Source organism: Salmo trutta, chromosome 5 (assembly GCF_901001165.1).
Source record: "Salmo trutta chromosome 5, fSalTru1.1, whole genome shotgun sequence".
Lineage (NCBI taxonomy): Eukaryota > Metazoa > Chordata > Actinopteri > Salmoniformes > Salmonidae > Salmo > Salmo trutta.
In genome coordinates, this window is record NC_042961.1 from 57,388,655 (window position 1) to 57,460,743 (window position 72,089).

Below are 72,089 nucleotides of genomic sequence, written 5' to 3' on the forward strand. Positions count from 1 at the left end.
ATAACCCTGAAGACTATGTTGTGGAACAGCCCAGTCAGGAGAAGGTCAGGAGATGCTTGGGACATGGTCCTTTGTAGCTTAGTTGGTAGAACATGCCGCTTGTCACGCCAGGGTAGTGGGTTTGATTCCTGGGACCACCCATTCATAAAATGTATGAACACATGACTTTAAGTCACTTTGTATAAAAGCATCTGCTACATGGCATATATTATGGTAAAAAAACTATTTTCTGGGAAAATGACATTTATAGGAGTAATTTATATAATTTATAATGGGCTAAATCAGGGTTTATATAGCATGAAATGAAAATATCCAATTAACCCTTTCTAGGTACGTAAGACAATGCATTTTTCCTATCAAATAAAACAAATTTGTATTTCTCACATGTGCCAAATACAACAGGTGTAGACCTTACCGTGAAATACTTACTGACAAGCCCTTAACAAACAATACAAATAAAACAATAGAAAATATTTACTAAATACACTAAAGTAAAAATAAAAAGTAAAACATTAAATGAACAATAACGAGGCAATATATTTCTTATTTAATTGAACCTTTATTTAACCAGGTAAAACCCATTGAAGTTGAAAACCTCTTTTGTGAGCGCGACCTGGCAAGAAGGTAAAACAGGGAAATAGCAGCGTCCATAAAATATTACAGAAAAATACAAAATACACACAATACACAAATTGTCACAAGTTACAATTGAAGATTTGAAACAACTGCAGTTATCACAAACAGTGTTGTCGATCAGAGTCTTAAAAACAGGCAAGGACACCAACTCCCCTAACTTTAAAATCTTTTGAAGCATGTTCCAGTATGAAGGAACATTATGGGGAAAAGATTGTTTCCCCATCTCAGTTCTAGCCTTAGGAACAGACAAGGACTGCAGCGACTGTGAACAAAGACTGTATTGAGTGACTGATCTGGTCAGTAAAGAACAGAGATACAAAGGGAGTTGTCCCATCAATGCTTTGGACACAAAAGTGTACCAGTGATTTAGCCTCCTGGTGGAGGGAGAGGTCCCTTGCACCATAGCATGAAGATCACAGTGATGGGTGAGTGATCTAGCGTTTGTAATACATCTTAAAGCACCATGATACACTGTGTCCTGAGTCATATATACAGGGGGTACCCATACCGAGTCAATGTGCAGGGGGTACAGGTTAGTCAAGGTAATTTGTACATGTAGGTGGACCTAGACTTGACGTTACGGTACTGCTTGCCGTGCAATTGCAGAGAGAACAGTCTATGACTTGGGTGACTGGAGTCTTTGACAATTTTTTGGGCCTTCCTCTGACACCGCCTAGTATATAGGTCCTGGATGGTAGGATGCTTGGCCCCAGTGATGTACTGGGCCGTACGCAGCAGTAGCACCTTACGGTTGGATGCCGAGCAGTTGCCATACCAGGCGATGATGCAACCGGTCAGGATGCTCTCGATGGTGCAGCTGTATAACTTTTTGAGGATCTGGGGACCCATGCGAAATCTTTTCAGTTTCCTGATTGGCAAAAGGTGTTGTCGGGCCCTCTTCACAGCTGTCTTGGTGTGTTTGGACCATGATAGTTGCTGGTGATGTGGACACCAAGGAACTTGACCCGCTCCGCTACAACCCTGTTGATGTGAATATGGGTGGGTTTGGCCGTTTTTTTCCTGTAGTCCACAATCAGCTCCTTTTTCTTGCGCACGTTGACGGAGAAATTGTTGTCCTGGCACCACACTGCCAGGTCTCTGACCTCCTCCCTATATGATGTCTCATCGTTGTCGGTGATCAGGCCTACCACTGTTGTGTCATCTGCAAATTTAATGATGGTGTTGGAGTCGTGCGCAGCCACGCAGTCGTGGGTGAACAGGGAATACAGGAGGGAACTAAGTACACACCCCTGAGGGGCCCCAGTGTTAAGGATCAGCGTGGCAGACATGTTGGCGGCCCGTCAGGAAGTCCAGGATCTAGTTGCAGAGGGAGGTGTTTAGTCCCAGAGTCCTTAGCTTAGTGATGAGCTTCGTGGGCACTATGGTGTTGAATGCTGTGCTGTAGTCAATTAACAGCATTCTCACATAGGTGTTCCTTTTGTCCAGATGAGAAAGGGTAGTGTGGAGTGCGATTGAGATTGCGTCATCTGTGGATCTGTTGGGACGGTATGTGAATTGGAGTGGGTCTAGTGTGTCCGGGAGGATGCTGTTGATGGGAGCCATGACCAGCCTTTCAAAGCACTTCATGGCTACTGATGTGAGTGCCATGGGGCAGTAATCATTTACGCAGGTTACCTTCGCTTCCTTGGGCACAGGGACTATGGTGGCCTGCTTGAAACATGTAGGTATTACAGACTCAGTCAGGGAGAGGTTGAACATGTCAGTGAAGACACTTGACAGTTGGTCCGCGCATGCTTTGAGTACATGTCCTGTTAATCCGTCTTGCCCAGCGGCTTTGTGAATGTTAACCTGTTTAAAGGTTTTGTTCACATCGGCTACCGAGAGCATTATCACACAGTCATCCAGAACAGCTGGTGCTCTCGTGCATGCTTCAGCGTTGCTTGCCTCGAGCGACCATAAAAGGCATTTAACTTGTCTGGTAGGCTCGCGTCACTAGGCAGCTCGCGTCTGGGTTTCCCTTTGTAGTCCGTAATAGTTTTCAAGCCCTGCCACATCCGACGAGCGTCAGAGCCGGTGTAGTAGTATTCAATCTTAATCTTGTATTGACACTTTGCTTGTTTGATGTTTCGTCTGAGGGCATAGCGGAATTTCTTATAAGCGTCCGGATTAGTCTCCTGCTCCTTGAAACCGGCAGCTCTAGCCTTTAGCTCGATGCAGATGTTGCCTGTAATCCATGGCTTCTGGTTGGGATATGTACGTAGAGTCACTGTGGGGACGACTTCATCAATGCTCTTATTGATGAAGCCAACGACTGAGGTGGTGAATTAACGATGGATGAATCCCGGAACATGTTCCAGTCTGTGCTAGCAAAACAGTCCTGTAGTGTAGCATCCGCGTCATCTGACCACTTCCGTATTGAGCGAGTCACTGGTACTTCCTGCTTTAGTTTTTGCTTGTAAGCAGGAATCAGGAGGATAGAATTATGGTCAGATTTGCCAAATGGAGGGCGGGGGAGAGCTTTGTATGCATCTCTGTGTGTGGAGTAAAGATGGTCTAGAATTTTTTTTCTCTGGTTGCACATGTGACATGCTGGTAAAAATTTGGTAAAACGGATTTAAGTTGGCCTGCATTAAAGTCCCCGGCCACTAGGAGCGCCGCTTCTCGGTGAGCATTTTCTTCTTTGCTTTTGGCCTTATAGAGTTGGTTGAGAGCGGTCTTAGTGCCAGCTTCGTTTTGTGGTGGTAAATAGACAGCTACAAATAATACAGATGAGAACTCTCTTGGTAGATAATGTGGTCTACAGCTTATCATAAGGTATTCTACCTCAGGCGAGCAATACCTTGAGACTTCTTAATATTACACATTGCGCACCAGCTGTTATTGAAAAAAAAGACACACCCCCACCCCTCGTCTTAACAGAGGTAGCGTCTCTGTTATGCCGGTGCATGGAAAATCCCGCTACCTCTATATTGTCCATATGTTCGTTCAGCCACATCTCGGTGAAACAGAAGATGTTACAGTTTTTAATGTCCCGTTGGTAGGATAATCTTAATCGTAGGTCATCAATTTTATTTTCCTATAATTGCACGTTAGTGAGAAGAATTGAAGGCAGTGGGAGTTTACTCGTTAGCCTCCAGATTCTCAGAAAGATGCCCGATCAGCGTCCTCTTTTCCGGCATCTTTTCTTCACGCAAAAGGCGTGGATCTGGGCCTGTTCCAGTGAAAGCAGGATATCCTTCTCATCTGACTCATTAAAGGAAAAAGTTTCTTTCAGTCCTCAGTGAGTAATCGCTTCTCTGTCCAGAAGTTATTTTCGGTCATAAGAGACAGTAGCAGCAACATTATGTACACAATAAGTAAAAAAACAAGTTACTAAAAACACATTTATTTTTACAAAATATCCCAATTGGTTGGGAGAATGTAAAATGCCAGCCATGTTCTTTGGCGCCATCTTTAACAGGAGATAGACTAGTGTCCTGTCCAGGGAGTGTACTTCTACAGCAAGCTGCCTCGCGACAGAAACAGGAGGTAGACTAGTGTTCTATCCAGGCGGTGTACTTGTACAGCAAACTGCCTCGCGACAAAAACAGGAGATAGAGTAGTGTCCTGTCCAGGGGGTGTACATGTACAGCAAGCTGCCTCATGAAAGACACAGGAGATGGACTAGTGCCTGCCAAGGGGGTGTACTTGTACAGCAAGCTGCAGAAACAGGAGATAGGCTCCTGCTCCTATGAACCATTCCGGCTCGCAGAAGCCAATGCTTGTGCAATGTTACTTACTAATAAGAACATATGCAACATTGTCATGGTGCAAAAGAGCCAAGATCTGTGCAAAAAATCCTGTTAACCAAGTCATAATCTTGCATTGTTATTCTTTTTTTTTTTTTTTCGCCAGTCAGTCATAATATATGGGGTGACGCGTAAAAGAAAAACACAATTGAGGAAGGTGTGAGATGAGTAACGCTACAGTCCATTATTTGTTTTGTTTTGAGTCACTCAGTTTCGACAGAGATCAAGGAACAATGCCAGACTGTATCTCTCACACTTCTGAAATAAATATTCTGTGGTTTCTACTCATTTTTGCAGGTAACCTATATAATATATAGTTTTTAAGGGATTGAAAAGGATTTTAAGATTATATATGCACAGACAGGGGGTTTAAAGGTTAGAGGTCAACAAGTGAAACAAAATTGGACTAACCCTAAAAGCTTCCTGTAGCCCTCCTCATATTGTATGAATTGGATTCCTAACATACTGTATGGTACAAATAAAAAAAAGACAAATTCGGGGACTTGTTTTGGATCGTGAGCAGTTAAAAAAAAATACTGACAAATTATACAACACCTCTACAATGCATCTATAAAGATAGTTGGAAAGGCATCAAGTGGTCTTATAAGGACAGATTTACTACATGGTGGAACTGTATTTTCCAAAGGAATTAAGCATTGAGGAATGAAGAAAAAGATCAGAAAAAGGGTAAATCATTTAAAAAGTACATTTTAAATGAACACAGTTTCATGTTTTAGCCTGGTTTGTTTTTGGTGTTTTATCCCTGGCTGAAAAAACAGGTGCAACCTTTTCCTCTCTTTAGGGACCTGGGCTGAAGACCCTCCAAAGGACCAGTTTGGGTTGAAGGGAGGTTCAGTGTGTCTGGCTGTACCAGAACCACCTGAGGAACTTAAAGGATTTAGATGGAAGGTCAACAGTATTGTAATAGTTGATGATAAAGAGATCTCTCCTAAATACAAGGAGAAGGTGCATTATAATCTAGTGAACCACACTCTGTGCATGAAGAATCTCAGTGAAAAAGACAGGGGAATTTACTGGAGAGAAATTGGGAAGAGTCAACTACTATGTACAGACTCTCTACTTTAACTCTACTGGTTCTTGTAGAGGCTGTTCCCAGACCAGTCATGGAGGTGGTGTCTCTCTACTTTAACTCTACTGGTTCTTATAGAGGCTGTTCCCAGACCAGTCATGGAGGTGGTGTCTCCCTACTTTAACTCTACTGGTTCTTATAGAGGCTGTTCCCAGACCAGTCATGGAGGTGGTGTCTCTCTACTTTAACTCTACTGGTTCTTATAGAGGCTGTTCCCAGACCAGTCATGGAGGTGGTGTCTCTCTACTTTAACTCTACTGGTTCTTATAGAGGCTGTTCCCAGACCAGTCATGGAGGTGGTGTCTCTCTACTTTAACTCTACTGGTTGTTATAGAGGCTGTTCCCAGACCAGTCATGGAGGTGGTGTCTCTCTACTTTAACTCTACTGGTTCTTATAGAGGCTGTTCCAAGACCAGTCATGGAGGTGGTGTCTCTCTACTTTAACTCTACTGGTTCTTATAGAGGCTGTTCCCAGACCAGTCATGGAGGTGGTGTCTCCCTACTTTAACTCTACTGGTTGTTATAGAGGCTGTTCCCAGACCAGTCATGGAGGTGGTGTCTCTCTACTTTAACTCTACTGGTTCTTATAGAGGCTGTTCCCAGACCAGTCATGGAGGTGGTGTCTCCCTACTTTAACTCTACTGGTTCTTATAGAGGCTGTTCCCAGACCAGTCATGGCGGTGGTGTCTCTCTACTTTAACTCTACTGGTTCTTATAGAGGCTGTTCCCAGACCAGTCATGGAGGTGGTGTCTCTCTACTTTAACTCTACTGGTTGTTATAGAGGCTGTTCCCAGACCAGTCATGGAGGTGGTGTCTCTCTACTTTAACTCTACTGGTTCTTATAGAGGCTGTTCCCAGACCAGTCATGGAGGTGGTGTCTCTCTACTTTAACTCTACTGGTTCTTATAGAGGCTGTTCCCAGACCAGTCATGGAGGTGGTGTCTCTCTACTTTAACTCTACTGGTTCTTATAGAGGCTGTTCCCAGACCAGTCATGGAGGTGGTGTCTCTCTACTTTAACTCTACTGGTTCTTATAGAGGCTGTTCCCAGACCAGTCATGGAGGTGGTGTCTCTCTACTTTAACTCTACTGGTTGTTATAGAGGCTGTTCCCAGACCAGTCATGGAGGTGGTGTCTCCCTACTTTAACTCTACTGGTTCTTATAGAGGCTGTTCCCAGACCAGTCATGGAGGTGGTGTCTCTCTACTTTAACTCTACTGGTTGTTATAGAGGCTGTTCCCAGACCAGTCATGGAGGTGGTGTCTCTCTACTTTAACTCTACTGGTTCTTATAGAGGCTGTTCCCAGACCAGTCATGGAGGTGGTGTCTCTCTACTTTAACTCTACTGGTTGTTATAGAGGCTGTTCCCAGACCAGTCATGGAGGTGGTGTCTCCCTACTTTAACTCTACTGGTTCTTATAGAGGCTGTTCCCAGACCAGTCATGGAGGTGGTGTCTCTCTACTTTAACTCTACTGGTTCTTATAGAGGCTGTTCCCAGACCAGTCATGGAGGTGGTGTCTCTCTACTTTAACTCTACTGGTTGTTATAGAGGCTGTTCCCAGACCAGTCATGGAGGTGGTGTCTCTCTACTTTAACTCTACTGGTTGTTATAGAGGCTGTTCCCAGACCAGTCATGGAGGTGGTGTCTCTCTACTTTAACTCTACTGGTTGTTATAGAGGCTGTTCCCAGACCAGTCATGGAGGTGGTGTCTCTCTACTTTAACTCTACTGGTTGTTATAGAGGCTGTTCCCAGACCAGTCATGGAGGTGGTGTCTCTCTACTTTAACTCTACTGGTTGTTATAGAGGCTGTTCCCAGACCAGTCATGGAGGTGGTGTCTCTCTACTTTAACTCTACTGGTTGTTATAGAGGCTGTTCCCAGACCAGTCATGGAGGTGGTGTCTCTCTACTTTAACTCTACTGGTTCTTATAGAGGCTGTTCCCAGACCAGTCATGGAGGTGGTGTCTCTCTACTTTAACTCTACTGGTTCTTATAGAGGCTGTTCCCAGACCAGTCATGGAGGTGGTGTCTCTCTACTTTAACTCTACTGGTTCTTATAGAGGCTGTTCCCAGACCAGTCATGGAGGTGGTGTCTCCCTACTTTAACTCTACTGGTTCTTATAGAGGCTGTTCCCAGACCAGTCATGGAGGTGGTGTCTCTCTACTTTAACTCTACTGGTTGTTATAGAGGCTGTTCCCAGACCAGTCATGGAGGTGGTGTCTCCCTACTTTAACTCTACTGGTTGTTATAGAGGCTGTTCCCAGACCAGTCATGGAGGTGGTGTCTCTCTACTTTAACTCTACTGGTTGTTATAGAGGCTGTTCCCAGACCAGTCATGGAGGTGGTGTCTCTCTACTTTAATTCTACTGCTGGACTCCTTGACGTCACAGTGAACTGTTCAGTTCCAGGTGTGTGGGTGTTGTCTGTCTGTGATGGAGGTCAGTGCACACTGTCACATCAGTCTCTGTCACACACCAGAGTCAACATCATCATCTCCAATGACAACGGGACTATCCGGTGCACCAGCAGAAATCATGTCAGTGCAGAGACCAACACAAAGCATGGAGGACATATGTATCTCTAATTTACTGGCTTCCACTTTCTGTGCATACTATTGTAAAAACAATATCAACATTTTAATATCATTGCAGTTATGTTGTTCTCCAGGAACATAACATTGTGTGTGTGTGTGTGTGTGTGTGTGTGTGTGTGTGTGTGTGTGTGTGTGTGTGTGTGTGTGTGTGTGACACCTCTCAGCTATAGGTGAGAAGGAATGAACAACTTTCAGTCTCACCAGTTGGCACCACTGTGGGCAGTGTTATTGGGGTGTTCTTCTTCGTTGGTGTGTTAGTTGTTGTAGGATGGATCCTATCTGCCAAAACCCGGCCACCCCCTGAAGAAGAACAGCTACTGCAGGTACCGTCTCAGTCAGTCATTTATTTTGTTTAAAGAAATGTAATGGTCATTTGCATGAATGATAATTTACATGTTGTTATGACTTCTCATCTCCTAACAGGTCTTTTTTCCAGAAGTCACAACCCTGTGAGCACTATACCAGGAAGACCAGAATCACAGAACAACCCTGGATGTGAAGTGGCATCTATCTACATCCCTGCATGGAGACCAGGAGCAGTACCAGCAGCAGTAGCAGTAGAAGAGCACCACCCAGTGGACAAAGTGAGCACTTCACCCCCACAGGCAGAATCGCATTCAGCAATGTGCAACAACCAGCTGTACAAAAGCTTCATCCAGTGGAAAAAGTGTGCACTCAACCAGAAGAGATGCAGGTGCAATGCTCTCAGTTACAATTTGTTTGTATGTTCATTAGCACAGTTACATGATCCCAATTTTAGCTACAAGACACTGGCAAATTTGAAAAGTAGATTTTGCTGATTTATTGGCACATTAAACGATGTAATCTTTTTATATATATATATATATATATACAGTTGAAGTCGGAAGTTTACATACACTTAGGTTGGATTCATTAAAACTCGTTTTTCAACCACTACACACATTTCTTGTTAACAAACTATAGTTTTGGCAAGTCGGTTAGGACATCTACTTGCGCAAGACACAAGTAATTTTTCCAACAATTGTTTACAGACAGATAAGTTCACTTATAATTCACTGTATCACAATTCCAGTGGGTCAGAAGTTTACATACACTAAAATGACTGTGCCTTTAAACAGCTTGGGAAATTCCCGAAAGTGATGTCATGGCTTTAGAAGTTTCTGATAGGCTAATTGACATCATTTGAGTCAATTGGAGGTGTACCTGTGGATGTATTTCAAGGCCTACCTTCAAACTCAGTGCCTCTTTGCTTGACATCATGGGAAAATCAAAAGAAATCAGCCAAGACCTCTGAAAAGTAATTGTAGACCTCCACAAGTCTGGTTCATCCTTGGGAGCAATTTCCAAATGCCTGAATGTACCACGTTCATCTGTACAAACAATAGTACGCAAGTATAAACACCATGGGACCACGCAGCTGTCATACCTCTCAGGAAGGAGACGCGTTCTGTCTCCTAGAGATGAACGTACTTTGAAGCAAAAAGTGCAAATCAATCCCAGAAAAACAGCAAAGGACCTTGTTAAGATGCTGGAGGAAACAGGTACAAAAGTATCTATATATACAGTAAAACGAGTCCTATATCGACATAACCTGAAAGGCCGCTCAGCAAGGAAGAGGCCACTGCTCCAAAACCGTCATAAAAAAAGCCAGACTTCGGTTTGCAACTGCACATGGGGACAAAGATCGTACTTTTTGGAGAAATGTTCTTTGGTCTGATGAAATAAAAATATAACTGTTTGGCCATAATGACCATCGTTATGTTTGGAGGAAAAAGGGGGAGTCTTGCAAGCCGAAGAACACCATCCCAACCGTGAAGCACGTGGGTGGCAGCATCATGTTGTGGGGGTGCTTTGCTGCAGGAGGGACTGGTGCACTTCACAAAATAGATGGCATCATGAGGATGGAAAATTATGTGGATACGTTGAAGCAACATCTCAAGACATCAGTCAGGAAGTTAAAGCTTGGTTGCAATTGGGTCTTCCAAATGGACAATGACCCCAAGCATACTTCCAAAGTTGTGCAAAATGGCTTAAGGACAACAAAGTCAAGATATTGGAGTGGCCATCACAAAGCCCTGACCTCATCCTATAGAATATTTGTGGGCAGAACGGAAAAAGCATGTGCAAGCAAGGAGGCCTGTCTGTTACTTGAACTCTGTGAAGCATTTTTTGGGCTGCAATGTCTGAGGCCGGTAACTCTAATGAACTTATCCTCTGCAGGTAACTCTGGGTCCATCCATTGCTGTGGCGGTCCATGAGAGACAATTTCATCATAACGCTTGATGGTTTTTGCAACTACAATTGAAGAAACTTTCAAAGTTCTTGAAATGTTCAATATTGACTGACCTTCATGTCTTAAAGTAATGATGGACTGTCGTTTCTCTTTGCTTTTTTGTGCTGTTCTTGCCATAATATGGACTTAGGGCTATCTTCTGTATATCCTCCCAACATTGTCACAACACATCTAATTGGCTCTAACTTTTAAGAAGGCACACCTTCTAATTGAAATGCATTCTAGGTGACTACCTCATGAAGCTGGTTGATAAAATGCCAAAAGTGTGCAAAGCTGTCATCAAGCCAAAGGTTGGCTACTTTGAACAATCTCAAATATAATATATATATATTTGATTTGTTTAACTTTTTTGGTTACTACATGATTCCATATATGTTATTTCCTAGTTTTGATGTCTACACTATTATTTAAAAAATGTAGAAAATAGTAAAAAATAAAGAACCCTTGAATGAGTAGGTGTTCTAAAACTTTTGACTGGTACTGTACATATATACTGTACATATATATATATATATATATATATATATATATATAATTTTTAAAGTACCTCGGATCTCGGTGTCTTCATGTGTAGCTATGGTCTTGGAGAGTGTGAAGGAGAGCAACTAAAGCAGTTTATTCTGTGAATCTTTGATTTTGTATTGATGTTGAATATTAACAGCGGCTAGTTTGTGGTCAGAACTGACTCTCTAAGTCCCTTTGTAATGCACCCCATGTTCCCCATCTAAAAGGGCTATGTACCCTTATGGTGGAAAAAGAGTACCTGGATCAGCCCATAGCATTTCAAAATAGATACACTAGATGGAGGTAAAGTTCAAAATATAATGCATGTGTCACCGACTAGTGAAGTCAGGAATACTCATCAACTCTTTGTAATGGAGGGGAGGGGAGGGGAGGGGAAGGGAAGGGGGGGAAAGGGGGGGAAGGGGGGGGAAGGGAAGGGAAGGGATGCACTCCATTTAACAGCTTTCAAACACAGGTTAGAAACAGGAATTCTGGGAAAAATACATTTCTGGAGGATCACAAAAATATGTTTGCTTACTAATCTAATAGGTGTAGCTATAATACAGTGACAGTGTTTGGTACAACTTGACTTTCTCAGCCATAGTCTAAAAACTCAAGTGTAAGTTAGGCCTTGCTGTTTACCTCACATATGAAGGCTGGGGTCATTTATGACATCTTCTACTGCAGATCGATAAAATATCCTAATGATTATGATCACACTCCTCAATTTAAATCTTATTGCGACACTATACCAAATATGGTTTGTTATGGTTTAGAACCGTAGGAACCAAGCTGGAGTTATTACTGTAGCCTGTTATCACCTGGACTGTATTTTCACGCCGAGAAAAAAACCTCCAGGCTTCCGTCATAGCTGTCAATTTATAGAGAAAAAAAGAAAAATAATTACAGGGGTCAGTTTGTAAAAAATGAATCCCGTCTGAAAGGTCCTCTGGAATAACGGACATTCTGGGGTAATAAATACATAACCAACGTCTTCTAGTAATACTAGTCCAGTGTGAATAGGACTATATCCTTAATAATATCTCCTGCAGAATTAAACATTTCTTGCAGTAAAATGATACACTAAATGTAGGCAAAATGTGTATTTGGGAACAGGAGTTGAAAACTATTTGTATTTATTTCTGCATCTTGAGATAATGCAATGCTCATTAGATACCATCTGTAGACGTGATGTCTTCAACATACAAGCATCATAAAAGCTGGTAGTATTTAAAATATGCATCGAAGACAAACTGAAATCTTATCAGAAACACGATGGGTTCTTTTCACGGGTTTATTTTTCTTTACAACCGGTCAAACTGATGTCATTTGGACATTTTGCACGTGAATTCTTTCTTTTCTTCATTGTATTTTTTCTCCAGTTCCTAAACGTCTTTTTTCCGTGAAAGATGACAGAAAAAAACTTGACCTAAGTCAGCTAGATTGAAACATTCACTCTATCGATCTATTACATGATTCTGTTGAGCAAGGGTTTATTCAGTCTTCTAGGGCAACACATAATGACAAGAGAGACATATAGTCTACCATCTCCATCTGCATGGCCTGATGAGCCAGGGGTCAGCTTGGACCAGGGCCTCAGCTTGGATCAGGGCCTCAGCTTGGATCAGGGCCTCAGCTTGGATCAGGGCCTCAGCTTGGATCAGGGCCTCAGCTTGGATCAGGGCCTTAGTCTTGGACTGTTCTCCCCAGTTCTTACTGTTTTCACACTTTAATAAGTCAAGTTTGTTTCATCTACACTTCATATGAGAATGTCTCAAACACTAATCAGGCTAGAACTGGTGTGTGGATACAAACTGAAATACAACAGACAGTTTGTACCATTTGTGTGTTACAAGTGTGAAATATATTTTTAAACGGTGTTCTTTGAGCATGGTCTAAAATCATGTTTTAGGAAATGTCCACAATGCAATTAGTACAGCGCTAGATGGACAGATGGTAGGAGACAGAAAGTATTTGTATGTGAGAAATTTGAAATACATTTTAAAGTTTTCCATGAACATGGTCTAAAATCATGTTTTTGTCAATCCCCACAATACAATGGAGTGCGTAACTGGCTGCTGGGAAGTCAGGCGCAGAAGGCCAGTACAATTTTTTTTTTAAACAAATGTATGAAATGTATGCTTTCACTACTGTAAGTCGCTCTAGATAAGAGCATCTGCTAAATGACTCAAAATGTAAATGTAATGAAAATGCATTTATAAATTACAAAATACATTCAGAACTACCAAAAAGTTTAAGTTCAACATTTTATTAAACAAATTGGAGACAGTAAACACTCCTGAAATAGACATTAGGAGGTTCATCAGTAGCCTTGGTAACAAGGCTGGGTGTAGAGGGAGGTAAATTAGTACCATTGGTAACAAGGCCTGGGGTAGAGGGAGGTCCATCAGTAGACTTGGTAACAAGGCCTGGGGTAGAGGGAGGTCCATCAGTACCATTGGTAACAAGGCCTGTGGTAGAGGGAGTTTCTGACAGGGCTCTGATGATACAGGTAGGTGCAAAGGGGACAAAACATGCCCTTGTCCCAGTCCTGTCTTTTTCTGTCTCTGATTCACCTTCACTTATGGTGACAGAGAGATGCTCCCCACCCTGTTCACCTTCTGGACAGGGACTGAACTGAGATCTCAAACAATTCCCTTTAAACCACGCAGGCCTTGTTTCATTATATTTACCTCCAAGAAAATAGAAAACAACAGCAGCTAGGATGAACACCAAAACAACCACCACCACCACCACCACCACCACCACCACCACTAACACCACCATTGTTGGCCTTCCTGTGTCGTCGCAGTGCTTCTCTTTGGGAGTGACAGTGAGAGTGACAGCTTCTGGATTTCCTCTCTGTTTGTCAGGGCCGAAGAAACACAGGTATGTCCCCTGATCAGAACGGCGTAGGTCAGTGAGGGGGAGGGAAATGTGTCCCTGTCTGTAATCATCGTTGGACCCAGAATCCCAGTTCTCAAACCGAGGGCCATAGATTATATTCCCTGCTGTGACATTCAGAGCAGTCTGTCCATCCTTTTTGCAGTAGATGTTTACCTCACTGTCAGGAGTTTGTTTATTAGTTAAGATATAGAAGTTGAGTTGAAAATTAGATCCAATGTAAGCAGGTTTACCTACAACAATGGAGACTAAAACTACAACCTTTACATCTTGAGTCTTACCACAGTGACACTCAAACCACCCCATATCATTAAATACAACAGAGGTGATGTTGAGATAGAGGTCTCCATCCTTGTGTTTAACTCTGTTCTCAAAGCCCACTCCTGGTGTGAAATCTTTTTGGTACAGTGTAGCGACCGTGGTGTGTGTAACACCTGCTGATTTACTCTCATAGCGATGCTTCCATTCAATAATACCACCACATGATCCAGAGAAGGGGAGTGTGACAGTCTCATTCAAAACAACTGTAATTGTAGGAAGTACGGAGGATTCCACAACGTAGAAAAACACATGGTGTGAAAAAGCAATAAAAAAGGTCTTCAATAAACAATTCATCGTAGAATGCTGGACAGCGGTGAGCAATGCTGGAAGTTGGGGTTCGGGGGGCCGGGCTGGAAGTTGGAGTCCGGGGAAGGCTGTTGGAGTCCGGGCTGTCTGTTGGAGGCTGGGGTTCGGGGAAGGCTGTTGGAGTCCAGGAGTCCGGGCTGTCTGTTGGAGGCTGGGGTTCGGGGGCCAAGGCAGGTCTCCTTGGCAATGCTCAAGCACTCAATCTGGCATCAGGCTACTTTGTTAGTGTTGGCAGCTTCCTTGTCGCTTCCTTTCTCAGCAAATATGTTAGTTATAAATGTCCTTTCTCAGCAAACAGCTTCGTTATAAATGGGTAAGATGGTGACTCCTCCCCCTTAAATGATGGCTCCGCCTCTAGACTCCTCCTCCTTAACGTTACCCGAGAATGGACTGCTCCTCCCCTTACCGAGGTTTAGAAGCAACATTTGTAAGAACGTTACATACGTTACATTAGACACTAATACTAGACACTAATACACAAATATAACCTAAATGAATGTAGGTAATTAACTTTGTTCTTGGACGTGTAAATGTAACTGGTAAAGTAATATAGTAGTAGCTTGGCCTTATTCAGTGGTAGAGAGGCAGCGGTAGCTTGGCATGTGAAGGCTACATTTCACCTGTAGTGTAATAGTATGCTTGGTCCTGGTAAGATAACTTTGTGTCTACTATTATCTAAAAGAGATTTATTTTATAGTGACTGACTTGACTGTCCATTTCGAACCCCAGTTCACTCAGATAGCCTACCTAATGAGTGTTATTGTAGATATAGAGAGACGACTGTAGACTACTAGAGCACTGTGGAGTCGAGAGTCTTGTCAGAACCGAGACACTGACAATGCAGAGGACAGTCAGTTTCATAACAGAATAAAGACTGAAGATACCACAGCCCAGACGTTACCGGCAACACTACAACTGCCAGTAGAAATCAAAACATTTTCAGCGTCAAACCAGCAGACTAATCCTACCCCCATTACCCATATCAACCATGTGCTCAGTGTCCTTTTCTCATAAATCATAATATCACTGCCTACTCTATAATGTTATACATTATACCATTATATTCCTCAAAAATGATCTGACAGTTCTTTTAAGTTTATTCAAGTAGTTTATTACAAAATTTTTCAAGTACGATATTTGCCATTTACAAGTATGAACAGTAATTCATACATTGGAATTATTCGTTGGAGATCTCGCTCATACAGTAGCACGTACATGTAAACAGTAAAACAGTCACAAATAGAATATAAATAAATATAAATAGAACAACAACTAAAAGAGCAGAGTGGTAAGATTATAATACCACTACAGTCATAAATGTTAAAGTGTTAAAAACAGCAGTCAGATAAAAGGTATTCTTGGTCCTGGTAGTGGAGGTCCTGCTGTACTTCCTCCACACAGTCAGCCTGCCCGACTGTCCTGTACCTCCCTCTGGATGGCAGCGGTGGCAGAGTAGAGAGAGAAACCGATGAAGTGTGGAAGTCATGCTGGTGGCTGGTAGCGGAGTCCAGTAGAGAGAGACAGGACGGTGCTGAAGAACATGCTGGTGCTCTATTGTTCCTGACGGGATGTTTTCTTGGTCTTGGATACACAGCAGGTCCTGTGTAGGTCCCGAAGGTCCTGTAGGCTAGACAATAGAGAGCCTGTGAGAGAGATTGGTCCGTTGCCAGTCAGAGAACAGGGACAAAACAGTCCTCTGTTCAGCCAAGTTGTTCTCTCCCGCACCGGATCCAATTTCAACGCGCGGCTCAGAGGCCGCAAACACAAATGATATCAATTTATGGATCTCTGAAATCTCGCAGACCTTAAGACATTGTCCGATCCGTTGCGGGGCAAGATAGAGTGAAAATGACCTACTGCCAACAAATCAGGTGCATGTCGAGCTGAATGTGGGCAGTGGAGGTGGGAGTGGCAGCGCAGTGCCCGTTGAAGTGGTTGAGTCATTATGGTGGCTGGTATCCGAGTAGAGAGACACGACTGTTGCAGCACAGTGTGTGTGTAGTCGGGGCGGATGCACAGTGTGTGTAGTCGCCGCGGATGCAGTGTGTGTGTAGTCGGGGCGGATGCACAGTGTGTGTAGTCGGGGCGGATGCAGTGTGTGTGTAGTCGGGGCGGATGCACAGTGTGTGTAGTCGGGGAGGATGCATAGTGCGCGTTGTTGGGGCGGATGCAGTGTGTGTGTAGTCGGGGAGGATGCATAGTGCGCGTAGTTGGATGCATAGTGCGCGTAGTTGGGGCGGATGCACAGTGTGTGTAGTCGGGGAGGATGCATAGTGCGCGTTGTTGGGGCTGTTGGCATGTGGACTAATATGTTGTTGAGTTGTGTTCTTACACTGGTACAGTCATGCCCTATGAGAGATGTATGACTGCGCATGTGCGAAAATAAATAAAGTGCATTTTCCCCCGTTCTGGTTAAGACACCAATGATGAACATGTGTGTTTATTCCTCCGTTAAGTAAACCGGTATTCCTGTCCTGAAGATGTCAGCACCAACAGGTTATGGGCCCAGGAGGGAACATGGAAGCCGATGGAATAGATTATATTTCGACGGAGATGAAAAAAAGTACGAGTTATGGGAGACAAAGTTTTTGGGGCACTTGCGTTTGCTTGGGCTAAAGGCCGCCATATTGAGCGTGGATGAAGATGAAGAAGACAGAGAGAAAAATGAAGAAGCCTACGCCGAATTGATACAGGTTTTGGATGATAAAAGCCTTTCCCTGATAATGAGAGAAGCAGCAGATGATGGGAGAAAAGCGTTGAAGATATTGAGGGAACATTATGCAGGTAAAGGGAAGCCACGTGTGATTAGCCTCTACACTGAACTAACTTCTCTTCAGAAAGCCGCTGACGAAAGTGTTACGGACTATATCATTCGTGCTGAGACGGCTATCACAGCACTGAGAAATGCTGAAGAGACTTTAAGTGACGGGCTGTTGATTGCAATGATTCTGAAAGGTTTGCCCGAATCATTTAAGCCGTTTGCCATCCACATAACGCAGAGTGACGAGCCGACAACTTTTGGCGAGTTCAAAACCAAGTTGAGGAGCTATGAAAGCACCGAGAAGTTTAGCGCCATTTCCACTGACGACAACGTGATGAAGGCAAGTAACATTAAAGTTAGCTGGCCAAGAGGGAGAGATAAAGGGACCGAGATAACCTGCTTCAACTGTGGCCAGAAAGGGCACAAGGCCCGAGAATGTACCGTTACTGGAGAGCGCAAAGAACGGAGAAAGTGGTGTAGTTTTTGCAAAAGCTCCACTCATACTGACGCAAATTGCAGACGAAAAAGAAGAGACAATGTGAAACAAGCAACAGATGCTGAAAGCCACACATTTGCATTCAGAATAAGTGACTGTCAGGTTAGTGGACTGAAACAGAAAGGGCTGATGGTTGATACGGGAGCAACGTCACATATAGTCACGGACATCGGGAAGTTTAAGGAGTTTGACGAGACTTTCAAACCGGAAAAACATTCCGTGGAGCTGGCTGACGGAACAAGAACGAATGGTGTCGCGGAGAGGAGAGGTGCAGCGGAGGTTTACCTGAGAGACAACACGGGTCGTCGGGTAAAAACAACGCTGTTGAAGGCGCTGTACGTGCCGTCGTTTCCACAGGACATTTTCTCTGTTAAAGCAGCGACAGCCAACGGAGCTTCAGTCAACTTTCGACAGGGGTGTAACAAGCTCATCCACAAGAACGGTACCACTTTTGACATCGAGGAGTACGATAGACTTTACTATCTTAACACTGTAAGTGATGAATATGATGATGGATGTCATGGGTGCTATGATATTCACACATGGCACAAAATTCTTGGCCACTGTAATTTTGAGGATGTGTCAAAGTTAGAAAATGTGACAGAGGGAATGAAAATCACAGGTAAGATTGACAAATCTACCCTCAACTGTGAAATCTGCACTCAGGGAAAATTTGTTCAGAGCAGAAACAGAGAGCCTGATGAAAAAGCAAAAGCGGCTCTTGAGCTTGTGCACACTGATTTGGCTGGCCCTATTGAGCCAGAGGCGAAAGATGGGTTCAGATATACTCTAGCATTTACGGATGATTATTCAGGGGCAGTTTTTGTGTATTTCCTAAAAGCAAAGAGTGATACTGTAAAAGCTACTGAGAAGTTTATTGCTGATGTGGCCCCTTATGGGAAAATAAAGTGTGTCAGGTCAGATAATGGCACAGAATTCACAGCCAAAGAGTTCCAGTCACTGCTCAGTAAGAACGCCATAAGACATGAAACTTCAGCCCCTTACTCACCCCATCAAAATGGGACGGCTGAGAGAAATTGGAGAACATTGTTCGAAATGGCAAGATGCATGCTACTTGAAAGCAACCTACCAAAGAACTTGTGGACATATGCTGTAATGACTGCTGCAGTAATTCGCAATAGGTGTTACAATAAGCGTGTAGGACAGACTCCACACTACATGTTTACTGGGAGAAAGCCTGATCTTTCAAAGATGAAAGAATTTGGATCTGTTTGCTATGCATATAGACAGAACAAGAAAAAGTTAGACTCAAGATGTGAAAAGGGTATTTTTGTCGGGTATGATAAAAATAGTCCAGCATACCTAGTCTACTACCCAGACACTGGGAAAGTTCTTAAAAACAGATTAGTCAAGTGTGTTACAAAAGGTGTAGTCGAACACCAAACTCAGACAGATTTGGAAATCAGTGATGATCTTCATGGGGAGAGATTTGAAAACCCCATGCCGAAAGCCAAGATGGCAGATCAAAACTCAGAAGAGACACAAGATGTGCAAATTGAGACTTCAGATGGTCAGAGTCCACGCTATCCAGACAGAGCGAGGATGAAACCCCAGTACTTAAAAGACTATGAGTGTAAAGTGAAATGTGATGACCAGATACCACCTAGTGTTGACTACTGCTACAGAGTAATGTGCAATGCACCACAAACCTTCAAAGAAGCAATGATTTCACCAAAATCAGAGATTTGGGCTACTGCTATGAAGGAGGAGATGGATTCCCTTAGGGAAAATGATACATTCACATTAACCACACTGCCAGAGGGTAAAAATGCAGTGGGGGGCAGGTGGGTCTATGCGGTCAAAAACAATTCAGATGAGACTGAGACATACAAGGCAAGATATGTTGCAAAGGGGTATAGTCAAGTGGCAGGAATAGACTATAAGGAGACTTTTTCTCCAACTGCAAATATGACATCAGTACGCTGTTTGATGCAGCTAGCAGCTCAGTATGACTTAGAGTTACATCAGATGGATGTCAAAACAGCATATCTACATGCTCCTATTGACTGTGAAGTGTACATGGAGCAACCAGAGGGTTTTGAAGTCAGGTCAGATACAGGTGAGCAACTAGTCTGCAAACTGAACAAGTCACTGTACGGCCTGAAACAGTCAGGAAGGAACTGGAACAAAATGTTGCATGATCACCTTAGTGAAAATGGTTTTACACAGAACCCAGCTGATCACTGTGTTTATAACAAACAAACTGCAACAGAAAGGATCATTTTGATAATTTGGGTCGATGATCTAATTATCGCTGCTAGTGATAGTGACTCACTCACAAGTGTAAAAGAAATGTTCCGTGAAAAATTTAAGATGAAAGATCTTGGGAGGCTTGGACATTTCCTAGGCATTGATTTTACACAAAGTGAAGGGAAAATAACGATGAACCAAACAAGGTACATAACCAAGATACTGGAAAGGTTTGGTATGTCAGACTGTAAAACAAGGTCAACACCATGTGAACAAAAACCAAACTTTGATGGTGATGGTGAACTTATTGATTCAAAAAGGTATCGTGAAGTGATAGGCAGCTTGATATATGTAATGACATGTACAAGACCGGATATCAGTTGGATTGTCAGCAAGCTGTCACAATACCTATCAGAACCAAAAGAGCAACACTGGATAACAGCTAAACATGTGTTGAGGTACTTGAAGGGAACAATGAATCAGGAGTTGTGTTACAAAAAGGGGGTGGAAAAACTCAACCTCGTAGCATATAGTGATGCTGATTGGGCAGCAGATCAAAGTGACAGACGAAGCATAACAGGGTATTGTTTTAGTTTAACTAAATGTGGACCTGTCATTTCATGGAGGTCTAAGAAGCAGCCAACAGTAGCTTTATCTACATGTGAAGCAGAGTACATGGCACTGGCTGCTACTACACAAGAAAGTTTGTACCTTGTACAGTTATTGGGCGAGATGGATAGTGAGTGTCAATATACACCAGTAACAATCTTTGAAGATAACCAAGGTGCAATTGCTCTGTCAAAGAACCCAGTATGTCGTCAGAGATGTAAACATGTCGACATCAGATATCATTTCATTCGATCTGCACTCAGTGATGGTAAAATAAGTATTGAATATTGTCCAACGGCAGACATGGCTGCAGATGTTTTGACTAAATCTGTAACGAAGTTCAAAAATGAAAAATTCTTGGGTTACATGTTTGGAATATAAACTGACATTTGTGAGATGAATAACTGTAAGCTAAATGTGTTGATAAAGTTAGGTTGAATACGACTTGTACAGTATAAGAGCAAGTGGGGGTGTTGGCATGTGGACTAATATGTTGTTGAGTTGTGTTCTTACACTGGTACAGTCATGCCCTATGAGAGATGTATGACTGCGCATGTGCGAAAATAAATAAAGTGCATTTTCCCCCGTTCTGGTTAAGACACCAATGATGAACATGTGTGTTTATTCCTCCGTTAAGTAAACCGGTATTCCTGTCCTGAAGATGTCAGCACCAACAGGGGCGGATGCAGTGTGTGTGTAGTCGGGGCGGATGCATAGTGCGCGTAGTTGGGGCGGATGCATAGTGCGCGTAGTTGGGGCGGATGCATAGTGCGCGTAGTTGGGGCGGCCTTCTGACACTGAGGAAGTGAAAGACTCTCGGCCTCCGAGCCAAAACGAGCTACACCCCAGATAGCAGAGCTGCTCAGCGGCTTCACTGGCAGGGTGCTCACAATATGCTCAAAGTCCAACCTTCTCCTCCTGACCGACACCACTACAGCTGTTAGTCGGAGGCACGCCGCTTTTTCATCGTCAAACACTGTGTCCTCTGTTCCCTTTTCTTAAATATCATTATATTTACACAATATCATTATATACATTATACTATCATTATATTCCTGTGGTGCAGGAATGATCTGATAGTTCCAAACTCAATCGAATACTTTTTGAAGTTTATTCAAGTAGTTTATTAAAGTAGTTTCCTCAAGTAGTACACTATATTTGCAGAAATTTAAAATGTGAAAATATCATGAATATAACAATAAGCCCAGAGTGGTAAAATTATTAAATAAACAGTAGTCATGAATGCTAAAGTGCTAAAAACAGCAGTCAGATAAAAACTATTCTTGAACCTGGTAGTGGAGGCGCTCCTGTCCTTCCCCCACCAAGTAAATTTGGCCAAGGAGTTCTCCCGCTCCGGATCAACTTTCAACACAAATTAAATCACATTTTCGATCTCTGAAATCTCTCTGTAGAGAGACAGGCTCTCTTCCATCAGGAGTTATGACACTATACAGTTGTTCGGCCCGGTAGCGCGCAAGACTGCGTGAAAATGACCTATTGCCAACAAATCAGGTGCATGTCGCCGCAGAGTGCAGGTACTGGAGGAGGTGGCGCAGTGTGTCTAGTCCGGAAGGGTGCACAGTGCGCTTAGTTGGGGCGGCCTCTGACACTGAGGAAGTGAAAGACTCATCCACCAAGCCTAAACGAGCTACACCCCAGATAGCAGAGCTGCTCTGTGGCTTAAATGGCAGGGTGCTCACAATATGCTCAAAGTCCAACCTTCTCCTCCTGACCTGACCGGTACCACCTGACCTGGAACACAACTATTGGTTGATGCAATGTAGGCGACCTCGTACCAATTCAATAGGCTGGGCTGCAGTAGAGGCACTCAGCAGTTCTTCTGGTTCTCTGGTTTTAATCCTAGACCCCATCTCCACAGGAGTCCTTTTGCCTTTTGGTAGGCCGTCATTGTAAATAATAATATTTTCTTAACTCACTTGCCTAGTTAAAAGGTAAAATAAAAATAAAATATAATAAATAAATAAATAACATGTATTTCTTATCAACATAACAGTGATGTTGAATGACCCGGTTACACCCCCTGTTCTGGATCATGACATGGTGGCAGAAATAACAAGGGAAAGAAAGAGCCATAGAATAAATGGAACATTCTGCTGTCTCTCCGTAGATCAAACACCAAGAAAAGTCATCCTCTCAGGAACAAGCAGCAGCGTGTCTCTCTCTACTCTGAAGTCCCCAACCCACTGAATTCCTTTCAGTCTGATCTGAACGAGGACACATACATTTTACACGTCACATTTCAGCAACCAATGGTTGTGTGCCAAGTCATTGACAATAATAAAGTACATATTTAACGTAGACCGCTCCGTCCTCAGTCTTTTAAAGGAAAGGTTTTGATATCGAGGAGGCTGTTGGTTTGTATTCTCACAGCACTAGAAAAAAGGAATTCCTCAAAATCCATTGTGAGACGATCAACTTCATAGGGTTCTTCACTAACAATGTCGAGACAGACTATAGACAGACAGGAAGTGCAATGTCTAACAGCGAGGTGCAGTGGAAACAACGTGGAGCTGAACACAAAGAAGAGAAAGGACATGGTAGAGGATTTTAGGAAGCAGGAGATAATCACATTGCTGTCAATAAAGGAGGTACTGAGGTGGATCTGGTGGACTGTTTTAATGACACGTTCAGAACAACCGGGACGTCGGAAAATCTACAACTTCAGTGCGATGTGGACTTTTATAATTCCAGGCCATAAATATCTCTCCCCACTGGGTACAGACGTCAATTCTACGTTGGTTCAATGTAATTTCATTGAAATGACTTTGAAACAACGTTAATTCAACCAGTTTGTGCCCAGTGGGTCCCGACCTGACATAGTCAACCAACACAAACCTACTCTGTGGAGGTATGAGACCGTCGGGTAGGCAGAGGTACAGGACCATCCGGGTAAGTTTACTGGCTGGAGGAAGGACAGGAACACCTTCACTACCACATTCAACTAAAGCTTTTATCTGACTGCTGTTATTAGCGTTGATGACTGTAGTGTTTTTATTGTTGTTCTACTTGTCATATGTTGTATTTGTTCCATTTATGACTGTTTTACTGTATACCTCTGTGTGCTATGTAGGCCTACTGTATGGGAGAGAGCTCCAACGAAGAATTCCAATGTATTACTTGTAATACTTGCAAATGGAAAATATACTACTTGAATAAACTTATTTCATAAACTCCTTGAATAAGTGTAGAATTTTTTGGATTTGAGTTTGGAACTGTCAGATAATTTCTGTACCAGAGAAATATAACGATAGTATAATGTATATAATGATATTGTGTAAATATGATGATATTTAAGAAAAGGGAACAGAGGACACAGGGACATGGTTGTGGTAGTTGTATTAGTCTGCTGGTTTGACGATGAAAAAGCGGGTTGCCTCCATCTAGAATCTGTAGTCCGACTAGAATCTGTAGTCCGACTAGAATCTGTAGTCCGACTAGAATCTGTAGTCCGACTAGAATCTGTAGTGTTGACGGTCAGGAGACCTGGGCTGTGAAGGTATCCCGGAACTCCAATTTCTGGCCCGGTCCACGAAAAAAACGACGTTAATTAACTACATTATTTACGTTATATTTGTGAAACTTATTAGTGTGTAATGTAATGTTCTTATAAGAAAATAAAAAATATTGCATCCAGAACTCTTGAACAAAAACAGCAGCATTATAAACCTCGGTAAGGGGAGGAGCAGTCCATTTTCAGATAAGGGGGATGAGTCACCATCTTCCCTAAAGTGAGTTCTTCCCTGAAGTGAGTTCTTCCCTGAAGTGAGTTCTTCCCTAAAGTGAGTTCTTCCCTGAAGTGAGATTTCTGTATGAGCATAAAAGAGCTGCCAACCGCCAAGAACAACAAAATTCCCGGAAACCAAATTGAGGACGTGAGCACTGCCAGAGAGAACTGTGTCGATTATGAAGGGGGGACGAGTCATCACCTTTTTCCTGTTTGCACTTGTTGCTAAATACTGCTTGTCTGATCACATAACAGTGATGTTGAATGAGAGGATCATACTTCCCTTCTCTGGATCATGTCATGGGGGTGTCATGGAGTGGAGGCATTGTCAGGGTGCTGCAGGGAGCTTCTGTAACAAGACAGTTTCTACATTTGACGGAAATAATTTAATCCCAGGAGAGGGTTATGAGAACAGGGTTCAACTCCAGAATGGAAACCTCTCTCTCACCATCTCCTCAGCTGAGTACAATGACAAGGGGTGGTATGAGTGTGTCTGCAACAACAACTTTTTACACGGTGTAAAACTAGAAGTCTTGGTAGAAGTCACTGAAATATCTTTCCATGTTGGAGGTAATGTCACACTTCACTTCCATGGCTCAACTAGAACATGGATAAAGGACAGTGAGATAAATATCCAATTTTTTAAAGATGGACAGAATGTGTTTACCATCAGTGGAGGGTACATAACCTATGGCTCTGGGTATCAGGACAGGGTATCTGTGTCCATGGATGGTTACCGAAAGGGAGATATTTCCTGCATCCTCACCAACCTACGCCGTTCTGATCAGGGGACATACTGGTGCTTCTTCGGCCCTGACCACCAGATAGGAAATCCAGGAGCTGTCGCTCTCACTGTCACTCCCAAAAAGAAGCACTGCGACGACACAGGAAGGCCAACAATGGTGGTGTTGGTGGTGGTGGTGGTGGTGATCATCCTTGCTGCTGTTGTTTTCTATTTTCTTGGAGGTAGATTGAAAGAAACAATGGCTGCGTGGTTTAAAGGGAATTGTTTGAGATCTCAGTTCAGTCCCTGTCCAGAAGGTGAACAGGGTGGGGAGCATCTCTCTGTCACCATAAGTGAAAGTAAATCAGAGACAGAAGAAGACAGGACTGGGACAAGGCCATGTTTTGTTCCCGTTGCACCTGCCTGTATCATCAGAGCCCTGTCAGAACCTCCCTCTACTACAGGCCTTGTTACCAAGGCTACTGATGGACCTCCCTCTACCCCAGGCCTGGATACCAATGCTTGATGGGCATCCCTCTACCCCAGGCCTTGTTACCAAGGCTACTGATGGACCTCCTTCTAATGTCTATTCCAGGATTGTTTACTGTCTCCAATTTGTTTAATAAAATGTTGAACTTAAACTTTTTTGTCGTTCACAATGTATTTTGTACATTGTCAATACATTTTCCACATCAAATGATGGATACATACTTCAAATGTCATTCCTCAAGATACAGACACAAAACTTCGGAATCAATCGTTAAACTACATAGTTTACTATGTGTGATGATGGATACTGTATACTTCTGTGTGCTGTGTAGGTCTACTATGATGGATACTGTACACCTCTGTGTGCTGTGTAGGTCTACTATGATGGATACTGTATACCTCTGTGTGCTGTGTAGGTCTACTATGATGGATACTGTATACCTCTGTGTGCTGTGTAGGTCTACTATGATGGATACTGTATACCACCGTGTGCTGTATAGGTCTACTATGATGGATACTGTCTACCTCTGTGTGCTGTGTAGGTCTACTATGATGGATACTGTATACCTCTGTGTGCTGTGTAGGTCGACTATGATGGATACTGTATACCTCTGTGTGCTGTGTAGGTCTACTATGATGGATACTGTATAGCTCTGTGTGTTGTGTAGGTCTACGATGATGAATACTGTATACCTCTGTGTGCTGTGTAGGTCTACTATGATGGATACTGTACCTCTGTGTCCTGTGTAGGTCTACTATGATGGATACTGTACCTCTGTGTGCTGTGTAGGTCTACTATGATGGATACTGTATAGCTCTGTGTGCTGTGTAGGTCTACTATGATGCATACTGTATACCTCTTTGTGCTGTGTAGGTCGACTATGATGGATACTGTATACCTCTGTGTGCTGTGTAGGTCTACTATGATGGATACTGTATACCTCTGTGTGCTGTGTAGGTCTACTGTGATGGATACTGGATAGCTCTGTGTGCTATGTAGGTCTACTGTGATGCATACTGTATACCTCTTTGTGCTGTGTAGGTCTACTGTGATGGATACTGGATAGCTCTGTGTGCTGTGTAGGTCTACTATGATGGATACTGTATACCTCTGTGTGCTGTGTAGGTCTACTGTGATGCATACTGTATACCTCTGTGTGCTGTGTAGGTCTACTATATGGGAGAGAGCTCCAACAACTTATTCCAATGTATTACTTTTAAAGAGAAGTGTTCAAGATCTCAGTTCAGTCCCTGTCCAGAAGCTGAACAGGGTGGGGAGCATCTCTCCGTCACCATAAGTGAAAGTAAATCAGAGACAGAAGAAGACAGGACTGGGACAAGGACATGTTGTGTCCCCTTTGCACCTGCTTGTATAATCAGAGATCGGTTAGAACCTCCCTCTACCCTAGGCCTTGTTACCAAGGCTACTGATGGACCTCCCTCTACCCCAGGCCTTGTTACCAAGGCTACTGATAGACCTCCCTCTAACCCAGGCCTTGTTAACAAAGCTACTGAAGGACCTGGTGGCGCGCAGGCAAAACAAACGTGTGGCTTAGAGCTGGAGGGGATGCCCTTGTTAGACACGTCCCCTGGTGGCGCGCAGGTAAAACAAACGTATGGCTTAGAGCCGGAGGGGATGCCCTTGTTAGACACGTCCCCTGGTGGCGCGCAGGCAAAACAAACGTGTGTCTTAGAGCTGGAGGGGATGCCCTTGTTAGACACGTCCACTGACCCTGGTGGCGCGCAGGTAAAACAAACGTGTGGCTTAGAGCCGGTGGGGATGCCCTTATTAGACACGTCCCCTTCTACCTGGTGGCACGCAGGTAAAACAAACGTCTGGCTTAGAGCCGGTGGGGATGCCCTTGTTAGACACGTCCACTGACCCTGGTGGCGCGCAGGTAAAACGAAAGTCTGGCTTAGAGCCGGAGGGGATGCCCTTGTTAGACACGTCCCCGACCCTGATGGCGCGCAGGAAAAAAAACCGTGTGGCTTAGAGCCGGAGGGGATGCCCTTGTTAGACACGTCCCCCGACCCTGGTGGCGCGCAGGTAGAACAAACATGTGGCTTAGAGCCGGAGGGGATGCCCTTGTTAGACACGTCCCCTGACCCTGGTGGTGCGCAGGTAGAACAAACGTGTGGCTTAGAGCCAGAGGGGATGCCCTTGTTAGACACGTCCCCTGACCCTGGTGGCGCGCAGGTAAAACAAACGTGTGGCTTAGAGCCGGAGGGGATGCCCTTGTTAGACACGTCCCCTTCTCCCTGGTGGCGCGCAGGTAAAACAAACGTGTGGCTTAGAGCCGGAGGGGATGCCCTTGTTAGACACGTCCCCTTCTCCCTGGTGGCGCGCAGGTAAAACAAACGTGTGGCTTAGAGCTGGAGGGGATGCCCTTGTTAGACACGTCCCCTTCTCCCTGGTGGCGCGCAGGTAAAACAAACGTGTGGCTTAGAGCCGGAGGGGATGCCCTTGTTAGACACGTCCCCTGACCCTGGTGGCGCGCAGGTAAAACAAACGTCTGGCTTAGAGCCGGAGGGGATGCCCTTGTTAGACACGTCCCCGACCCTGGTGGTGCGCAGGTAAAACAAACTTGTGGCTTAGAGCCGGTGGGGATGCCCTTGTTAGACACGTACCCTTCTCCCTGGTGGCGCGCAGCTAAAACAAACGTGTGGCTTAGAGCCGGAGGGGATGCCCTTGTTAGACACGTCCCCTTCTCCCTGGTGGCGCACAGGCAAAACAAACGTGTGGCTTAGAGCTGGAGGGGATGCCCTTGTTAGACACGTCCCCTGACCCTGGTGGCGCGCAGGTAAAACAAACGTGTGGCTTAGAGCCGGAGGGGATGCCCTTGTTAGACACGTCCCCTTCTCCCTGGTGGCGCGCAGGCAAAACAAACGTGTGGCTTAGAGCTGGAGGGGATGCCCTTGTTAGACACGTCCCCCGACCCTGGTGACGCGCAGGTAAAACAAACGTGTGGCTTAGAGCCGGAGGGGATGCCCTTGTTAGACACGTCCCCTTCTCCCTGGTGGCGCGCAGGTAAAACAAACGTCTGGCTTAGAGCCGGTGGGGATGCCCTTGTTAGACATGTCCCCGACCCTGGTGGCGCGCAGGTAAAACAAACGTCTGGCTTAGAGCCGGTGGGGATGCCCTTGTTAGACACGTCCCCTGACCCTGGTGGCGCGCAGGTAAAACAAACGTGTGGCTTAGAGCCGGAGGGGATGCCCTTGTTAGACACGTCCCCTGACCCTGGTGGCGCGCAGGTAAAACAAACGTGTGGCTTAGAGCCAGAGGGGATGCCCTTGTTAGACACGTCCCCTTCTCCCTGGTGGCGCGCAGGTAAAACAAACGTGTGGCTTAGAGCCGGAGGGGATGCCCTTGTTAGACACGTCCCCTTCTCCCTGGTGGCGCACAGGCAAAACAAACGTGTGGCTTAGAGCCGGAGGGGATGCCCTTGTTAGACCCTGACCCTGGTGGTGCGCAGGTAAAACAAACGTGTGGCTTAGAGCCGGAGGGGATGCCCTTGTTAGACACGTCCCCTTCTCCCTGGTGGCGCGCAGGTAAAACAAACGTGTGGCTTAGAGCCGGAGGGGATGCCCTTGTTAGACACGTCCCCTTCTCCCTGGTGGCGCGCAGGTAAAACAAACGTGTGGCTTAGAGCCGGAGGGGATGCCCTTGTTAGACACGTCCCCTTCTCCCTGGTGGTGCGCAGGTAAAACAAACGTGTGGCTTAGAGCCAGAGGGGATGCCCTTGTTAGACACGTCCCATTCTCCCTGGTGGCGCGCAGGTAAAACGAACGTCTGGCTTAGAGCCGGAGGGGATGCCCTTGTTAGACACGTCCCCCGACCCTGGTGGCGCGCAGGTAAAACAAACGTGTGGCTTAGAGCCGGAGGGGATGCCCTTGTTAGACACGTCCCCCGACCCTGGTGGCGCGCAGGTAAAACAAACGTGTGGCTTAGAGCCGGAGGGGATGCCCTTGTTAGACACGTCACCTTCTACCTGGTGGCACGAAGGTAAAACAAACGTGTGGCTTAGAGCCGGTGGTGATGCCCTTGTTAGACACGTCACCTTCTACCTGGTGGCACGAAGGTAAAACAAACGTGTGGCTTAGAGCCGGAGGGGATGCCCTTGTTAGACACGTCCCCTGACCCTGGTGGCGCGCAGGTAAAACAAACGTGTGGCTTAGAGCCGGTGTGGATGCCCTTGTTAGACATGTCCCCGACCCTGGTGGCGCGCAGGTAAAACAAACGTCTGGCTTAGAGCCGGAGGGGATGCCCTTGTTAGAAACGACCCCTGACCCTGGTGGCGCACAGGTAAAACAAACGTGTGGCTTAGAGCCGGTGGGGATGCCCTTGTTAGAAACGACCCCTGACCCTGGTGGCGCACAGGTAAAACAAACGTGTGGCTTAGAGCCGGTGGGGATGCCCTTGTTAGAAACGACCCCTGACCCTGGTGTCGCGCAGGTAAAACAAACGTGTGGCTTAGAGCCGGAGGGGATGCCCTTGTTAGACACGTCCCCTGGTGGCGCGCAGGTAAAATAAACTTGTGGCTTAGAGCCGGAGGGGATGCCCTTGTTAGAAACGTCCCCTGGTGGCGCGCAGGTAAAATAAACTTGTGGCTTAGAGCCGGTGGGGATGCCCTTGTTAGAAACGTCCCCTGTCCCTGGTGGCGCGCAGGTAAAACAAACGTGTGGCTTAGAGCCGGAGGGGATGCCCTTGTTAGAAACGTCCCCTGGTGGCGCGCAGGTAAAATAAACTTGTGGCTTAGAGCCGGTGGGGATGCCCTTGTTAGAAACGTCCCCTGGTGGCGCGCAGGTAAAATAAACTTGTGGCTTAGAGCCGGTGGGGATGCCCTTGTTAGAAACGTCCCCTGTCCCTGGTCGCGCGCAGGTAAAACAAACGTGTGGCTTAGAGCCGGAGGGGATGCCCTTGTTAGAAACGTCCCCTGGTGGCGCGCAGGTAAAATAAACTTGTGGCTTAGAGCCGGTGGGGATGCCCTTGTTAGAAACGTCCCCTGTCCCTGGTCGTGCGCAGGTAAAACAAACGTGTGGCTTAGAGCCGGAGGGGATGCCCTTGTTAGACACATCCTCCGACCCTGGTGGCGCGCAGGTAAAACAAACGTGTGGCTAAGAGCCGGAGGGGATGCCCTTGTTAGACACGTCCCCTGACCCTGGTGGCGCGCAGGTAAAACAAACGTGTGGCTTAGAGCCGGTGGTGATGCCCTTGTTAGACACGTCACCTTCTACCTGGTGGCACGAAGGTAAAACAAACGTGTGGCTTAGAGCCGGAGGGGATGCCCTTGTTAGACACGTCCCCTGACCCTGGTGGCGCGCAGGTAAAACAAACGTGTGGCTTAGAGCCGGTGTGGATGCCCTTGTTAGACATGTCCCCGACCCTGGTGGCGCGCAGGTAAAACAAACGTCTGGCTTAGAGCCGGAGGGGATGCCCTTGTTAGAAACGATCCCTGACCCTGGTGGCGCACAGGTAAAACAAACGTGTGGCTTAGAGCCGGTGGGGATGCCCTTGTTAGAAACGACCCCTGACCCTGGTGGCGCACAGGTAAAACAAACGTGTGGCTTAGAGCCGGTGGGGATGCCCTTGTTAGAAACGACCCCTGACCCTGGTGTCGCGCAGGTAAAACAAACGTGTGGCTTAGAGCCGGAGGGGATGCCCTTGTTAGACACGTCCCCTGGTGGCGCGCAGGTAAAATAAACTTGTGGCTTAGAGCCGGAGGGGATGCCCTTGTTAGAAACGTCCCCTGGTGGCGCGCAGGTAAAATAAACTTGTGGCTTAGAGCCGGTGGGGATGCCCTTGTTAGAAACGTCCCCTGTCCCTGGTCGCGCGCAGGTAAAACAAACGTGTGGCTTAGAGCCGGAGGGGATGCCCTTGTTAGAAACGTCCCCTGGTGGCGCGCAGGTAAAATAAACTTGTGGCTTAGAGCCGGTGGGGATGCCCTTGTTAGAAACGTCCCCTGGTGGCGCGCAGGTAAAATAAACTTGTGGCTTAGAGCCGGTGGGGATGCCCTTGTTAGAAACGTCCCCTGTCCCTGGTCGCGCGCAGGTAAAACAAACGTGTGGCTTAGAGCCGGAGGGGATGCCCTTGTTAGACACGTCCCCTGGTGGCGCGCAGGTAAAATAAACTTGTGGCTTAGAGCCGGTGGGGATGCCCTTGTTAGAAACGTCCCCTGTCCCTGGTCGCGCGCAGGTAAAACAAACGTGTGGCTTAGAGCCGGAGGGGATGCCCTTGTTAGACACATCCTCCGACCCTGGTGGCGCGCAGGTAAAACAAACGTGTGGCTAAGAGCCGGAGGGGATGCCCTTGTTAGACACGTCCCCTGACCCTGGTGGCGCGCAGGTAAAACAAACGTGTGGCTTAGAGCCGGAGGGGATGCCCTTGTTAGACACGTCCCCTGGTGGCGCGCAGGTTAAACGATGTGTAAAATGTATGTGTCCTCGTTCAGATCAGAGTGAAAGGAATTCAGTGGGTTGGGGACTTCAGAGTAGAGAGAGACACGCTGCTGCTTGTTCCTGAGAGGATGACTTTTCTTGGTGTTTGATCTACGGAGAGACAGCAGAATGTTCCATTTATTCTATGGTTCTTTCTTTCCCTTGTTATTTCTGCCACCATGTCATGATCCAGAACAGGGGGTGTAACCGGGTCATTCAACATCACTGTTATGTTGATAAGAAATACATGTTATTTTTTTATTTATTATATTTTATTTTTATTTAACCTTTTAACTAGGCTAGTGAGTTAAGAAAATATTATTATTTACAATGACGGCCTACCAAAAGGCAAAAGGACTCCTGTGGAGATGGGGTCTAGGATTAAAACCAGAGAACCAGAAGAACTGCTGAGTGCCTCTACTGCAGCCCAGCCTATTGAATTGGTACGAGGTCGCCTACATTGCATCAACCAATAGTTGTGTTCCAGGTCAGGTGGTACCGGTCAGGTCAGGAGGAGAAGGTTGGACTTTGAGCATATTGTGAGCACCCTGCCATTTAAGCCACAGAGCAGCTCTGCTATCTGGGGTGTAGCTCGTTTAGGCTTGGTGGATGAGTCTTTCACTTCCTCAGTGTCAGAAGGCCGCCCCAACTAAGCGTACTGTGCATCCTTCCGGACTAGACACACTGCGCCACCTCCTCCAGTGCCAGCACTCCGCTGCCGCCCCAACTACGCGCTCTACACTACACCCACAGTACCAGCACTCCGCTGTCACCCCAACTACGCGCTCTACACTACACCCACAGTACCAGCACTCCGCTGTCACCCCAACTACGCGCTCTACACTACACCCACAGTACCAGCACTCCGCTGTCACCCCAACTACGCGCTCTACACTACACCCACAGTACCAGCACTCCGCTGCCACCCCAACTACGCGCTCTACACTACACCCACAGTACCAGCACTCCGCTGCCACCCCAACTACGCGCTCTACACTACACCCACAGTACCAGCACTCCGCTGCCACCCCAACTACACGCTCTACACTACACCCACAGTACCAGCACTCCACCCCAACTACGCGCTCTACACTACACCCACAGTACCAGCACTCCGCTGCCACCCCAACTACGCGCAATGTGCTTCCAGCGCGACTACACACACTGCGCAACGAGCGCCACCTCTACTACCTGCACTCCGCGGCGACAGGCATCTGATTTGTTGACACTCTATCCTTTTCACCCAGACTTACCCCGCTACTAGTTAGAAACGCGTAATGTTGTAAGGACAGATGGAGGAGAGCCAGTGAGCCTGTTTTCCCCCTGTTCTCTGAACGGACCAGTCTCTCACCATCTCTCTTTCTCTTTAGTCTATGGACCGTCAGATATTGAGTAAAGGGAATATTCTGTACGGCTATCACTCTGTGGATCCAAGACATCTCTGTACTCTCTACTCTCTCCTCCGCTACCAGCATGACTTCCACACTTCATCGGTTTCTCTCTCTACTCTGCCACCGCTGCCATCCAGAGGGAGGTACAGGACAGTCGGGCAGGCTGACTGTGTGGAGGAAGTACAGCAGGACCTCCACTACCAGGACCAAGAATACCTTTTATCTGACTGCTGTTTTTAACTCTTTAACATTTATGACTGTAGTGGTATTATAATCTTACCACTCTGCTCTTTTAGTTGTTGTTCTATTTATATTTATTTATATTCTATTTGTGACTGTTTTACTGTTTACATGTACGTGCTACTGTATGAGCGAGATCTCCAACGAATTATTCCAATATATGAATTACTGTTCATACTTGTAAATGGCAAATATCGTACTTGAAAAATTTGTAAGAAACTACTTGAATAAACTTAAAAGAACTGTCAGATCATTTTTGAGGAATATAATGGTATAATGTATAACATTATAGAGTAGGCAGTGATATTATGATTTATGAGAAAAGGACACTGAGCACATGGTTGATATGGGTAATGGGGGTAGGATTAGTCTGCTGGTTTGACGCTGAAAATGGTTTGATTTCTACTGGCAGTTGTAGTGTTGCTGGACGGGAGAATAACGTCTGGGCTGTGGTATCTTCAGTCTTTATTCTGTTATGAAACTGACTGTCCTCTGCATTGTCAGTGTCTCGGTTCTGACAAGACTCTCGACTCCACAGTGCTCTAGTAGTCTACAGTCGTCTCTCTATATCTACAATAACACTCATTAGGTAGGCTATCTGAGTGAACTGGGGTTCGAAATGGACAGTCAAGTCAGTCACTATAAAATAAATCTGTTTTAGAAAATAGTAGACACAAAGTTATCTAACCAGGACCAAGCATACTACTACACTACAGCCTTCACATGCCAAGCTACCGCTGCCTCTCTACCACTGAATAAGGCCAAGCTACTACTATATTACTTTACCAGTTACATTTACACGTCCAAGAACAAAGTTAATTACCTACATTCATTTAGGTTATATTTGTGTATTAGTGTCTAGTATTAGTGTCTAATGTAACGTATGTAACGTTCTTACAAATGTTGCTTCTAAACCTCGGTAAGGGGAGGAGCAGTCCATTCTCGGGTAACGTTAAGGAGGAGGAGTCTAGAGGCGGAGCCATCATTTAAGGGGGAGGAGTCACCATCTTACCCATTTATAACGAAGCTGTTTGCTGAGAAAGGACATTTATAACTAACATATTTGCTGAGAAAGGAAGCGACAAGGAAGCTGCCAACACTAACAAAGTAGCCTGATGCCAGATTGAGTGCTTGAGCATTGCCAAGGAGACCTGCCTTGGCCCCCGAACCCCAGCCTCCAACAGACAGCCCGGACTCCTGGACTCCAACAGCCTTCCCCGAACCCCAGCCTCCAACAGACAGCCCGGACTCCTGGACTCCAACAGCCTTCCCCGAACCCCAGCCTCCAACAGACAGCCCGGACTCCTGGACTCCAACAGCCTTCCCCGAACCCCAGCCTCCAACAGACAGCCCGGACTCCAACAGCCTTCCCCGGACTCCAACTTCCAGCCCGGCCCACCGAACCCCAACTTCCAGCATTGCTCACCGCTGTCCAGCATTCTACGATGAATTGTTTATTGAAGACCTTTTTTATCGCTTTTTCACACCATGTGTTTTTCTACGTTGTGGAATCCTCCGTACTTCCTACAATTACAGTTGTTTTGAATGAGACTGTCACACTCCCCTTCTCTGGATCATTTGGTGGTATTATTGAATGGAAGCATCGCTATGAGAGTAAATCAGCAGGTGTTACACACACCACGGTCGCTACACTGTACCAAAAAGATTTCACACCAGGAGTGGGCTTTGAGAACAGAGTTAAACACAGGGATGGAGACCTCTATCTCAACATCACCTCTGTTGTATTTAATGATATGGGGTGGTTTGAGTGTCACTGTGGTAAGACTCAAGATGTAAAGGTTGTAGTTTTAGTCTCCATTGTTGTAGGTAAACCTGCTTACATTGGATCTAATTTTCAACTCAACTTCTATATCTTAACTAATAAACAAACTCCTGACAGTGAGGTAAACATCTACTGCAAAAAGGATGGACAGACTGCTCTGAATGTCACAGCAGGGAATATAATCTATGGCCCTCGGTTTGAGAACTGGGATTCTGGGTCCAACGATGATTACAGACAGGGACACATTTCCCTCCCCCTCACTGACCTACGCCGTTCTGATCAGGGGACATACCTGTGTTTCTTCGGCCCTGACAAACAGAGAGGAAATCCAGAAGCTGTCACTCTCACTGTCACTCCCAAAGAGAAGCACTGCGACGACACAGGAAGGCCAACAATGGTGGTGTTAGTGGTGGTGGTGGTGGTGGTGGTGGTGGTGGTGGTTGTTTTGGTGTTCATCCTAGCTGCTGTTGTTTTCTATTTTCTTGGAGGTAAATATAATGAAACAAGGCCTGCGTGGTTTAAAGGGAATTGTTTGAGATCTCAGTTCAGTCCCTGTCCATCTCTCTGTCACCATAAGTGAAAGTGAATCAGAGACAGAAAATGACAGGACTGGGACAAGGGCATGTTTTGTCCCCTTTGCACCTGCCTGTATCATCAGAGCCCTGTCAGAAACTCCCTCTACCACAGGCCTTGTTACCAATGGTACTGATGGACCTCCCTCTACCCCAGGCCTTGTTACCAAGTCTACTGATGGACCTCCCTCTACCCCAGGCCTTGTTACCAATGGTACTGATGGACCTCCCTCTACCCCAGGCCTTGTTACCAAGGCTACTGATGGACCTCCCTCTACCCCAGGCCTTGTTACCAATGGTACTAATTTACCTCCCTCTACCCCCAGCCTTGTTACCAAGGCTACTGATGAACCTCCTAATGTCTATTTCAGGAGTGTTTACTGTCTCCAATTTGTTTAATAAAATGTTGAACTTAAACTTTTTGGTAGTTCTGAATGTATTTTGTAATTTATAAATGCATTTTCATTACATTTACATTTTGAGTCATTTAGCAGACGCTCTTATCTAGAGCGACTTACAGTAGTGAAAGCATACATTTCATACATTTGTTTAAAAAAAAAAATTGTACTGGCCTTCTGCGCCTGACTTCCCAGCAGCCAGTTACGCACTCCATTGTATTGTGGGGATTGACAAAAACATGATTTTAGACCATGCTCATGGAAAACTTTAAAATGTATTTCAAATTTCTCACATACAAATACTTTCTGTCTCCTACCATCTGTCCATCTAGCGCTGTACTAATTGCATTGTGGACATTTCCTAAAACATGATTTTAGACCATGCTCAAAGAACACCGTTTAAAAATATATTTCACACTTGTAACACACAAATGGTACAAACTGTCTGTTGTATTTCAGTTTGTATCCACACACCAGTTCTAGCCTGATTAGTGTTTGAGACATTCTCATATGAAGTGTAGATGAAACAAACTTGACTTATTAAAGTGTGAAAACAGTAAGAACTGGGGAGAACAGTCCAAGACTAAGGCCCTGATCCAAGCTGAGGCCCTGATCCAAGCTGAGGCCCTGATCCAAGCTGAGGCCCTGATCCAAGCTGAGGCCCTGATCCAAGCTGAGGCCCTGGTCCAAGCTGAGGCCCTGATCCAAGCTGAGGCCCTGATCCAAGATGAGGCCCTGATCCAAGCTCAGGCCCTGATCCAAGCTGAGGCCCTGGGCCCTAAATCAGGGTTGTCAAACTCATTCCATGGAGGACTGAGTGTCCAATTTGTGTCCAATGAAGACCTAGACAACCAGGTGAGGGGAGTTGCTAACTAATCAATGACCTTAACTGATTAATAAAGTACAGGGGAGGGGTGAAAACCTGCAGACACTCTGCCCTCCATGGAATGAGTTTGACACATGTTCACTATATTCTCAGATGGCAGGGATGCAAGCAGTGATGTTTAACCCCTGGCTCATCAGTCCATGCAGAGGGAGATGGTAACCGATATGTCCCTCCACTACACTTCCTGCCTCAGTCAGCAGGGTTTTCCAGCAACCATCACTACATCCACCCAAGTCTTCCCCAGGTACAGTAGCAGTAACCCTGCTGGACATCCAGGACAGTAGCAGCAACCCTGCTGGACATCCAGGACAGTAGCAGTAACCCTGCTGGACATCCAGGACAGTAGCAGTAACCCTGCTGGTCATCCAGGACAGTAGCAGTAACCCTGCTGGGCATCCAGGACAGTAGCAGTAACCCTGCTGGGCATCCAGGACAGTAGCAGTTCAATATTCGTAGGTAAGGGGGGGGGGGTCAACAGTCCAACTCTCAGTAAGGGGGAAGAGCAGATTAACATTTGTAGGTAAGGGGGGGGTCAACAGTCCAACTCTCAGTAAGAGGGGGGAGGAGCAGTCCAACTCTCAGTAAGAGGGGGGGAGGAGCAGTCCATCTCTCAGTAAGAGGGGGGGGGGAGCAGTCCAACTCTCAGTAAGAGGGGGGGGAGGAGCAGTCCATCTCTCAGTAAGAGGGGGGGGGAGGAGCAGTCCAACTCTCAGTAAGAGGGGGGAGGAACAGTCCATCTCTCTATCGACAGTCTTGGATACTAGCAATTGCATTGGGCAGGACAGATTTTTTTAACATGGCGTACCCTCCTCTCAATAAAGGCCATGTTTGGTTTATAGTCACGTAAAACAAAACGGGAAAAACATTATTTTTTGTTTGTTTATAAATATAGAGTAGCCTATACAGACACCTAAAGCACATTACTGTTTAGCGCATATGGACAGTGTGCATCAGGACTGGATAGGCTCTGCGTCCACTGTCATAATTCATACCATAATACTGCTAAAACCAGCTTTTGGTTGGTATTCCATATCCCTGCTAATGCTGGCTGAAATTAGCACTTATCACGATTTTAAGGACACACCTCAAATATTTCCACCCCTCCCATCTGAGCTCAAGCGAGCTGATATGAGACAGGTAAATTACCAATCCTTGCTCAAAAGTTTGAAAACAGCAGAGCGCTGGCTTTAGTAGATCGAAGTTGTCCAGGAACGTACGTGCATTTCCCACTAGCGCCGCCTTAACGCCAGCCGAAAACAGAGCCCCTGCTAAAATATATACAGTACAAGTCAAAAGCCTGGACACACCTACTCAGTGCTAGAGGCGTCACTACAGACACCTGGTTTGAATCCAGGCTGTATCACAACCGGCCGTGATTGGGAGTCCCATGGGCGGCGCACAATTGGCCCAGTGTCGTCCGGGTTTGGCCGTCATTGTAAATAAGAATTTGTTCTTAACTGACTGACCTAGTTAAATAAAGGTTTTAAAAAATGCTTGCATTAAGATTATTTCAAATATGACATAATATTTTTAGATTAAATTTTAGATTTACTTTACGCTTTTCTACCAACTGAGGTACTCAAAGCACTTCACATAGAACAAGGAAAAAACCAATCACCTCGCCCATCTCCAACGAGCACCACCCACCTGGGTGATGCCCCTGGGTGATGCATATCGACCATTTTTATGCCGCAACGCTCACCACCCATCAGGTGAGGAGTGATATGCCAATTAGAAATGAGGGGGATGATTAGGTGGCCTTGATTGAATGGGGCTAGGGTGGGAATTTAGCCAGGACACCAGGGTTAACACCTCATGACCAGAGAGTCAGGACAACCATTTAACATCCCATCTGAAAGACGGCACCCTACACAGGGAAAGGGTGGTATGCTGCTGCCAATTCTCTTTAGTCAAACTAATCACAACCTTTTTACCATTTTACCATCAAACTTCCAAATTATATTTCTTGACAACAAGAAAACACATATCCTTAAGAATACATATTTATATTTGATGTGGAACATGAATTAATCATGTGTACAATTCTGCACGTCCAATTATCCTTTGTGATCTGTTAATTCAGTTAATATTCCAAACTGAAACTTGGATGTACAATGAATTCAAATGCTAAATGGATTGGGCAACTTTAATGTCTATTTTTTTTTTTTTTTTTTTTTCAAATGAATGGAAGAAAAATCATTAGAAGAGTTTAATTGAAACAAATATTTTAATCATACATTTCAATATAAACTACAGTCTATTTTAAAACGCAAAAAGAAACTTACAACTTAGTCTTAAAAGTGGTAGTATAAAATACATTAACAACACATCATGAAATCCTTCACGGTGTTGATTTGATTCTTCTCACATCTGCAGGATGACCAGTAATCAGTTCCAGATATCAATAATAATAGAAATACAGCAGGTACCAAACAGGCACATTATACATTGATAGTATTATGAATTCCAGAAGATGAAAGCAGGAGAAACTGAAATAATGACTAACTGACCAAAGTTCAAGAAGTCTCTTATTGTTCCAGACTAACTCTCAAACTCTGATATTTTAATTCAATAATCATCTTAAAAACTAGGCCTACATCTAATGGCTTGGCTTCACACACACACACACACGCACACGCACACGCACACGCACACGCACACGCACACGCACACACACACACACACACACACACACACACACACACACACACACACACAAACACACAAACAGGTCTGGGACCAGGCTAGTGTAACTCCTCCATCTCTATGATGGTAGAGGAACCATTCACCTCTCTGGTTTCTATCTCCCTCTCAGGACACATGGTAACTCTCTCATCACTATGACCATCAGAACTCTCTGGTTTCTATCTCCCTCTTAGGACACATGGTAACTCTCATCACTATGACCATCAGAACTCTCTGGTTTCTTTCTCCCTCTCAGGACACATGGTAACTCTCATCACTATGACCATCAGAACTCTCTGGTTTCTATCTCCCTCTCAGGACACATGGTAACTCTCTCATCACTATGACCATCAGAACTCTCTGGTTTCTATCTCCCTCTCAGGACACATGGTAACTCTCTCATCACTATGACCATCAGAACTCTCTGGTTTCTATCTCCCTCTCAGGACACATGGTAACTCTCTCATCACTATGACCATCAGAACTCTCTGGTTTCTATCTCCCTCTCAGGACACATGGTAACTCTCATCACTATGACCATCAGAACTCTCTGGTTTCTATCTCCCTCTCAGGACACATGGTAACTCTCATCACTATGACCATCAGAACTCTCTGGTTTCTATCTCCCTCTCAGGACACATGGTAACTCTCATCACTATGACCATCAGAACTCTCTGGTTTCTATCTCCCTCTCAGGACACATGGTAACTCTCATCACTATGACCATCAGAACTCTCTGGTTTCTTTCTCCCTCTCAGGACACATGGTAACTCTCTCATCACTATGACCATCAGAACTCTCTGGTTTCTATCTCCCTCTCAGGACACATGGTAACTCTCTCATCACTATGACCATCAGAACTCTCTGGTTTCTTTCTCCCTCTCAGGACACATGGTAACTCTCTCATCACTATGACCATCAGAACTCTCTGGTTTCTATCTCCCTCTCAGGACACATTGTAACTCTCATCACTATGACCATCAGAACTCTCTGGTTTCTTTCTCCCTCTCAGGACACATGGTAACTCTCATCACTATGACCATCAGAACTCTCTGGTTTCTTTCTCTTGGGACTCTTTTGAAGGTTATGGTGATCCCCTGGAGAAGCGACGAAAGATAAATCCTGAACAGTACATTCTGGATCACTGAGGCCACATTCTGCCTGTAAGAAAACTCACACACCCTCCTACTACAAATGCTAAAACTATCTTTATCCATGGTGACCGTGTCTCTGTGTCCTCAGAAAGGTTTTCTCTAGTAGTGACAGTGAGAGTGAGAGAATCTGGATTTCCTCTCTGTTTGTCAGGGCCGAAGCGGCATTGGTATGTCCCCTGATCAGAACGGCGTAGGTCGGTGAGGGTGAGGGAAATGTGTCCCTGTCGGTATCCATCTTTGGACACAGATACCCTGTTCTTAAACCCAGAGCCAGTGATTATATTCCCCCCCATGACATTCAGCACAGTCTGTTCATTCTTTCTGCAACAGACGTTTACCTCACTTTCAGGAGTGTCTTTTTCTGTTAAGCCATAGAAGTTGAGATGAAAATTAGATCCAACGTAAGCAGGTTTACCTACAACAATGGAGACTAAAACTACAACTTTTACATCTTCTTGAGTCTTACCACAGTGACACTCAAACCACCCCATGTCATTAAATACAACAGAGGTGATGTTGAGATAGAGGTCTCCATCCCCGTGTTTAACCCTGTTCTCAAAGCCCACTCCAGGTGTGAAATCTCCTTGGTACAGTGTAGCGACCGTGGTGTGTGTAACACATGCAGATTCACTCTCATAGCGATGCTTCCATTCAATAATACCATCACATGATCCAGAGAAGGGGAGTGTGACAGTCTCATTCAAAACAACTGTAATTGTAGGAAGTACGGAGGATTCCACAACGTAGAAAAACACATGGTGTGAAAAAGCGATAAACACGGTCTTCAATAAACAATTCATCGTAGTTTGCTGGCTAGCGGTGTGAAAAGCTTAAAAACTTCTGTTGTTGATAGCAGCTATAACCAGCTGATAGTCTGCAAACTATTCCAGATATCTGTGATGGTTCTGACCCGTGTTAAATAACCTGTGTGTGCCTGCCTGTGCTGCTCAGCAGTAGCGGTCCCTAATAACTTTCAGGTAGAGTAAATGAACATTTTATAAAGATCATCACCTAGAAAAGGGTTCTGGGCCTGTTGGGGTCCACTGGGCTGGGCTGGGTGTTGGGGTCCACTGGGCTGGGTGTTGGGGTCCACTGGGCTGGGTGTTGGGGTCCACTGGGCTGGGCTGGGTGTTGGGGTCCACTGGGCTGGGCTGGGTGTTGGGGTCCACTGGGCTGGGTGTTGGGGTCCACTGGGCTGGGTGTTGGGGTCCACTGGGCTGGGCTGGGTGTTGGGGTCCACTGGGCTGGGCTGGGCTGGGTGTTGGAGTTCAGGTCCTGGGAGGTTTGGGGGGGCCAAGGCAGTTCTCTCTGACAATGATCAAGCAACCTGCTTCTGGCTACTTTCTTGGTGTTGTTCTTCTGGCGGTTAGCAGTTTCCTTCTGGCTTCTTTGGATAGCTCAGTGTCAGTGACAGTGGAGGCTGCTGAGGGGAGGATGACTCATAATAAGCAAGGCAGAGCAGCTGTACTACAGTGGGTGTAGCTTGTTTTGGATTGGCAGCAGAGTTTTTCACTTGTTTGATCAATGCAAAATGTGTGTGCGTCCCACCAGTACTTATTAAAGGTTCTGCTGGTAGCAGAAGGGACCAGCTACTATCAGAGCTGGTTAGAAGAAATTCCCTGTGTGGTGGCAGTTATCTTCAGTCATTGTTCTGTTATGACTGCGCAAGACTTATATTTACTCTGCCCTTTCTGAATAATGAAGAGTGTTTTTGGCTTCCTGTCTTGTGGTCAGCATCGCAGGTTGTTTGTTTCCTCTCCAAGTTACTGTTGTTATTATTACACCATTTCTCAGATCACAGAGTTAGAATGACTTAAGAGTGTCAGGGCCATAGTAGCCGGGGTCAAATTTTTACCATGACTTATGCCATGTTAATATGATATCTGAGTGAGAGTGAATAACAAAATATATGAGGGTCACCTGGAGGTCAGGGTCCCTGGGGAATGTGCCCTCATTGCCTGGTCGGTAATTCAGCCATGATTACTACAAGTTTAGCTGGCTAAACGAGACTCATTTACCAATGTAAAACATGTTAACTGACATGGTGGGGTGATTGAGTGACTGTCAGTGGGTGATATATAACAAGAGGAAAATTGTTGATTCACAACCAAGTTTCGAAATTGCACTTTGTTTTTATTTTATAGATGCCTGTAGTCTTCCTACACACTGGGCCTGCGTCCCAAATAGCACCCTTTTCTCAATACAGGTCACTAGAGCCCCCCATGGGCCCTGGTCTAAAGTAGTGCACTATATAGAGAGTAGGGTGCCATTAGGGACGGAAACCTTGGTTACTTGGACGTGGGCTCTGGCCATCCCCTAGAAGAGGGGTTCCTCACCTTTTCCAGCATGGGACCCAAATGAGAAATTCTGTGTTTTACTGGGACCCAAGCTTAGGAACATATGCAACTATATGTAAATATTGGTACATTTCATTGCCCTTATGCCTAAAACAAATTCAATATAGACAAAAACAAATAACAATGAAATGAAATAGCCATATAAATAGCTAGTCATGTTTATTTTCCCTTGACAAACTCTGACATATCTGTCTAGGTTGGAGCTGTTGCTGTTAAAATACAAGTCATAATTTCTATTCTGAACTGGAATAAACGGATTGATCCAGGCTGTGTCACATCAGGCCGTGGTTGGGAGTCCCATAAGGCAGCGCACAATTATCCCAGCGTCGTCCAGGTTTGTCCGGGGTAGGCTGTCATTATAAATAATGATTTGTTCTTAACTGACTTGCCTAGTTAAATAAAGGTTCCATTTAAATAAAAAAACATAATTTAAAAAACAATCACACGGCTGTAGACCAGAAAACACACACAGTCCTAATGAGAGGTGTGTGGCTGGTTGAAGTTTTCAACAAGCATGTCTATTCTGGGATCAGTTTTTGACAGTTCAACACTGAGGTCATGCTCAGCCTTGAAACTGTTTCTGTACTTGTTTTTTAAGTAATCCAGAGTTGAGAACCCTGACTGACTGACATGCTTTCTCAGACAGGCAGGAGACCGCTTCCTGCTGTAGATGAGCAACACAGAACTGTGTGTGTGTGTGTTTGCCTCAAAATCAGTTTGCTTCAATCATTTTATTGTATTTTGCTTCAATCAGTTTATTCCAGTTCAGAATAGAAATGTTGACTTGTATTTTAACAGCAACAGCTCCAACCTAGACTAGTTTTCAACAATCATTTCTACAGTGAGATGTACAGTAGGCCTGATCATTTTCATCTTCATTTGTACTGTTGCTTAGTGTTGCACTATCAGTAGCTAGCTAACTTGCTTTGGCTAACGTTAGCTATTAGATGTGTACAAGGCCAGGGGATTGTTTGAAAGATAAACTCACATATACTGCTATGAGATAGTACTCCCTTATTTCTGCTCATCATCACCTTTTATAAAATGACAACAATGCCTTGTTAGCTAAATGACTTTCCCACTGTGGAAGCACTGTCTCCTGAAGCATTCTGCCCTGTTGTGAAAGAACTCCCTGGGTTTACAGTCATGCTGTGGATGTTTGGTCAGGACGTGTCGTTGTATGAATTTGTTCGTATTGATTGACTCATTACTAAGCACTTAACCGGCAGAAAACACACTGAGGGAACTCCTCGTTAATTCTCAAAGTTTATATGAAAGAGTGAAACTAATCGGTGTATTGGCTTTTCATGACGATAGAGCTCAGTCAGAAGTTGTTGCGAGCATGAGTCCATTACTAAAGGACACCACTAAGAAGAGACTTGCTTGGGCTAAGAAACGCGAGCAACGGACAATAGACTGGTGGAAATCTTTCCTTTGGTCTGATGAGTCCAAATTTGAGATTTTTGGTTGCATCCGCCATGTCTTTGTGAGATGCAGAGTATGTGAACTGATGATTTCCGCATGTGTGGTTCCCACCGTGAAGCATGGAAGAGGAGGTGTGATGGTGTGTTTTTTGTTGTTGCTGGTGACACTGTCAGGGATTTATTTAGAATTTAAGGCACACTTAACCAGCATGGCTACCATACCATTCTGCAGTGATTCTCTAAAACGAAGTTGGAGGCAGCTTATGGTAGAGAAATTAACATTAAATTCTCTGGCAACAACTCTGATGGACAATCCTACAGTCAGCATGCCAATTGCACACTCCCTCAAAACTTGAGACATCTGTGGCATTGTGTTTGGTGACAAAACTGCACATTTTAGAGTGGCATTTTATTGTCCCGAACACAAGGTGAACCTGTGTAATGATCATGGTGTTTAATCAGATTCTTGATATTCCACACCTGTTGGTGGATGGATTGTCTTGGCAATAACATGGATGTGAACAATTTGTGCACAATTTGACAGAAAGTGTTTTTGTGCGTATATAACATTTCTGGGATCTTTTATTTCAGCTCATGAAACATGGGACCAACACTTTTTATATGTTGCGTTTATATTTTTGTTCTGTACAAATGTCCAATTCCACTGTTGTATCTGTTAAATATTTTGACAACTGAATTGGCTGCACCTTCACATGAGGGGAAAGTAAGTATGTTATAATGCACTCCATTTAACAGCTTTCAAACACAGGTTAGAAACAGGAATTCTGGGGAAAAATACATTTCTGGAGGATCACAAATATATGCCTGCTTACTAAGCCAATAGGTGCAGGTGTAATACAGTGACATTTACATTTACATTACATTTAAGTCATTTAGCAGACGCTCTTATCCAGAGCGACTTACAAATTGGTGCATTCACCTATAATATCCAGTAGAACAACCACTTTACAATAGTGCATCTAAATCTTTTAAAGGGGGGGGGGGGGGGGGGGGGTTAGAAGGATTACTTTATCCTATCCCAGGTATTAAATACTCTTCTTGGATTTGAACTCTCAATCTCTGGTTTGGGGTGCAACCATCATAACCACTACCCTACCGTACAGACAGTGACAGTGTTGTATGCCAGTAATTTCTCTATGGCCTCTCAGCGACTTGGCTGGCTTAGTTGACATGCTGTTTTTCTCTGCAGTTTTAGCCATTGTGACGACTAAGGGTCAAGGGAGTGAGACCTGTCAAGAGAAACGACAGCTTTCGGTCTTCATCAACCTCAAGGTGACATGGTGAGAGAGGTGTTGCTGGTTGTGTTTAACTACAACATTTGTTGATTGCTTCTCTTCAACTTGGACTTGATTTCCTCTACTTCTGTATCACCAGAACTAATAACCCTGAAGACTATGTTGTGGAACAGCCCAGTCAGGAGAAGGTCAGGAGATGCTTGGGACGTGGTCCTTTGTAGCTTAGTTGGTAGAACATGCCGCTTGTCACGCCAGGGTAGTGGGTTTGATTCCTGGGACCACCCATTCATAAAATGTATGAACACATGACTTTAAGTCACTTTGTATAAAAGCATCTGCTACATGGCATATATTATGGTAAAAAAACTATTTTCTGGGAAAATGACATTTATAGGAGTAATTTATATAATTTATAATGGGCTAAATCAGGGTTTATATAGCATGAAATTAAAATATCCAATTAACCCTTTCTAGGTACGTAAGACAATGCATTTTTCCTATCAAATAAAACAAAATTGTATTTCTCACATGTGCCAAATACAACAGGTGTAGACCTTACCGTGAAATACTTACTGACAAGCCCTTAACAAACAATACAAATAAAACAATAGAAAATATTTACTAAATACACTAAAGTAAAAATAAAAAGTAAAACATTAAATGAACAATAACGAGGCAATATATTTCTTTTTTAATTTAACCTTTATTTAACCAGGTAAAACCCATTGAAGTTGAAAACCTCTTTTGTGAGCGCGACCTGGCAAGAAGGTAAAACAGGGAAATAGCAGCGTGTCCATAAAATATTACAGAAAAATACAAAATACACACAATACACAAATTGTCACAAGTTACAATTGAAGATTTGAAACAACTGCAGTTATCACAAACAGTGTTGTCGATCAGAGTCTTAAAAACAGGCAAGGACACCAACTCCCCTAACTTTAAAATCTTTTGAAGCATGTTCCAGTATGAAGGAACATTATGGGGAAAAGATTGTTTCCCCATCTCAGTTCTAGCCTTAGGAACAGACAAGGACTGCAGCGACTGTGAACAAAGACTGTATTGAGTGACTGATCTGGTCAGTAAAGAACAGAGATACAAAGGGAGTTGTCCCATCAATGCTTTGGACACAAAAGTGTACCAGTGATTTAGCCTCCTGGTGGAGGGAGAGGTCCATTGCACCATAGCATGAAGATCACAGTGATGGGTGAGTGATCTAGCGTTTGTAATACATCTTAAAGCACCATGATACACTGTGTCCTGAGTCATATATACAGGGGGTACCCATACCGAGTCAATGTGCAGGGGGTACAGGTTAGTCAAGGTAATTTGTACATGTAGGTGGACCTAGACTTGACGTTACGGTACTGCTTGCCGTGCAATTGCAGAGAGAACAGTCTATGACTTGGGTGACTGGAGTCTTTGACAATTTTTTGGGCCTTCCTCTGACACCGCCTAGTATATAGGTCCTGGATGGTAGGATGCTTGGCCCCAGTGATGTACTGGGCCGTACGCAGCAGTAGCACCTTACGGTTGGATGCCGAGCAGTTGCCATACCAGGCGATGATGCAACCGGTCAGGATGCTCTCGATGGTGCAGCTGTATAACTTTTTGAGGATCTGGGGACCCATGCGAAATCTTTTCAATTTCCTGATTGGCAAAAGGTGTTGTCGGGCCCTCTTCACAGCTGTCTTGGTGTGTTTGGACCATGATAGTTGCTGGTGATGTGGACACCAAGGAACTTGACCCGCTCCGCTACAACCCTGTTGATGTGAATATGGGTGGGTTTGGCCGTTTTTTTCCTGTAGTCCACGATCAGCTCCTTTTTCTTGCGCACGTTGACGGAGAAATTGTTGTCCTGGCACCACACTGCCAGGTCTCTGACCTCCTCCCTATATGATGTCTCATCGTTGTCGGTGATCAGGCCTACCACTGTTGTGTCATCTGCAAATTTAATGAGGGTGTTGGAGTCGTGCGCAGCCACGCAGTCGTGGGTGAACAGGGAATACAGGAGGGAACTAAGTACACACCCCTGAGGGGCCCCAGTGTTAAGGATCAGCGTGGCAGACATGTTGGCGGCCCGTCAGGAAGTCCAGGATCTAGTTGCAGAGGGAGGTGTTTAGTCCCAGAGTCCTTAGCTTAGTGATGAGCTTCGTGGGCACTATGGTGTTGAATGCTGTGCTGTAGTCAATTAACAGCATTCTCACATAGGTGTTCCTTTTGTCCAGATGAGAAAGGGTAGTGTGGAGTGCGATTGAGATTGCGTCATCTGTGGATCTGTTGGGACGGTATGTGAATTGGAGTGGGTCTAGTGTGTCCGGGAGGATGCTGTTGATGGGAGCCATGACCAGCCTTTCAAAGCACTTCATGGCTACTGATGTGAGTGCCATGGGGCAGTAATCATTTACGCAGGTTACCTTCGCTTCCTTGGGCACAGGGACTATGGTGGCCTGCTTGAAACATGTAGGTATTACAGACTCAGTCAGGGAGAGGTTGAAAATGTCAGTGAAGACACTTGACAGTTGGTCCGCGCATGCTTTGAGTATATGTCCTGTTAATCCGTCTTGCCCAGCGGCTTTGTGAATGTTAACCTGTTTAAAGGTTTTGTTCACATCGGCTACCGAGAGCATTATCACACAGTCATCCAGAACAGCTGGTGCTCTCGTGCATGCTTCAGCGTTGCTTGCCTCGAGCGACCATAAAAGGCATTTAACTTGTCTGGTAGGCTCGCGTCACTAGGCAGCTCGCGTCTGGGTTTCCCTTTGTAGTCCGTAATAGTTTTCAAGCCCTGCCACATCCGACGAGCGTCAGAGCCGGTGTAGTAGTATTCAATCTTAATCTTGTATTGACACTTTGCTTGTTTGATGTTTCGTCTGAGGGCATAGCGGAATTTCTTATAAGCGTCCGGATTAGTCTCCTGCTCCTTGAAACCGGCAGCTCTAGCCTTTAGCTCGATGCAGATGTTGCCTGTAATCCATGGCTTCTGGTTGGGATATGTACGTAGAGTCACTGTGGGGACGACTTCATCAATGCTCTTATTGATGAAGCCAACGACTGAGGTGGTGAATTAACGATGGATGAATCCCGGAACATATTCCAGTCTGTGCTAGCAAAACAGTCCTGTAGTGTAGCATCCGCGTCATCTGACCACTTCCGTATTGAGCGAGTCACTGGTACTTCCTGCTTTAGTTTTTGCTTGTAAGCAGGAATCAGGAGGATAGAATTATGGTCAGATTTGCCAAATGGAGGGTGGGGGAGAGCTTTGTATGCATCTCTGTGTGTGGAGTAAAGATGGTCTAGAATTTTTTTTTCTCTGGTTGCACATGTGACATGCTGGTAAAAATTTGGTAAAACGGATTTAAGTTGGCCTGCATTAAAGTCCCCGGCCACTAGGAGCGCCGCTTCTCGGTGAGCATTTTCTTCTTTGCTTTTGGCCTTATAGAGTTGGTTGAGAGCGGTCTTAGTGCCAGCTTCGTTTTGTGGTGGTAAATAGACAGCTACAAATAATACAGATGAGAACTCTCTTGGTAGATAATGTGGTCTACAGCTTATCATAAGGTATTCTACCTCAGGCGAGCAATACCTTGAGACTTCTTAATATTACACATTGCGCACCAGCTGTTATTGAAAAAAAAGACACACCCCCACCCCTCGTCTTACCAGAGGTAGCGTCTCTGTTATGCCGGTGCATGGAAAATCCCGCTAGCTCTATATTGTCCATATGTTCGTTCAGCCACATCTCGGTGAAACAGAAGATGTTACAGTTTTTAATGTCCCGTTGGTAGGATAATCTTAATCGTAGGTCATCAATTTTATTTTCCTATAATTGCACGTTAGTGAGAAGAATTGAAGGCAGTGGGAGTTTACTCGTTAGCCTCCAGATTCTCAGAAAGATGCCCGATCAGCGTCCTCTTTTCCGGCATCTTTTCTTCACGCAAAAGGCGTGGATCTGGGCCTGTTCCAGTGAAAGCAGGATATCCTTCTCATCTGACTCATTAAAGGAAAAAGTTTCTTTCAGTCCTCAGTGAGTAATCGCTTCTCTGTCCAGAAGTTATTTTCGGTCATAAGAGACAGTAGCAGCAACATTATGTACACAATAAGTAAAAAAACAAGTTACTAAAAACACATTTATTTTTACAAAATATCCCAATTGGTTGGGAGAATGTAAAATGCCAGCGATGTTCTTTGGCGCCATCTTTAACAGGAGATAGACTAGTGTCCTGTCCAGGGAGTGTACTTCTACAGCAAGCTGCCTCGCGACAAAAACAGGAGATAGAGTAGTGTCCTGTCCAGGGGGTGTACATGTACAGCAAGCTGCCTCATGAAAGACACAGGAGATGGACTAGTGCCTGCCAAGGGGGTGTACTTGTACAGCAAGCTGCAGAAACAGGAGATAGGCTCCTGCTCCTATGAACCATTCCGGCTCGCAGAAGCCAATGCTTGTGCAATGTTACTTACTAATAAGAACATATGCAACATTGTCATGGTGCAAAAGAGCCAAGATCTGTGCAAAAAATCCTGTTAACCAAGTCATAATCTTGCATTGTTATTCTTTTTTTTTTTTTTTCGCCAGTCAGTCATAATATATGGGGTGACGCGTAAAAGAAAAACACAATTGAGGAAGGTGTGAGATGAGTAACGCTACAGTCCATTATTTGTTTTGTTTTGAGTCACTCAGTTTCGACAGAGATCAAGGAACAATGCCAGACTGTATCTCTCACACTTCTGAAATAAATATTCTGTGGTTTCTACTCATTTTTGCAGGTAACCTATATAATATATAGTTTTTAAGGGATTGAAAAGGATTTTAAGATTATATATGCACAGACAGGGGGTTTAAAGGTTAGAGGTCAACAAGTGAAACAAAATTGGACTAACCCTAAAAGCTTCCTGTAGCCCTCCTCATATTGTATGAATTGGATTCCTAACATACTGTATGGTACAAATAAAAAAAAGACAAATTCGGGGACTTGTTTTGGATCGTGAGCAGTTAAAAAAAAATACTGACAAATTATACAACACCTCTACAATGCATCTATAAAGATAGTTGGAAAGGCATCAAGTGGTCTTATAAGGACAGATTTACTACATGGTGGAACTGTATTTTCCAAAGGAATTAAGCATTGAGGAATGAAGAAAAAGATCAGAAAAAGGGTAAATCATTTAAAAAGTACATTTTAAATGAACACAGTTTCATGTTTTAGCCTGGTTTGTTTTTGATGTTTGTTCCCTGGCTGAAAAAACAGGTGCAACCTTTTCCTCTCTTTAGGGACCTGGGCTGAAGACCCTCCAATAGACCAGTTTGGGTTGAAGGGAGGTTCAGTGTGTCTGGCTGTACCAGAACCACCTGAGGAACTTAAAGGATTTAGATGGAAGGTCAACAGTATTGTAATAGTTGATGATAAAGAGATCTCTCCTAAATACAAGGAGAAGGTGCATTATAATCTAGTGAACCACACTCTGTGCATGAAGAATCTCAGTGAAAAAGACAGGGGAATTTACTGGAGAGAAATTGGGAAGAGTCAACTACTATGTACAGACTCTCTACTTTAACTCTACTGGTTCTTATAGAGGCTGTTCCCAGACCAGTCATGGAGGTGGTGTCTCCCTACTTTAACTCTACTGGTTCTTATAGAGGCTGTTCCCAGACCAGTCATGGAGGTGGTGTCTCCCTACTTTAACTCTACTGGTTCTTATAGAGGCTGTTCCCAGACCAGTCATGGAGGTGGTGTCTCTCTACTTTAACTCTACTGGTTCTTATAGAGGCTGTTCCCAGACCAGTCATGGAGGTGGTGTCTCTCTACTTTAACTCTACTGGTTCTTATAGAGGCTGTTCCCAGACCAGTCATGGAGGTGGTGTCTCCCTACTTTAACTCTACTGGTTCTTATAGAGGCTGTTCCCAGACCAGTCATGGAGGTGGTGTCTCTCTACTTTAACTCTACTGGTTGTTATAGAGGCTGTTCCCAGACCAGTCATGGAGGTGGTGTCTCTCTACTTTAACTCTACTGGTTCTTATAGAGGCTGTTCCCAGACCAGTCATGGAGGTGGTGTCTCTCTACTTTAACTCTACTGGTTCTTATAGAGGCTGTTCCCAGACCAGTCATGGAGGTGGTGTCTCTCTACTTTAACTCTACTGGTTGTTATAGAGGCTGTTCCCAGACCAGTCATGGAGGTGGTGTCTCTCTACTTTAACTCTACTGGTTCTTATAGAGGCTGTTCCCAGACCAGTCATGGAGGTGGTGTCTCTCTACTTTAACTCTACTGGTTGTTATAGAGGCTGTTCCCAGACCAGTCATGGAGGTGGTGTCTCTCTACTTTAACTCTACTGGTTGTTATAGAGGCTGTTCCCAGACCAGTCATGGAGGTGGTGTCTCTCTACTTTAACTCTACTGGTTGTTATAGAGGCTGTTCCCAGACCAGTCATGGAGGTGGTGTCTCTCTACTTTAACTCTACTGGTTGTTATAGAGGCTGTTCCCAGACCAGTCATGGAGGTGGTGTCTCTCCACTTTAATTCTACTGCTGGACTCCTTGACGTCACAGTGAACTGTTCAGTTCCAGGTGTGTGGGTGTTGTCTGTTTGTGATGGAGGTCAGTGCACACTGTCACATCAGTCTCTGTCACACACCAGAGTCAACATCATCATCTCCAATGACAACGGGACTATCCGGTGCACCAGCAGAAATCATGTCAGTGCAGAGACCAACACAAAGCATGGAGGACATATGTATCTCTAATTTACTGGCTTCCACTTTCTGTGCATACTATTGTAAAAACAATATCAACATTTTAATATCAATGCAGTTATGTTGTTCTCCAGGAACATAACATTGTGTGTGTGTGTGTGTGTGTGTGTGTGTGTGTGTGTGTGTGTGTGTGTGTGTGTGTGTGTGTGTGTGTGTGTGTGTGTGTGTGTGTGTGTGTGACACCTCTCAGCTATAGGTGAGAAGGAATGAACAACTTTCAGTCTCACCAGTTGGCACCACTGTGGGCAGTGTTATTGGGGTGTTCTTCTTCGTTGGTGTGTTAGTTGTTGTAGGATGGATCCTATCTGCCAAAACCCGGCCACCCCCTGAAGAAGAACAGCTACTGCAGGTACCGTCTCAGTCAGTCATTTATTTTGTTTAAAGAAATGTAATGGTCATTTGCATGAATGATAATTTACATGTTGTTATGACTTCTCATCTCCTAACAGGTCTTTTTTCCAGAAGTCACAACCCTGTGAGCACTATACCAGGAAGACCAGAATCACAGAACAACCCTGGATGTGAAGTGGCATCTATCTACATCGCTGCAGGGAGACCAGGAGCAGTACCAGCAGCAGTAGCAGTAGAAGAGCACCACCCAGTGGACAAAGTGAGCACTTCACCCCCACAGGCAGAATCGCATTCAGCAATGTGCAACAACCAGCTGTACAAAAGCTTCATCCAGTGGAAAAAGTGTGCACTCAACCAGAAGAGATGCAGGTGCAATGCTCTCAGTTACAATTTGTTTGTATGTTCATTAGCACAGTTACATGATCCCAATTTTAGCTACAAGACACTGGCAAATTTGAAAAGTAGATTTTGCTGATTTATTGGCACATTAAACGATGTAATCTTTTTATATATATATATATATATATATATATATATATATATATACAGTTGAAGTCGGAAGTTTACATACACTTAGGTTGGATTCATTAAAACTCGTTTTTCAACCACTACACACATTTCTTGTTAACAAACTATAGTTTTGGCAAGTCGGTTAGGACATCTACTTGCGCAAGACACAAGTAATTTTTCCAACAATTGTTTACAGACAGATAAGTTCACTTATAATTCACTGTATCACAATTCCAGTGGGTCAGAAGTTTACATACACTAAAATGACTGTGCCTTTAAACAGCTTGGGAAATTCCCGAAAGTGATGTCATGGCTTTAGAAGTTTATGATAGGCTAATTGACATCATTTGAGTCAATTGGAGGTGTACCTGTGGATGTATTTCAAGGCCTACCTTCAAACTCAGTGCCTCTTTGCTTGACATCATGGGAAAATCAAAAGAAATCAGCCAAGACCTCTGAAAAGTAATTGTAGACCTCCACAAGTCTGGTTCATCCTTGGGAGCAATTTCCAAATGCCTGAATGTACCACGTTCATCTGTACAAACAATAGTACGCAAGTATAAACACCATGGGACCACGCAGCTGTCATACCTCTCAGGAAGGAGACGCGTTCTGTCTCCTAGAGATGAACGTACTTTGAAGCAAAAAGTGCAAATCAATCCCAGAAAAACAGCAAAGGACCTTGTTAAGATGCTGGAGGAAACAGGTACAAAAGTATCTATATATACAGTAAAACGAGTCCTATATCGACATAACCTGAAAGGCCGCTCAGCAAGGAAGAGGCCACTGCTCCAAAACCGTCATAAAAAAAGCCAGACTTCGGTTTGCAACTGCACATGGGGACAAAGATCGTACTTTTTGGAGAAATGTTCTTTGGTCTGATTAAATAAAAATATAACTGTTTGGCCATAATGACCATCGTTATGTTTGGAGGAAAAAGGGGGAGTCTTGCAAGCCGAAGAACACCATCCCAACCGTGAAGCACGTGGGTGGCAGCATCATGTTGTGGGGGTGCTTTGCTGCAGGAGGGACTGGTGCACTTCACAAAATAGATGGCATCATGAGGATGGAAAATTATGTGGATATGTTGAAGCAACATCTCAAGACATCAGTCAGGAAGTTAAAGCTTGGTTGCAATTGGGTCTTCCAAATGGACAATGACCCCAAGCATACTTCCAAAGTTGTGCAAAATGGCTTAAGGACAACAAAGTCAAGATATTGGAGTGGCCATCACAAAGCCCTGACCTCATCCTATAGAATATTTGTGGGCAGAACGGAAAAAGCATGTGCAAGCAAGGAGGCCTGTCTGTTACTTGAACTCTGTGAAGCATTTTTTGGGCTGCAATGTCTGAGGCCGGTAACTCTAATGAACTTATCCTCTGCAGGTAACTCTGGGTCCATCCATTGCTGTGGCGGTCCATGAGAGACAATTTCATCATAACGCTTGATGGTTTTTGCAACTACAATTGAAGAAACTTTCAAAGTTCTTGAAATGTTCAATATTGACTGACCTTCATGTCTTAAAGTAATGATGGACTGTCGTTTCTCTTTGCTTTTTTGTGCTGTTCTTGCCATAATATGGACTTAGGGCTATCTTCTGTATATCCTCCCAACATTGTCACAACACATCTAATTGGCTCTAACTTTTAAGAAGGCACACCTTCTAATTGAAATGCATTCTAGGTGACTACCTCATGAAGCTGGTTGATAAAATGCCAAAAGTGTGCAAAGCTGTCATCAAGCCAAAGGTTGGCTACTTTGAACAATCTCAAATATAATATATATATATTTGATTTGTTTAACTTTTTTGGTTACTACATGATTCCATATATGTTATTTCCTAGTTTTGATGTCTACACTATTATTTAAAAAATGTAGAAAATAGTAAAAAATAAAGAACCCTTGAATGAGTAGGTGTTCTAAAACTTTTGACTGGTACTGTACATATATACTGTACATATATATATATATATATATATATATATATATATATATTATTTTTAAAGTACCTCGGATCTCGGTGTCTTCATGTGTAGCTATGGTCTTGGAGAGTGTGAAGGAGAGCAACTAAAGCAGTTTATTCTGTGAATCTTTGATTTTGTATTGATGTTGAATATTAACAGCGGCTAGTTTGTGGTCAGAACTGACTCTCTAAGTCCCTTTGTAATGCACCCCATGTTCCCCATCTAAAAGGCCTATGTACCCTTATGGTGGAAAAAGAGTACCTGGATCAGCCCATAGCATTTCAAAATAGATACACTAGATGGAGGTAAAGTTCAAAATATAATGCATGTGTCACCGACTAGTGAAGTCAGGAATACTCATCAACTCTTTGTAATGGAGGGGAGGGGAGGGGAGGGGAAGGGAAGGGGGGGAAAGGGGGGGAAGGGGGGTAAGGGAAGGGAAGGGATGCACTCCATTTAACAGCTTTCAAACACAGGTTAGAAACAGGAATTCTGGGAAAAATACATTTCTGGAGGATCACAAAAATATGTTTGCTTACTAATCCAATAGGTGTAGCTATAATACAGTGACAGTGTTTGGTACAACTTGACTTTCTCAGCCATAGTCTAAAACTCAAGTGGAAGTTAGGCCTTGCTGTTTACCTCACATATGAAGGCTGGGGTCATTTATGACATCTTCTACTGCGGATCGCTAAAATATCCTTATGATTATGATCACACTCCTCAATTTAAATCTTATTGCGACACTATACCAAATATGGTTTGTTATGGTTTAGAACCATAGGAACCAAGCTGGAGTTATTACTGTAGCCTGTTATCACCTGGACTGTATTTTCACGCCGAGAAAAAAACCTCCAGGCTTCCGTCATAGCTGTCAATTTATAGAGAAAAAAATAAAAATAATTACAGGGGTCAGTTTGTAAAAAATGAATCGCGTCTGAAAGGTCCTCTGGAATAACGGACATTCTGGGGTAATAAATACATAACCAACGTCTTCTAGTAATACTAGTCCAGTGTGAATAGGACTATAGCCTTAATAATATCTCCAGCAGAATTAAACATTTCTTGCAGTAAAATGATACACTAAATGTAGGCAAAGTTTGGACTTGGGAACAGAAGTGGGGAAATATATATTTTTATGTCTGCATCTTGAGATAATGCAATGCTCATTAGATAACATCTGTAGACGTGATGTCTTCATCATAACAGCAGTCTTCTAGGGCAACATATATAATGACAAGAGAGACATATAGTCTACCATCTCCATCTGCATGGCCTGATGAGCCAGGGGTTAAACATCACTGCTTGCATCCCTGCCATCTGAGAATATAGGGCACATGTATCAAACTCATTCCATGGAGGGCAGAGGGTCTGCAGGTTTTCACCCTCCCCTGTACTTTATTAATCAGTTAAGGTCATTGATTAGTTAGAAACTCCCCTCACCTGGTTGTCTAGGTCTTCATTGGACACAAATTGAAAGGAAATAACAAAAACCAGCATACACTCAGTCCTCCATGGAATGAGTTTGACAACCCTGATTTAGGGCCCAGGGCCTCAGCTTGGATCATGGCCTCAGCTTGGATCAGGGCCTCATCTTGGATCAGGGCCTCAGCTTGGATCAGGGCCTCAGCTTGGATCAGGGCCTCAGCTTGGATCATTACCTCAGCTTGGACCAGGGCCTCAGCTTGGACCAGGGCCTCAGCTTGGACCAGGGCCTCAGCTTGGATCAGGGCCTCATCTTGGATCAGGACCTCAGCTTGGATCAGGGCCTCAGCTTGGATCAGGGCCTCAGCTTGGATCAGGGCCTCAGCTTGGATCAAGGCCTCAGCTTGGATCAGGGCCTCAGCTTGGATCAGGGCCTCAGCTTGGATCAGGGCCTTAGTCTTGGACTGTTCTCCCCAGTTCTTACTGTTTTCACACTTTAATAAGTCAAGTTTGTTTCATCTACACTTCATATGAGAATGTCTCAAACACTAATCAGGCTAGAACTGGTGTGTGGATACAAACTGAAATACAACAGACAGTTTGTATCATTTGTGTGTTACAATTGTGAAATATATTTTTAAACGGTGTTCTTTGAGCATGGTCTAAAATCATGTTTTAGGAAATGTCCACAATGCAATTAGTACAGCGCTAGATGGACAGATGGTAGGAGACAGAAAGTATTTGTATGTGAGAAATGTGAAATACATTTAAACATTTTCCATGAACATGGTGTAAAGTCATGTTTTAGGAAATGTCCACAATGCAGCTATTACAGCACTAGAAGGACAGATGGTAGGAGACAATATTTGTGTGGTACACATGTGAAATACCTTTTGAAACTGTTGTCCATGAACATGGTCTAAAATTGTGTTTCCAGCCATTTCCACACTCTAATTAGTACTGTACAGAACTGTAAGGAGAGATGATTGGAGACACCATTTGTGTTACAACTGTCAACAATCTTTGAAAAAAATGTTCCATGAACATGGTCTAAAATCATGTTTTTGGTAATCCCCACAATACAATGGAGTGTGTAACTGGCTGCTGGGAAGTCAGGCGCAGGAGAGCAGAAATGCGTAGCAAACGGAGCCCTTTATTGAGGCGAACAAAACATGGCACTCAGAAAACTAACCACACACGGGTTACAGTAACCTGGAGCAAACCAGCCTGGAGTACACATACATTTACACATAACAATTCCACACACAGACATGGGGGGAAACAGAGCGTTATATGCAAGACGAGTAATGAGGGAATGCAAACCAGGTGTGGAAAACAAGACAAAACAAATGGAAAATGAAAGGTGGATCGGCGATGGCTAGAAGACCGGTGACGTCGACCGCCGAACGCCGCCCGAACAAGGAGAGGGACCGACCTCGGCGGAAGTTGTGACACTAGTGTAGAGTTGCATGGGAATGTAATGCATATAAAAGGGATGTTCATGTTTCCCTCTTCCATCACCAAGTCAAGTACAATATGAACTAAAGGGAAAAGGGAAAGGGGGATACCTAGTCAGGTGTCCAAGTGAATGTATTGAAATGTGTCTTCCACATTTAACCCTCTGAATCAGAGAGGTGTGGGGGTCTGCCTTCATCTACAGCCACGTCTTCACTACATAGTAGCACCATGACTGTGTGCATTTGAACAAAAGATAAATAAATGTTTGCTGTATTTTATTTAACATTTCCTCTGTGTAGTTGACATCATGCAGCATAGCTGCATTTAAAACATTGTTATGAATAGTTAGGCTACAATGGATACAAAATATACAAACCACATTCTATAAAGACTATTTCTAACATGATGTTATGTTCTTTTGCTTTGTCAATCATAGTATCCATCATAGTAGACCTACACAGCACACAGAGCTATACAGTATCCATCATAGTAGACCTACACAGCACACAGAGGTATACAGTATCCATCATAGTAGACCTACACAGCACACAGAGGTATACAGTACCCATCATCACATATTGTAAACCATGTAGTTTAACGATTGATTCAGTTGTTTTGTGTCTGGATCTTGTAGAATAACATTTGAGGTATATCCATAATGTGATGTGTAAAATGAATTGATCATGTACAAAATACATTCAACTACTAAAAGTTTAAGTTCAACATTTTATTAAACAAACTGGAGACAGTAAACACTACTGAAATAGACATTAGCGGGAGGTCCATCAGTAGCCTTGGTAACAAGGCCTGGGGTAGAGGGAGGTCCATCAGTAGCCTTGGTAACAAGGCCTGGGTTAGAGGGAGGTCCATCAGTAGCCTTGGTAACAAGGCCTGGGGTAGAGGGAGGTCCATCAGTAGCCTTGGTAACAAGGCCTGGGGTAGAGGGAGGTCCATCAGTACCATTGGTAACAAGGCCTGGGGTAGAGGGAGGTCCATCAGTACCATTGGTAACAAGGCCTGGGGTAGAGGGAGGCCCATCAGTAGCCTTGGTAACAAGGCCTGTAGTAGAGGGAGGTCCATCAGTACCATTGGTAACAAGGCCTGGGGTAGAGGGAGGTCCATCAGTAGCCTTGGTAACAAGGCCTGGGATAGAGGGAGGTCCATCAGTACCATTGGTAACAAGGTCTGGGGTAGAGGGAGGTCCATCAGTAGCCTTGGTAACAATGCCTGGGGTAGAGGGAGGTCCATCAGTAGCCTTGGTAACAAGGCCTGGGGTAGAGGGAGGTTCATCAGTAGCCTTGGTAACAAGGCCTGGGGTAGAGGGAGGTCCATCAGTAGCCTTGGTAACAAGGCTGGGGTTAGAGGGAGGTCCATCAGTACCATTGGTAATAAGGCCTGTAGTAGAGGGAGGTCCATCAGTAGCCTTGGTAACAAGGCCTGGGGTAGAGGGAGGTCCATCAGTAGCCTTGGTAACAAGGCCTGTAGTAGAGGGAGGTCCATCAGTAGCCTTGGTAACAAGGCCTGGGGTAGAGGGAGGTCCATCAGTACCATTGGTAACAAGGCCTGGGGTAGAGGGAGGTCCATCAGTAGCCTTGGTAACAAGGCCTGTAGTAGAGGGAGGTCCATCAGTAGCCTTGGTAACAAGGTCTGGGGTAGAGGGAGGTTCTAACCGATCTCTGATGATACAAGCAGGTGCAAAGGGGACACAACATGTCCCTGTCCCAGTCCTGTCTTCTTCTGTCTCTGATTCACCTTCACTTATGGTGACAGAGAGATGCTCCCCACCCTGTTCACCTTCTGGACAGAGACTGAACTGAGATCTCAAACAATTCCCTTTAAACCACGCAGCCATTGTTTCATTATATTTACCTCCAAGAAAATAGAAAACAACAGCAGCTAGGATGATCACCACCACCACCACCACCACCAACAACACCACCATTGTTGGCCTTCCTGTGTCGTCGCAGTGCTTCTTTTTGGGAGTGACAGTGAGAGCGACAGCTCCTGGATTTCCTATCTGGTGGTCAGGGCCGAAGAAGCACCAGTATGTCCCCTGATCAGAACGGCGTAGGTTGGTGAGGATGAAGGAAATATCTCCCTTTCGGTAACCATCCATGGACACAGATACCCTGTCCTGATACCCAGAGCCATAGGTTATGTACCCTCCACTGATGGTAAACACATTCTGTCCATCTTTAAAACATTGGATATTTATCTCACAGTCCTTTATCCATGTTCTAGTTGAGCCATGGAAGGGAAGTTTGACATTATCTCCAACATGGGCAGATATTTTAAAGGGGATCAAGACTTCTAGTTCTACATCCTGTAAAACCTTGTTGTTGCAGACACACTCATACCACCCCTTGTCATTGTACTCAGCTGAGGAGATGGTGAGAGAGAGGTTTCCATTCTGGAGTTGAACCCTGTTCTCATAACCCTCTCCTGGGATTAAATTATTTCCGTCAAATGTAACAACTGTCTTGTTACAGAAGCTCCCTGCAGCACCCTGACAATGCCTCCACTCCATGACACCCCCATGACATGATCCAGAGAACAGCAGCACCCTGACAATGCCTCCACTCCATGACACCCCCATGACATGATCCAGAGAACAGCAGCACCCTGACAATGCCTCCACTCCATGACACCCCCATGACATGATCCAGAGAAGGGAAGTATGATCCTCTCTTTCAACATCACTGTTATGTGATCAGACAAGCAGTATTTAGCAACAAGTGCAAACAGGAAAAAGGTGATGACTCGTCCCCCCTTCATAATCGACACAGTTCTCTCTGGCAGTGCTCACGTCCTCAATTTGGCTTCAGGGAATTTTGTTGTTGCTTTGTAGCTGCTCCGCACCCTTTTATGCATGAGGCAGTGATCTCACTTTCGGGAAGATCTTCGGGACGATGGTGACTCATCCCCCTTATCTGAAAATGGACTCCTCCTCCCTTTACCGAGGTTTATAATGCTGCTGTTTTTGTTCAAGAGTTCTGGATGCAATATTGTGTGTGTTCAGCAAGTCTAAACAGTACATATAGGCATACAACAACACATTTTAAAACATGGTTAAACAAAGACAGCATTTCTGTATAGTGTAACGACCCTGGGTTTATAAGCGCGGAAATCGACTCTGATAGCGCGCCGGACCTCGGGCTAGAAGGTCGAGGGTTCGAGACCTGTTCCCTGCCTGTTTCATTACAATATTCATAACGTTGAATTAGCCATTAAGAAGAACAAAAATTAAATATAAACTATCGCGTCTATATGATTTTTGCAAAGGCTTGTGTGTAGCCTACTGGTTAAATTTGTGTCTTTTCTCACGAATTAAGCCGCACAAAAACGCACAAAATTTGCAGGAATGCATTATGTGCATATATGCACTAATTAATTGTGAGACTGCGTTCAACAGTGATGTTGAATGACCCTGTTACACCCCCTGTTCTGGATCATGACATGGTGGCAGAAATAACAAGGGAAAGAAAGAACCATAGAATAAATGGAACATTCTGCTGTCTCTCCGTAGATCAAACACCAAGAAAACACATCCCCCCAGGAACAAACACTGGCATGTCACACTCTACTCTGTAGTCGGTCGCTACCATTCACTGCTGAGTTACTCTGCAGCCCAGCCCACTGAATAAGTAGGAGGACGTCTACATTCCACACGCCACATTGCATCAACCAATGGCTGTGTGCCATGTCATTGACAATAATAAAGTACATATTTCATGTAGAACGTTCCATTCTCAGTCTTTGAAATAATATGTTTAGATATTAAGGAGGCTGTTGGTTTGTATTATCATAGCACTATAATATAAGGGGTTCCTAGAAATCCATTGTGAGACTAATAACTTCATAGGGTTCTTCACTAACAATATCACTATCTATCACTATCTATAGACAGACAATAAGTGCAATGTCTAACAGCGAGGTGCAGTGGAAACAACGTGGAGCTGAACACAAAGAAGAGAAAGGACATGGTAGAGGATTTTAGGAAGCAGGAGATAATCACATTGCTGTCAATAAAGGAGGTACTGAGGTGGATCTGGTGGACTGTTTTAATGACACGTTCAGAACAACCGGGACGTCGGAAAATCTACAACTTCAGTGCGATGTGGACTTTTATAATTCCAGGCCATAAATATCTCTCCCCACTGGGTACAGACGTCAATTCTACGTTGGTTCAATGTAATTTCATTGAAATGACTTTGAAACAACGTTAATTCAACCAGTTTGTGCCCAGTGGGTCCCGACCTGACATAGTCAACCAACACAAACCTACTCTGTGGAGGTATGAGACCGTCGGGTAGGCAGAGGTACAGGACCATCCGGGTAAGTTTACTGGCTGGAGGAAGGACAGGAACACCTTCACTACCACATTCAACTAAAGCTTTTATCTGACTGCTGTTATTAGCGTTGATGACTGTAGTGTTTTTATTGTTGTTCTACTTGTCATATGTTGTATTTGTTCCATTTATGACTGTTTTACTGTATACCTCTGTGTGCTATGTAGGCCTACTGTATGGGAGAGAGCTCCAACGAAGAATTCCAATGTATTACTTGTAATACTTGCAAATGGAAAATATACTACTTGAATAAACTAATTTCATAAACTCCTTGAATAAATGTAGAATTTTTTGGATTTGAGTTTGGAACTGTCAGATAATTTCTGTACCAGAGAAATATAACGATAGTATAATGTATATAATGATATTGTGTATATATGATGATATTTAAGAAAAGGGAACAGAGGACACAGGGACATGGTTGTGGTAGTTGTATTAGTCTGCTGGTTTGACGATGAAAAAGCGGGTTGCCTCCATCTAGAATCTGTAGTCCGACTAGAATCTGTAGTCCGACTAGAATCTGTAGTGTTGACGGTCAGGAGACCTGGGCTGTGAAGGTATCCCGGAACTCCAATTTCTGGCCCGGTCCACGAAAAAAAAAGACGTTAATTAACTACATTATTTACGTTATATTTGTGAAACTTATTAGTGTGTAATGTAATGTTCTTATAACAAAATAAAAAATATTGCATCCAGAACTCTTGAACAAAAACAGCAGCATTATAAACCTCGGTAAGGGGAGGAGCAGTCCATTTTCAGATAAGGGGGATGAGTCACCATCTTCCCTAAAGTGAGTTCTTCCCTGAAGTGAGTTCTTCCCTGAAGTGAGTTCTTCCCTAAAGTGAGTTCTTCCCTGAAGTGAGATTTCTGTATGAGCATAAAAGAACTGCCAACCGCCAAGAACAACAAAATTCCCGGAAACCAAATTGAGGACGTGAGCACTGCCAGAGAGAACTGTGTCGATTATGAAGGGGGGACGAGTCATCACCTTTTTCCTGTTTGCACTTGTTGCTAAATACTGCTTGTCTGATCACATAACAGTGATGTTGAATGAGAGGATCATACTTCCCTTCTCTGGATCATGTCATGGGGGTGTCATGGAGTGGAGGCATTGTCAGGGTGCTGCAGGGAGCTTCTGTAACAAGACAGTTGCTACATTTGACGGAAATAATTTAATCCCAGGAGAGGGTTATGAGAACAGGGTTCAACTCCAGAATGGAAACCTCTCTCTCACCATCTCCTCAGCTGAGTACAATGACAAGGGGTGGTATGAGTGTGTCTGCAACAACAACTTTTTACACGGTGTAAAACTAGAAGTCTTGGTAGAAGTCACTGAAATATCTTTCCATGTTGGAGATAATGTCAAACTTCCCTTCCATGGCTCAACCAGAACATGGATAAAGGACAGTGAGATAAATATCCAATTTTTAAAGATGGACAGAATGTGTTTACCATCAGTGGAGGGTACATAACCTATGGCTCTGGGTATCAGGACAGGGTATCTGTGTCCATGGATGGTTACCGAAAGGGAGATATTTCCTGCATCCTCACCAACCTACGCCGTTCTGATCAGGGGACATACTGGTGCTTCTTCGGCCCTGACCACCAGATAGGAAATCCAGGAGCTGTCGCTCTCACTGTCACTCCCAAAAATAAGCACTGCGACGACACAGGAAGGCCAACAATGGTGGTGTTGGTGGTGGTGGTGGTGGTGATCATCCTTGCTGCTGTTGTTTTCTATTTTCTTGGAGGTAGATTGAAAGAAACAATGGCTGCGTGGTTTAAAGGGAATTGTTTGAGATCTCAGTTCAGTCCCTGTCCAGAAGGTGAACAGGGTGGGGAGCATCTCTCTGTCACCATAAGTGAAAGTAAATCAGAGACAGAAGAAGACAGGACTGGGACAAGGCCATGTTTTGTTCCCGTTGCACCTGCCTGTATCATCAGAGCCCTGTCAGAACCTCCCTCTACTACAGGCCTTGTTACCAAGGCTACTGATGGACCTCCCTCTACTACAGGCCTTGTTACCAAGGCTACTGATGGACCTCCCTCTACCCCAGGCCTGGATACCAATGCTTGATGGGCATCCCTCTACCCCAGGCCTTGTTACCAAGGCTACTGATGGACCTCCTTCTAATGTCTATTTCAGGATTGTTTACTGTCTCCAATTTGTTTAATAAAATGTTGAACTTAAACTTTTTTGTCGTTCACAATGTATTTTGTACATTGTCAATACATTTTCCACATCAAATGATGGATACATACTTCAAATGTCATTCCTCAAGATACAGACACAAAACTTCGGAATCAATCGTTAAACTACATAGTTTACTATGTGTGATGATGGATACTGTATACTTCTGTGTGCTGTGTAGGTCTACTATGATGGATACTGTACACCTCTGTGTGCTGTGTAGGTCTACTATGATGGATACTGTATACCTCTGTGTGCTGTGTAGGTCTACTATGATGGATACTGTATACCTCTGTGTGCTGTGTAGGTCTACTATGATGGATACTGTATACCACCGTGTGCTGTGTAGGTCTACTATGATGGATACTGTCTACCTCTGTGTGCTGTGTAGGTCTACTATGATGGATACTGTATACCTCTGTGTGCTGTGTAGGTCGACTATGATGGATACTGTATACCTCTGTGTGCTGTGTAGGTCTACTATGATGGATACTGTATAGCTCTGTGTGTTGTGTAGGTCTACGATGATGAATACTGTATACCTCTGTGTGCTGTGTAGGTCTACTATGATGGATACTGTACCTCTGTGTCCTGTGTAGGTCTACTATGATGGATACTGTACCTCTGTGTGCTGTGTAGGTCTACTATGATGGATACTGTATAGCTCTGTGTGCTGTGTAGGTCTACTATGATGCATACTGTATACCTCTTTGTGCTGTGTAGGTCGACTATGATGGATACTGTATACCTCTGTGTGCTGTGTAGGTCTACTATGATGGATACTGTATACCTCTGTGTGCTGTGTAGGTCTACTGTGATGGATACTGGATAGCTCTGTGTGCTATGTAGGTCTACTGTGATGCATACTGTATACCTCTGTGTGCTGTGTAGGTCTACTATATGGGAGAGAGCTCCAACAACTTATTCCAATGTATTACTTTTAAAGAGAAGTGTTCAAGATCTCAGTTCAGTCCCTGTCCAGAAGCTGAACAGGGTGGGGAGCATCTCTCCGTCACCATAAGTGAAAGTAAATCAGAGACAGAAGAAGACAGGACTGGGACAAGGACATGTTGTGTCCCCTTTGCACCTGCTTGTATAATCAGAGATCGGTTAGAACCTCCCTCTACCCTAGGCCTTGTTACCAAGGCTACTGATGGACCTCCCTCTACCCCAGGCCTTGTTACCAAGGCTACTGATAGACCTCCCTCTAACCCAGGCCTTGTTAACAAAGCTACTGAAGGACCTGGTGGCGCGCAGGCAAAACAAACGTGTGGCTTAGAGCCGGAGGGGATGCCCTTGTTAGACACGTCCCCTGGTGGCGCGCAGGTAAAACAAACGTATGGCTTAGAGCCGGAGGGGATGCCCTTGTTAGACACGTCCCCTGGTGGCGCGCAGGCAAAACAAACGTGTGTCTTAGAGCTGGAGGGGATGCCCTTGTTAGACACGTCCACTGACCCTGGTGGCGCGCAGGTAAAACAAACGTGTGGCTAAGAGCCGGTGGGGATGCCCTTATTAGACACGTCCCCTTCTACCTGGTGGCGCGCAGGTAAAACAAACATGTGGCTTAGAGCCGGTGGGGATGCCCTTGTTAGACACGTCCACTGACCCTGGTGGCGCGCAGGTAAAACGAAAGTCTGGCTTAGAGCCGGAGGGGATGCCCTTGTTAGACACGTCCCCGACCCTGGTGGCGCGCAGGAAAAAAAACGTGTGGCTTAGAGCCGGAGGGGATGCCCTTGTTAGACACGTCCACTGACCCTGGTGGCGCGCAGGTAAAACGAAAGCCTGGCTTAGAGCCGGAGGGGATGCCCTTGTTAGACACGTCCCCGACCCTGGTGGCGCGCAGGAAAAAAAAACGTGTGGCTTAGAGCCGGAGGGGATGCCCTTGTTAGACACGTCCCCTGACCCTGGTGGCGCGCAGGTAGAACAAACGTGTGGCTTAGAGCCAGAGGGGATGCCCTTGTTAGACACGTCCCCTGACCCTGGTGGCGCGCAGGTAAAACAAACGTGTGGCTTAGAGCCGGAGGGGATGCCCTTGTTAGACACGTCCCCTTCTCCCTGGTGGCGCGCAGGTAAAACAAACGTGTGGCTTAGAGCCGGAGGGGATGCCCTTGTTAGACACGTCCCCTGACCCTGGTGGCGCGCAGGTAAAACGAACGTCTGGCTTAGAGCCGGAGGGGATGCCCTTGTTAGACACGTCCCCGACCCTGGTGGTGCGCAGGTAAAACAAACTTGTGGCTTAGAGCCGGTGGGGATGCCCTTGTTAGACACGTACCCTTCTCCCTGGTGGCGCGCAGCTAAAACAAACGTGTGGCTTAGAGCCGGAGGGGATGCCCTTGTTAGACACGTCCCCTTCTCCCTGGTGGCGCACAGGCAAAACAAACGTGTGGCTTAGAGCTGGAGGGGATGCCCTTGTTAGACACGTCCCCTGACCCTGGTGGCGCGCAGGTAAAACAAACGTGTGGCTTAGAGCCGGAGGGGATGCCCTTGTTAGACACGTCCCCGACCCTGGTGGCGCGCAGGTAAAACAAACGTCTGGCTTAGAGCCGGTGGGGATGCCCTTGTTAGACACGTCCCCTGACCCTGGTGGCGCGCAGGTAAAACAAACATGTGGCTTAGAGCCGGAGGGGATGCCCTTGTTAGACACATCCTCCGACCCTGGTGGCGCGCAGGTAAAACAAACGTGTGGCTAAGAGCCGGAGGGGATGCCCTTGTTAGACACGTCCCCTGACCCTGGTGGCGCGCAGGTAAAACAAACGTGTGGCTTAGAGCCGGAGGGGATGCCCTTGTTAGACACGTCCCCTGGTGGCGCGCAGGTAAAACGATGTGTAAAATGTATGTGTCCTCGTTCAGATCAGAGTGAAAGGAATTCAGTGGGTTGGGGACTTCAGAGTAGAGAGAGACACGCTGCTGCTTGTTCCTGAGAGGATGACTTTTCTTGGTGTTTGATCTACGGAGAGACAGCAGAATGTTCCATTTATTCTATGGTTCTTTCTTTCCCTTGTTATTTCTGCCACCATGTCATGATCCAGAACAGGGGGTGTAACCGGGTCATTCAACATCACTGTTATGTTGATAAGAAATACATGTTATTTTTTTATTTATTATATTTTATTTTTATTTAACCTTTTAACTAGGCTAGTGAGTTAAGAAAATATTATTATTTACAATGACGGCCTACCAAAAGGCAAAAGGACTCCTGTGGAGATGGGGTCTAGGATTAAAACCAGAGAACCAGAAGAACTGCTGAGTGCCTCTACTGCAGCCCAGCCTATTGAATTGGTACGAGGTCGCCTACATTGCATCAACCAATAGTTGTGTTCCAGGTCAGGTGGTACCGGTCAGGTCAGGAGGAGAAGGTTGGACTTTGAGCATATTGTGAGCACCCTGCCATTTAAGCCACAGAGCAGCTCTGCTATCTGGGGTGTAGCTCGTTTAGGCTTGGTGGATGAGTCTTTCACTTCCTCAGTGTCAGAAGGCCGCCCCAACTAAGCGTACTGTGCATCCTTCCGGACTAGACACACTGCGCCACCTCCTCCAGTGCCAGCACTCCGCTGCCGCCCCAACTACGCGCTCTACACTACACCCACAGTACCAGCACTCCGCTGCCACCCCAACTACGCGCTCTACACTACACCCACAGTACCAGCACTCCGCTGTCACCCCAACTACACGCTCTACACTACACCCACAGTACCAGCACTCCGCTGTCACCCCAACTACGCGCTCTACACTACACCCACAGTACCAGCACTCCGCTGCCACACCAACTACGCGCTCTACACTACACCCACAGTACCAGCACTCCGCTGCCACCCCAACTACACGCTCTACACTACACCCACAGTACCAGCACTCCGCTGCCACCCCAACTACGCGCTCTACACTACACCCACAGTACCAGCACTCCGCTGCCACCCCAACTACGCGCTCTACACTACACCCACAGTACCAGCACTCCGCTGCCACCCCAACTACGCGCTCTACACTACACCCACAGTACCAGCACTCCGCTGTCACCCCAACTACGCGCTCTACACTACACCCACAGTACCAGCACTCCACCCCAACTACGCGCTCTACACTACACCCACAGTACCAGCACTCCGCTGCCACCCCAACTACACGCTCTACACTACACCCACAGTACCAGCACTCCACCCCAACTACGCGCTCTACACTACACCCACAGTACCAGCACTCCGCTGCCACCCCAACTACGCGCTCTACACTACACCCACAGTACCAGCACTCCACCCCAACTACGCGCTCTACACTACACCCACAGTACCAGCACTCCACCCCAACTACGCGCTCTACACTACACCCACAGTACCAGCACTCCACCCCAACTACACGCTCTACACTACACCCACAGTACCAGCACTCCACCCCAACTACGCGCTCTACACTACACCCACAGTACCAGCACTCCACCCCAACTACACGCTCTACACTACACCCACAGTACCAGCACTCCACCCCAACTACGCGCTCTACACTACACCCACAGTACCAGCACTCCGCTGCCACCCCAACTACGCGCAATGTGCTTCCAGCGCGACTACACACACTGCGCAACGAGCTCCACCTCTACTACCTGCACTCCGCGGCGACAGGCATCTGATTTGTTGACACTCTATCCTTTTCACCCAGACTTACCCCGCTACTAGTTAGAAACGCGTAATGTTGTAAGGACAGATGGAGGAGAGCCAGTGAGCCTGTTTTCCCCCTGTTCTCTGAACGGACCAGTCTCTCACCATCTCTCTTTCTCTTTAGTCTATGGACCGTCAGATATTGAGTAAAGGGAATATTCTGTACGGCTATCACTCTGTGGATCCAAGACATCTCTGTACTCTCTACTCTCTCCTCCGCTACCAGCATGACTTCCACACTTCATCGGTTTCTCTCTCTACTCTGCCACCGCTGCCATCCAGAGGGAGGTACAGGACAGTCGGGCAGGCTGACTGTGTGGAGGAAGTACAGCAGGACCTCCACTACCAGGTTCAAGAATACCTTTTATCTGACTGCTGTTTTTAACTCTTTAACATTTATGACTGTAGTGGTATTATAATCTTACCACTCTGCTCTTTTAGTTGTTGTTCTATTTATATGTATTTATATTCTATTTGAGACTGTTTTACTGTTTACATGTACGTGCTACTGTATGAGCGAGATCTCCAACGAATTATTCCAATATATGAATTACTGTTCATACTTGTAAATGGCAAATATCGTACTTGAAAAATTTGTAATAAACTACTTGAATAAACTTAAAAGAACTGTCAGATCATTTTTGAGGAATATAATGGTATAATGTATAACATTATAGAGTAGGCAGTGATATTATGATTTATGAGAAAAGGACACTGAGCACATGGTTGATATGGGTAATGGGGGTAGGATTAGTCTGCTGGTTTGACGCTGAAAATGGTTTGATTTCTACTGGCAGTTGTAGTGTTGCTGGACGGGAGAATAACGTCTGGGCTGTGGTATCTTCAGTCTTTATTCTGTTATGAAACTGACTGTCCTCTGCATTGTCAGTGTCTCGGTTCTGACAAGACTCTCGACTCCACAGTGCTCTAGTAGTCTACAGTCGTCTCTCTATATCTACAATAACACTCATTAGGTAGGCTATCTGAGTGAACTGGGGTTCGAAATGGACAGTCAAGTCAGTCACTATAAAATAAATCTGTTTTAGAAAATAGTAGACACAAAGTTATCTAACCAGGACCAAGCATACTATTACACTACAGGTGAAATGAAGCCTTCACATGCCAAGCTACCGCTGCCTCTCTACCACTGAATAAGGCCAAGCTACTACTATATTACTTTACCAGTTACATTTACACGTCCAAGAACAAAGTTAATTACCTACATTCATTTAGGTTATATTTGTGTATTAGTGTCTAGTATTAGTGTCTAATGTAACGTATGTAACGTTCTTACAAATGTTGCTTCTAAACCTCGGTAAGGGGAGGAGCAGTCCATTCTCGGGTAACGTTAAGGAGGAGGAGTCTAGAGGCGGAGCCATCATTTAAGGGGGAGGAGTCACCATCTTACCCATTTATAACGAAGCTGTTTGCTGAGAAAGGACATTTATAACTAACATATTTGCTGAGAAAGGAAGCGACAAGGAAGCTGCCAACACTAACAAAGTAGCCTGATGCCAGATTGAGTGCTTGAGCATTGCCAAGGAGACCTGCCTTGGCCCCCGAACCCCAGCCTCCAACAGACAGCCCGGACTCCTGGACTCCAACAGCCTTCCCCGAACCCCAGCCTCCAACAGACAGCCCGGACTCCTGGACTCCAACAGCCTTCCCCGAACCCCAGCCTCCAACAGACAGCCCGGACTCCTGGACTCCAACAGCCTTCCCCGAACCCCAGCCTCCAACAGACAGCCCGGACTCCTGGACTCCAACAGCCTTCCCCGAACCCCAGCCTCCAACAGACAGCCCGGACTCCAACAGCCTTCCCCGGACTCCAACTTCCAGCCCGGCCCCCCGAACCCCAACTTCCAGCATTGCTCACCGCTGTCCAGCATTCTACGATGAATTGTTTATTGAAGACCTTTTTTATCGCTTTTTCACACCATGTGTTTTTCTACGTTGTGGAATCCTCCGTACTTCCTACAATTACAGTTGTTTTGAATGAGACTGTCACACTCCCCTTCTCTGGATCATTTGGTGGTATTATTGAATGGAAGCATCGCTATGAGAGTAAATCAGCAGGTGTTACACACACCACGGTCGCTACACTGTACCAAAAAGATTTCACACCAGGAGTGGGCTTTGAGAACAGAGTTAAACACGGGGATGGAGACCTCTATCTCAACATCACCTCTGTTGTATTTAATGATATGGGGTGGTTTGAGTGTCACTGTGGTAAGACTCAAGATGTAAAGGTTGTAGTTTTAGTCTCCATTGTTGTAGGTAAACCTGCTTACATTGGATCTAATTTTCAACTCAACTTCTATATCTTAACTAATAAACAAACTCCTGACAGTGAGGTAAACATCTACTGCAAAAAGGATGGACAGACTGCTCTGAATGTCACAGCAGGGAATATAATCTATGGCCCTCGGTTTGAGAACTGGGATTCT

The 72,089-nt window shown here is 45.0% G+C and overlaps 2 long non-coding RNA genes across 2 annotated transcripts; one reads left to right on the forward strand and one right to left on the reverse strand.

Moving 5' to 3' along the window:
* Positions 1-15,389: 15,389 nt before the first annotated feature.
* Positions 15,390-16,606, reverse strand: LOC115194637 (uncharacterized). The gene is made up of 2 exons (XR_003878421.1): positions 16,239-16,606; positions 15,390-16,001 (listed from the first exon to the last, which is right to left on the reverse strand). It is a non-coding gene; the product is annotated as an uncharacterized LOC115194637 (long non-coding RNA).
* A 3,198-nt stretch (positions 16,607-19,804) lies between these two features.
* On the forward strand, positions 19,805-20,805 carry LOC115194636 (uncharacterized). The gene is made up of 2 exons (XR_003878420.1): positions 19,805-20,055; positions 20,107-20,805. It is a non-coding gene; the product is annotated as an uncharacterized LOC115194636 (long non-coding RNA).
* Positions 20,806-72,089: the final 51,284 nt, after the last annotated feature.